The sequence below is a fragment of the Salvelinus alpinus genome, chromosome 22 (assembly GCF_045679555.1).
Source record: "Salvelinus alpinus chromosome 22, SLU_Salpinus.1, whole genome shotgun sequence".
NCBI classification, from domain to species: domain Eukaryota; kingdom Metazoa; phylum Chordata; class Actinopteri; order Salmoniformes; family Salmonidae; genus Salvelinus; species Salvelinus alpinus.
Genome location: NC_092107.1, coordinates 47,765,443 through 47,837,531, shown reverse-complemented (window position 1 = coordinate 47,837,531; position 72,089 = coordinate 47,765,443). Strand labels below are relative to the sequence as shown.

At 44.1% G+C, this 72,089-nt stretch overlaps 2 protein-coding genes and 1 pseudogene across 4 annotated transcripts in view; all 3 read left to right on the top strand.

Moving 5' to 3' along the window:
- Positions 1-296, top strand: part of bud23 (BUD23 rRNA methyltransferase and ribosome maturation factor) — a 6,696-nt gene extending 6,400 nt beyond the window's left edge. The window contains exon 12 of the mRNA XM_071360209.1: positions 1-296. This exon is cut by the window's left edge and continues 382 nt beyond it. The gene's annotated coding sequence lies outside the window, so the exon portion shown is untranslated.
- Positions 297-9,719: 9,423 nt separating this feature from the next.
- Positions 9,720-13,766, top strand: LOC139549571 (diacylglycerol O-acyltransferase 2 pseudogene; annotated as a pseudogene).
- Positions 13,767-33,499: 19,733 nt separating this feature from the next.
- Positions 33,500-48,428, top strand: LOC139549570 (aldehyde dehydrogenase, dimeric NADP-preferring-like). Of its 3 annotated transcripts, none has more exons than XM_071360207.1 (11): positions 33,500-33,848; positions 34,822-35,000; positions 35,295-35,423; positions 35,790-35,892; positions 36,269-36,354; positions 37,256-37,464; positions 38,849-38,966; positions 39,308-39,449; positions 40,369-40,535; positions 40,847-40,946; positions 45,701-48,428. In XM_071360207.1, exons 2-11 carry the CDS (start codon positions 34,845-34,847, stop codon positions 45,991-45,993), a joined length of 1,503 nt encoding a protein of 500 aa, XP_071216308.1. In that variant the 5' UTR covers positions 33,500-33,848; positions 34,822-34,844; the 3' UTR covers positions 45,994-48,428. The 3 variants fall into 3 exon arrangements, with proteins under 3 accessions (XP_071216308.1, XP_071216306.1, XP_071216307.1); XM_071360205.1 differs by having other exon boundaries at positions 33,504-33,848; positions 44,656-45,819; XM_071360206.1 differs by lacking the exon at positions 33,500-33,848 and having other exon boundaries at positions 34,959-35,096; positions 44,656-45,819.
- The last annotated feature ends 23,661 nt before the right edge of the window (positions 48,429-72,089 follow it).

Below are 72,089 nucleotides of genomic sequence, written 5' to 3'. Positions count from 1 at the left end.
TTCTGTCCAGAGGATTGGGATCGTTTCCTAGAGAGGGGACAGTTTCTGTACTTTCCACTCCTTGTGGTGTCATGTGCCACTGGAGCATAAGGAGTGGAAAGTTGTAGCTGAACAGAGACTGGCCACCAGTCTAATGCTTATCTGGTTGTGGTCCCAATCCTCTGGACAGAAAATGGCCCCTATCCTCTGGACAGAAACTGTCCCCTCTAGGATATGGCCCCTATCCTCTGGACAGAAACTGGCCCCTCTCTAGGACATGGACCGGTAGACTGCAAATAAAATATTCCCCCCTCTGATCTTGGACCCATTCTTTTGGACTATATAATTCCCCATCAATCAGCATATTCTACAGTATTTTAAAGCTGCTTTTTGGGGCGACTATCTGAATTCACATAGAAAAGTGAGTTATAGATCTGTCATTCTCATTGAAAGCAAGTCAAAGAAGCTGTAGATGTGTTCTATATGCACTTTTTCTATGCTTCCTGTTAAGTTTTTGGTTTTGTAAAACCAGCTGAAGATGTAATATTTTTGGTTCTTGAAAATATAATTCACAGCGGTTTAGACACAATAATTAAAATCTAATGTTATTTATCACATGCTGAATTCAACAGGTATAGATAGACCTTACAGGGAAGTGCTCAATTACAAGCTCTTAACCAACAATGCAGTTTTAAGTGCTAAAGTATTTACTAAAGTAAATAATAATTAAGAGTAACAATAAAATAACAATAGCGAGACTATATACAGGGGGTACCGTTTAGTAATGAGACTATATACGAGTCAATGTGCAGGGGTACCGATTAGTTGAGGTAGTATATACACTACCGGTCAAAAGTTTTAGAACACCTACTCATTCAAGGGTTTTTCTTTGTTTATAACTATTTTCTACATTGTAGAATAATAGTGAAGACATCCAAACTATGAAATAACACATATGGAATCATGTAGTAACCAAAAGAAAAAGTTAAATAAATCGAAATATATTTGAGATTCTTCAAATAGCCGCCCTTTGCCTTGATGACAGCTGTGTGTATGTTATCCTGTGTGTATGCATGTGTCTGTGTCTCTTCACAGACCTCACTGTTCCATAAGGTGTATTTTTGTATCTGTTTTTTAAATCTAATTTTACTGCTTGCATGAGGCACTTGATGTGGAGCATCATGTAGTCATGGCTCTATGTAGTAGTGTGCACCTCCCATAGTCTGTTTTGGACTTGGGGACTGTGAAGAGACCTCTGGTGGCATGTCTTGTGGGGTATGAATGGGTGTCTGTGCTATATGCCAGTAGTTCAAACGGACAGCTCGGTGCATTCAACATGACAATACATCTCATAAATACAAGTAGTGATGAAGCCAATAACTCCTCCACTTACTCACTTATGAAACACAGACACATGATAACATACACACATGGATTTTGTGTTGTACTGTAGATATGTGGTAGTAGAGTAGGGGCCTGAGGGCACACACTTAATGTGTTGTGGAATATATTGTAATGATTTTAAAATTGTATACCTGTCTTAATTTTGGTGGCCCCTAGCAAGAGTAGCTGCTGCCTTGGCAGGAACTAATGGGGATCCATAATACGCCCCAGGAAGAGTAGCTGCTGCCTTGGCAGGAACTAATAGGGATCCATAATAAACCCCAGGAAGAGTAGCTGCTGCCTTGGCAGGAACTAATAGGGATCCATAATAAACCCCAGGAAGAGTAGCTGCTGCCTTGACAGGAACTAATGGGGATCCATAATAAACCCCAGGAAGAGTAGCTGCTGCCTTGACAGGAACTAATGGGGATCCATAATAAACCCAGGAAGAGTAGCTGCTGCCTTGGCAGGAACTAATGGGGATCCATAATAAACCCCAGGAAGAGTAGCTGCTCCCTTGACAGGAACTAATGGGGATGTCACGATCGTCGTAACGTGAAAGAGAAGAGGACCAAGGCGCAGCGTGAAGTGAATACATAATCTATTTACGTACTGAAGAACACTTAAACAAAACGGAAGCTATACAAAACAAATAAGTGCAGACACTGGCAACTTACACGTAGACATAGACAATTACCTAATGACTATGGCTGCCTAAATATGGCTCCCAATCAGAGACAACGATAGACAGCTGTCTCTAATTGAGAACCAATCTAGGCAACCATAGACATGCAATCCCCTAGATTAGACCCTGCCCCATAAACATACAAGAACCCCTAGACAATACAAAACACATACATCCCCCATGTCACACCCTGACCTAACTAAAATAATAAAGAAAACAAAGATAACTAAGGCCAGGGCGTGACAGGGGATCCATAATAAATACAAATGTCGTCCATTATTTAATCTTTAAGATTTTGGGTGACAGGAATAAACAAACTGCCATGTTTCAAAGTTCTCCACAATATCTATCAACGTACAGGTTACTCCTAGCATGATGCAAAATGCATCGTACCTGCTGTATTTATTTAAGTTCCATATCTTCAAAACTTGATTGCTGATATGCAAAACATTTTGGCACTATGTCGACAATGGACCAATGAAACAAATAACAAAATATTGTTTTTGGGGTGGAATTTTCCTTTAAACAATTAACTATGCAAATAAGCGAAAGCTGTGTACATTAAGGACATGGATGAAAATAAGAGGAGGCAGGGTAGGATAGTGGTTAGAGTGTAGAGGCGGCAGGGTAGCCTAGTGGTTAGAGTGTAGAGGCGGCAGGGTAGCCTAGTGGTTAGAGTGTAGAGGCGGCAGGGTAGCCTAGTGGTTAGAGTGTAGAGGCGGCAGGGTAGCGTCGTGGTTAGAGTGTAGAGGCGGCAGGGTAGCCTAGTGGTTAGAGTGTAGAGGCGGCAGGGTAGGCTAGTGGTTAGAGTGTAGAGGCGGCAGGGTAGCCTAGTGGTTAGAGTGTAGAGGCGGCAGGGTAGCCTAGTGGTTAGAGTGTAGAGGCGGCAGGGTAGCCTAGTGGTTAGAGTGTAGAGGCGGCAGGGTAGCCTAGTGGTTAGAGTGTATAGGCGGCAGGGTAGCCTAGTGGTTAGAGTGTAGAGGCGGCAGGGTAGCCTAGTGGTTAGAGTGTAGAGGCGGCAGGGTAGCCTAGTGGTTAGAGTGTAGAGGCGGCAGGGTAGGCTAGTGGTTAGAGTGTAGAGGCGGCAGGGTAGCCTAGTGGTTAGAGTGTAGAGGCGGCAGGGTAGGCTAGTGGTTAGAGTGTAGAGGCGGCAGGGTAGCCTAGTGGTTAGAGTGTATAGGTGGCAGGGTAGCCTAGTGGTTAGAGTGTAGAGGTGGCAGGGTAGGCTAGTGGTTAGAGTGTAGAGGCGGTAGGGTAGCCTAGTGGTTAGAGTGTATAGGTGGCAGGGTAGGCTAGTGGTTAGAGTGTGGAGGTGGCAGGGTGGCCTAGTGGTTAGAGTGTAGAGGCGACAGGGTAGGCTAGTGGTTAGAGTGTATAGGCGGCAGGGTAGGCTAGTGGTTAGAGTGTGGAGGTGGCAGGGTGGCCTAGTGGTTAGAGTGTAGAGGCGACAGGGTAGCCTAGTGGTTAGAGTGTAGAGGCGGCAGGGTAGCCTAGTGGTTAGAGTGTAGAGGCGGCAGGGTAGCCTAGTGGTTAGAGTGTAGAGGCGGCAGGGTAGCCTAGTGGTTAGAGTGTAGAGGCGGCAGGGTAGCCTAGTGGTTAGAGTGTAGAGGTGGCAGGGTAGGCTAGTGGTTAGAGTGTAGAGGCGGCAGGTAGCCTAGTGGTTAGAGCGTTGGACTAGCATCCCCGAGCTGACAAGGTATAAATCTGTCGTTCTGCCACCTGAACAAGGCAGTTAACCCACCGTTCCTAGGCCGTCATTGAAAATAAGAATGTGTTCTTAACTGACTTTCCTAGTTAAATAAAGGTTAAAGAACCTGTGGTCTTCAGTGATTTAAGCAAATCAACACTCTGGTTATTAATTATAGTATTTCAGCAATTTGAGTTTTGTTTTTCAGTATAGTTGTCTTATGTTGTTAGGTTATAGTATTCTATATTTAATGTTACTCCTGAGTCACTATGTCACTATGTCACTATGTCACTATGTCACTATGTAATCCTTTTTCTTCGGTGTTATTTTAACCGACCTGGGGTTTACTTTGAAGTTAAACGTGTAGGAATAGGCCTGCCGGTGAATAGGCAGGCAGTTCAATAGGCAGGCAGTTCAATAGGCCTGCCGGTGAATAGGCAGGCAGTTCAATAGGCAGGCAGTTCAATAGGCCTGCCGGTGAATAGGCAGGCAGTTCAATAGGCAGGCAGTTCAATAGGCCTGCCGGTGAATAGGCAGGCAGTTCAATAGGCCTGCCGGTGAATAGGCAGGCAGTTCAATAGGCCTGCCGGTGAATAGGCAGGCAGTTCAATAGGCAGGCAGTTCAATAGGCCTGCCGGTGAATAGGCAGGCAGTTCAATAGGCAGGCAGTTCAATAGGCCTGCCGGTGAATAGGCAGGCAGTTCAATAGGCCTGCCGGTGAATAGGCAGGCAGTTCAATAGGCCTGCCGGTGAATAGGCAGGCAGTTCAATAGGCCTGCCGGTGAATAGGCAGGCAGTTCAATAGGCAGGCAGTTCAATAGGCCTGCCGGTGAATAGGCCTGCCGGTGAATAGGCAGGCAGTTCAATAGGCAGGCAGTTCAATAGGCCTGCCGGTGAATAGGCAGGCAGTTCAATAGGCCTGCCGGTGAATAGGCAGGCAGTTCAATAGGCCTGCCGGTGAATAGGCAGGCAGTTCAATAGGCAGGCAGTTCAATAGGCCTGCCGGTGAATAGGCAGGCAGTTCAATAGGCAGGCAGTTCAATAGGCCTGCCGGTGAATAGGCCTGCCGGTGAATAGGCAGGTAGTTCAATAGGCAGGCAGTTCAATAGGCCTGCCGGTGAATAGGCAGGCAGTTCAATAGGCCTGCCGGTGAATAGGCCTGCCGGTGAATAGGCAGGCAGTTCAATAGGCAGGCAGTTCAATAGGCCTGCCGGTGAATAGGCAGGCAGTTCAATAGGCAGGCAGTTCAATAGGCCTGCCGGTGAATAGGCAGGCAGTTCAATAGGCAGGCAGTTCAATAGGCCTGCCGGTGAATAGGCAGGCAGTTTAATAGGCAGGCAGTTCAATAGGCCTGCCGGTGAATAGGCCTGCCGGTGAATAGGCAGGCAGTTCAATAGGCCTGCCGGTGAATAGGCGGGCAGTTCAATAGGCCTGCCGGTGAATAGGCAGGCAGTTCAATAGGCCTGCCGGTGAATAGGCAGGCAGTTCAATAGGCCTGCCGGTGAATAGGCAGGCAGTTCAATAGGCAGGCAGTTCAATAGGCCTGCCGGTGAATAGGCAGGCAGTTCAATAGGCAGGCAGTTCAATAGGCCTGCCGGTGAATAGGCCTGCCGGTGAATAGGCAGGCAGTTCAATAGGCAGGCAGTTCAATAGGCCTGCCGGTGAATAGGCAGGCAGTTCAATAGGCAGGCAGTTCAATAGGCCTGCCGGTGAATAGGCCTGCCGGTGAATGTGCCTGCCGGTGAATAGGCCTGCCGGTGAATAGGCCTGCTGGTGAATAGGCCTGCCGGTGAATAGGCCTGCCAGTGAAGTCAGTCATTAATACAGACATGATATTATTGACATGGCAGGAAGATCAGAATGAACCAAGAGGTTGTGAGTTCAAATACCAAGCAGGAAGATCAGAATGAACCAAGAGGTTGTGAGTTCAAATACCAAGCAGGAAGATCAGAATGACATGAACAGGTTGGAGGTCAGAGACCTGGCAGTGTGGTGCCAGGACAACAACCTCTCCCTCAACGTGAGCAAGACAAAGGAGATGATTGTGGACTAACAGGAAAAGGAGGGCCGAGCACGCCCCCATTAATATCGACGAGGCTGTAGTGGAGCAGGTTGAGAGTTTCAAGTTCCTTGGTGTCCACATCACCATCAAACTATCATGGTCCAAACACACCAAAACATTCGTGAAGAGGGCACGACAAAACCTATTCCCCTCACGATTCTGATAAGATTTGGCATGGATCCCCAGAGCCTCAAAAATGTATACAGCTGCACCATCGAGAGCATCCTGACCGGTTGCATCACCGCCTGGTATGGCAACTGCTCGGCATCTGACCGTAATGCTCGATGGGAACACATTGAACTTTAGATTTTTATTCAGTACATGAAAACTTTAATATTTATTTTTGTGTGCACTACGTCAATGCGCACTGATTTATATTCAAACCAAGTACATTTGCTCTGAACACACCACTGATGGGAAAAGTAGCATATTTTCATTATGCAGATTTTAGAATATTTGCATGAAAATCTGTTGGCCAATTAGAACCCTAGCTAGAGAGATGGAAGATTCCAGAATATCAAGTCACTTCCGTGAAACACTGAATAAACAACACAAAGAGTTATCTATCCAAAATGGAGATGTATGGATAAACCACTTCTCCAACCTTTTCGACCCTATAACAAAGAACCAAGCTATTGTAATCATGTATGTCAAAATGTGTCAAATATTGAAGTTGTAAACACTATGTTAAAAGCAATGTGTGGGTGTCCCTTGCATTGCCAAAAGACAAACAACTGTGATTGGATCAGTGGATCACCAATCAGGACCTTGATGGGCAAGGCAACAGTAACAAGAGGTGACGTGTAATGAAACTAGGGTGCAAAAAAAACATTTATTTTACGACCATCACGTGACGTCCCGGGACAAACCGGGAACTAGACAAAACCTCCAAGAGACCATGACACAACCTCCGAAGAACGTTGTAAAAAAACATACTCGGGGACCAAATGTTTCAGACAACGACAGAGAGAGAAGAGCCGTAGGAGCACAAAGCTCATTGGGAAACACATTGACTGAGGGATAAATCACTTTATGTCCTGTCTGCGGTGCGAATGGAAGCCAGGGTGTATTGCTGCTGCTTGGGTTTGATTGAACTGTCAGTCGAGGAAGAAGTGTCTCTCAGGCCCAATCTCAAATGGACCTCTAAACCCTACGCTCTATTCACTTGTGAAGATCTGAGAGGATATGATTGGTGTAAGTAAACTGGTGAAACGTCCACTTAGCCTATCACAGGGCAAGGTAGAGCTATTACCATATTGCTTACAACAAGTGCATATGGTTTAAGGCTTAGGGGTTGACTTGGGATTGGGCCTATGTGTTAGGGGAGGATTAGGCTATAAACTTATCTCGTCAGTGGTTTGTAAAAGTTATACACTATGATTATTTCTCTCTGCCTGTGTATGTATTTGAGTGTGTGTGTTGTGATACACCTCCTTGTGAGGGCTGAGGGGTGTTCTGTCTGTCTAACGACAGGCTGAGGGGTGTTCTGTCTGTCTAACATCAGGCTGAGGGGTGTTCTGTCTGTCTAACAACAGGCTGAGGGGTGTTCTGTCTGTCTAACAACAGGCTGAGGGGTGTTCTGTCTGTCTAACATCAGGCTGAGGGGTGTTCTGTCTGTCTAACAACAGGCTGAGGGGTGTTCTGTCTGTCTAACAACAGGCTGAGGGGTGTTCTGTCTGTTTATCTAACAACAGGCTGAGGGGTGTTCTGTCTGTCTAACATCAGGCTGAGGGGTGTTCTGTCTGTCTAACAACAGGCTGAGGGGTGTTCTGTCTATCTAACAACAGGCTGAGGGGTGTTCTGTCTGTCTAACAACAGGCTGAGGGGTGTTCTGTCTATCTAACAACAGGCTGAGGGGTGTTCTGTCTGTCTAACAACAGGCTGAGGGGTGTTCTGTCTGTCTGTTTATCTAACAACAGGCTGAGGGGTGTTCTGTCTGTCTAACAACAGGCTGAGGGGTGTTCTGTTTATCTAACAACAGGCTGAGGGGTGTTCTGTCTGTCTAACAACAGGCTGAGAGGTGTTCTGTCTGTCTAACAACAGGCTGAGGGGTGTTCTGTTTATCTAACAACAGGCTGAGGGGTGTTCTGTCTGTCTAACAACAGGCTGAGGGGTGTTCTGTCTGTCTAACAACAGGCTGAGGGGTGTTCTGTCTGTCTGTTTATCTAACAACAGGCTGAGGGGTGTTCTGTCTGTCTAACAACAGGCTGAGGGGTGTTCTGTCTGTCTAACAACAGGCTGAGGGGTGTTCTGTCTGTCTAACAACAGGCTGAGAGGTGTTCTGTCTGTCTAACAACAGGCTGAGGGGTGTTCTGTCTGTCTGTTTATCTAACAACAGGCTGAGGGGTGTTCTGTCTATCTAACAACAGGCTGAGGGGTGTTCTGTCTGTCTAACAACAGGCTGAGGGGTGTTCTGTCTATCTAACAACAGGCTGAGGGGTGTTCTGTCTATCTAACAACAGGCTGAGGGGTGTTCTGTTTATCTAACAACAGGCTGAGGGGTGTTCTATCTGTCTAACAACAGGCTGAGGGGTGTTCTGTTTATCTAACAACAGGCTGAGGGGTGTTCTATCTGTCTAACAACAGGCTGAGGGGTGTTCTGTTTATCTAACAACAGGCTGAGGGGTGTTCTATCTGTCTAACAACAGGCTGAGGGGTGTTCTGTTTATCTAACAACAGGCTGAGGGGTGTTCTATCTGTCTAACAACAGGCTGAGGGGTGTTCTGTCTATCTAACATCAGGCTGAGGGGTGTTCTGTCTATCTAACATCAGGCTGAGGGGTGTTCTGTCTGTCTAACAACAGGCTGAGGGGTGTTCTGTCTGTCTAACATCAGGCTGAGGGGTGTTCTGTTTATCTAACAACAGGCTGAGGGGTGTTCTGTCTGTCTAACAACAGGCTGAGGGGTGTTCTGTCTGTCTAACAACATGCCGAGGGGTGTTCTGTCTGTCTAACAACAGGCTGAGGGGTGTTCTGTCTGTCTAACAACAGGCTGAGGGGTGTTCTGTCTATCTAACAACAGGCTGAGGGGTGTTCTGTCTGTCTAACATCAGGCTGAGGGGTATTCTGTCTGTCTAACAACAGGCTGAGGGGTGTTCTGTCTATATCCCTGTGAGGGCTGAGCGGTGTTCTGTCTGTCTAACAACAGGCTGAGGGGTGTTCTGTCTCTCTAACAACAGGCTGAGGGGTGTTCTGTCTATCTAACAACAGGCTGAGGGGTGTTCTGTCTGTCTAACAACAGGCTGAGGGGTGTTCTGTCTATCTAACAACAGGCTGAGGGGTGTTCTGTCTGTCTAACATCAGGCTGAGGGGTATTCTGTCTGTCTAACAACAGGCTGAGGGGTGTTCTGTCTGTCTAACAACAGGCTGAGGGGTGTTCTGTCTGTCTAACAACAGGCTGAGGGGTGTTCTGTCTATCTAACAACAGGCTGAGGGGTGTTCTGTCTGTCTAACATCAGGCTGAGGGGTATTCTGTCTGTCTAACAACAGGCTGAGGGGTGTTCTGTCTATATCCCTGTGAGGGCTGAGCGGTGTTCTGTCTGTCTAACAACAGGCTGAGGGGTGTTCTGTCTCTCTAACAACAGGCTGAGGGGTGTTCTGTGTTGAGCTCAGTGTGCCCTGTCTATTGCAAACAGCAGACAGCTGGACTGGAGTCAGCCGATCAATAGGACAAGCAAACAGGGAGAACGGTCAATATATTTACACTGCAGGCTGACTCGAGAGAGGGGGAGAGAGGAGAGGGAGGGAGGGTGGGAGCGAGAGAGGGAGGGGGTAGGGAGATATGTTGTATACAGGATGAGAAAACAAGATTATTCCTAAATTAGCTAAACCACAACCCTACCTCTGGATTCATGTCCACATCCTGGTTCAACCCTACCCCTAGCTACATGGAAGCCTCGGTGAGAGACAGAGGGGTTGACCCTATAGAGAGCAGAGTGGAGGAAGCCTCAGTGAGAAAACAGCAATGGACAAGGCATATTGACATTAGGGAGAGGCATGCGTAGCCGAGTGATCATTGGTTCCAGTGAGTAGCTGGGCGGACTGGAGACATGGCGATTCAGACAGCTAGCGGGCCGGGGCAAGCAGGCTAGCAGAAGGGCCTTAGAGGGACGTCGCGACGGAAGAAGTCTGTTGTAGCCCCCTCGTGCGGTTACGTCGGCAGACCAGTCGTAATGAATCAGCAGGGGTCGTGTAGTAAAAGGGTCCAGGCCAATTGGCAAAATAGGTATTGTAGCCCAGGGAAATTGGCTGATGGACCTCTTCAGCTAACAGTCCGGTGTGCTCTAGACAGCTAGCGGGCCGCGGTTAGCAGGCTAGCAGATGGGCATTCAGGGGACGTTGCGACGGAGGAGCCTTTTGAAAAAAAAAACTCGGGCAGATTACGTCGGTAGTCCAGTCATGATGGATCGGCGGGGCTGCGTATCGGCAATAAAAGGGGTCCAGGTAAATTGGCAAAATAGGTATTGTAGCCCAAGGAGTGGCTGATGGACCTCTTCAGCTAGCCGGGAGATGGGCCTAGCATAGACTAGCTCCAGGCTGATTGGTGCTTGCTTCGGGACAGAGACGTTAGCCAGGAGAAGCCAATCGGATAGCAGCTAGCTAGCTGCGATGATCCAGGTGAAGAGATGCAGAGCTTGCGGTAGGAATCCGGAGATATGGAGAAAAAGAAGTCCGATAAGCTCTGTGTTGAATCACGCTGTGCAGACTGGCAGGAGTTGTCCGGGCTAAAGGTTAGCTGATGACCGCTAGCAGTGGCTAGCTGACTACTAGCTAAAACATATTAAGTATACTGAACAAAAATATCAGCGTAACATGTAACAATTTCAATGTTTTTACTGAGTTACAGTTCATATAAGGAAATAAGTCCATTTAAATAAATTGATTAGGCCCTAGTCTATTGATTTCACATGTAGCCATGGGTGGGCCTGGGAGGGCATAGGATCACCAACACAGCAGACAGGCCCACGCACTGGGGAGCCAGGCCCAGCCAATCAGAATGAGCTTTTCCCCATAAAAGAGCTTTATTACAGACAGAAATACTCCTCAGCTTTTTGTGTGTATGGAACATTTTTGGGATTTTTTATTTCAGATCATGAAACATGGGACCAACACTTATATTTTAGTTCAATGTATATTTGTTCTTTGTCACTTATTCTTAGTATTTAATACTTAGTATTTCATATTTTTTTGTGGTCCACTTAAAGGATTGCTGCAGATCGTGAGTTATTTATTTTCCTATTCCTATTGCCAATATTTCTGTTTTTTTCCGCATGCATTTTATATCCTGAGATTTGCGACCAACACTTTACATGTTGCATTGTTATTTTTGTTCTGTGTAGTTGAAAAGTTGTTAATTAGCTGAAATGCTAAAGTTATCCGTGATGAGATTCGAACTCGTGACCAACCCACCCCACATTTGTTTTTTTGACTGTCTTATGTAGCAATACCAAATGTATCATATCATACTTATTTGAGTGTCCTGAATTTACAATTACTATGTTACGTCTTGTCTATGAGACCGGGCTGTCTCTCCAGGTTCTGTGGAGCCGTCTATGAGACCGGGCTGTCTCTCCAGGTTCCGTGGAGCCGTCTATGAGACCGGGCTGTCTCTCCAGGTTCTGTGGAGCCGTCTATGAGACCGGGCTGTCTCTCCAGGTTCTGTGGAGCCGTCTATGAGACCGGGCTGTCTCTCCAGGTTCCGTGGAGCCGTCTATGAGACCGGGCTGTCTCTCCAGGTTCTGTGGAGCTGTCTATGAGACCGGGCTGTCTCTCCAGGTTCTGTGGAGCCGTCTATGAGACCGGGCTGTCTCTCCAGGTTCTGTGGAGCCGTCTATGAGACCGGGCTGTCTCTCCAGGTTCTGTGGAGCCGTCTATGAGACCGGGCTGTCTCTCCAGGTTCTGTGGAGTCGTATATGAGACCGGGCTGTCTCTCCAGGTTCCGTGGAGCCGTCTATGAGACCGGGCTGTCTCTCCAGGTTCCGTGGAGCCGTCTATGAGACCAGGCTGTCTCTCCAGGTTCCGTGGAGCCGTCTATGAGACCGGGCTGTCTCTCCAGGTTCTGTGGAGCCGTCTATGAGACCGGGCTGTCTCTCCAGGTTCTGTGGAGCCGTCTATGAGACCGGGCTGTCTCTCCAGGTTCTGTGGATCTATCAGAGAGAACAGCCTCAATCGGGATCGCACCCATTCATGTTAGATTTGGACTATGTAATGTTTATCTTTGAAAGTGATAGCTCGTCAGTGTGTCAAAGTGTCGGGGGAGTGGAAGTAATCGTTATCTCTGCAGCCTCAGTTGATCTGTGGTCAAAGTACGTCCATACAGGGTACTAGTGCTCTCCAGACAGTTGTTCTTGTTCGTGGAGTCACGCTATAAACACTTTTTTTTGGGGTGGAAAAACTACAGAAAATGTTGCAGGGATGAAGCAGGAAAAGAGTCAACACAAGGAGTTCCTGGAGAATATCAGTGTTCTGAAATGGATATGTAGCTTTGTCCTGTTAGGTCCGGCTTGTATTGGATTGATGATGTACCTTCTGTTGACCTCTCTGTGGCCGCTGCCTGTTCTCTACTTCGTGTGGCAGTTGACGGACTGGCACACACCTGAAAGAGGGGGTAGGAGAAGTGCATTTGTGAGAAACTGGAAAGTGTGGAAGCACGTTAGGGACTACTTTCCAATGAAGTTAGTGAAAACGGCGGAGTTGAACCCGAACAAGAACTACATCTTAGGGTGTCATCCTCATGGGGTGTTCAGTATCGGAGCCTTTGCCTCTTTTAGCACCGAGGCCTGTGGCTTTATGGACCTCTTTCCCGGGGTGCGCTCCTGCCTCTGCATCCTGGGTGGCCTCTTCAAGATCCCCCTCTACAGGGAATATGCCATGGCCACAGGTTGTTGTCCAGTCAGCAAGCCCAGTCTTGCGCACCTTCTGTCTAAAAGTGGACAAGGCAATGCGGTGGTGATTGTGATAGGGGGCGCTGCTGAGTCACTGTTGAGCCTGCCTGGGGTCAACACTGTGGTTATGAAACAGAGGAAAGGCTTCGTCCGCGTGGCCCTGGAGTTTGGGGCTGACCTGGTGCCCGTCTACTCGTATGGGGAGAACAATATGTTCCACCAGGTGATCTTCCCAGAGGGGAGTGTGGGCTGGAGGTTACAGCAACTCTTTAAGAAGATCATGAGCTTTTCCCCGTGTCTGTTTGTAGGTGAACGCTGGTTCTGGATGCCTTACCACTGCCCGGTCACCACTGTAGTGGGTAGTCCTATCCCAGTGCCCAAGAGGCCTTCTCCCACTCAAAAGGAGGTGGACCACTATCATGGCCTATACATGGAATCCCTGGCCAAGCTCTTCAATGAACACAAGACCAGCTGTGGACTCTCAGACAGCCACGAGCTACGGATCGTATAGACCAATCATTTAGACAGCTCCCCACGAGGACATAGTGAATGATATTGTAGTCTATTGATCTCCACAGTGAGACGATTTCAATCCACACATTCCAACTAGAGCATCTGATCCAGAGAGGTCACAATCATTGATCCCTGGATTACCCAAGATGCCTGGCGAATAGCTTCTGACTGTATTTACTGTAAGAATCAACACAAATCTCACGTAATTTGGGCAGGTGCTTGTTTACGTAATCTGTCCTTGTGATATAATTTTTGAATCACTTTTTTTTAAAGACTACAATTGGAACAGCGCACGTGATTTATACTCTCCATTTCATAAAAAAAACAACAACAGTGATTGATTGTGTGACTAAGGATTTATAAAGAAATATACTGGGCGGACATGTTGAGTACAATCAGACTTTGTAGTTACCAGCAGCAATCTGAGTGAAGGTTATCAGGGAGTTTATCAGGGATCTTATTAACAGTCTTTCATGTATAATAACTCAAACCTTTTTGAATAAGTTGTGCACTAGAGTAATATATTGAAAAGTATGACTTTCTATTTCAATAAATTTGACTTGTGGTGAGGGTCAGTTTTGACCAGTTTAATTTATTTATTTTAAGAAAGAGAACACACTCTGCCTCACCAACTACCATGACAATACAACTGAACCACACACACACACACACACACACACACACACACACACACACACACACACACACACACACACACACACACACACACACACACACACACACACACACACACACACACACACACACACACACACACACACACACACACACTATTGACATCCTTGTCACCTGATACATCGTTAATATCGAATATCCCTTTGCATTTTTAAATAATTTTTTGATCTCACCATTGTTCACTTACATTTAGCAGCTCTAATTACCTTTGGGTGGCCTAGATTTCCTCCATCTCAGTGTGTGTGTGTGTGTGTGGGTGTCTGTGTCTTAGATACCTTAGCCAAACAGTTTAAACCAGTTCCATGCATAGTAACATAATTACTCCAACCATTTGCACAACACAGTAACACAACGCTGTAAATTCATCAAACACCCCACCGCCTCAGGAAAGGACAATTTCTTGTTTTTAGATCCATAATTTATTAGTGTCATTGAGATATCTCACAGTAATTCTCTATGTCCTTTACCCTATGACCGGAGCATATACTTTACACTGGTCTTCTCTGAAGGAGTATATTCCTTCACATCGGGAACGCAGTTGATATGGGGGATGTGTGTGTGTGTGTCTGGGTGGGTGGTTGGTGTGCCAAGAAGATAAGTGAGGTGTGTGCGTGTGAGAGCCAGGAGTTGAGTCAAACATAATTAGGACTGGGCTGTGATGACAGAGACAGTCTAACCAGTTGAGCTCTGACCTGCCGGCTGGTTGCACTGAGAGGGAAATGATTCTCGGGCAGAAACAGACTGCTGTCTGGGCTTGGGCGGTATCCAGATTGTCAAACCTTTATACCGACCTTGTGCCATACCGTGATATTCAGTAATACCGGCACTGAGCACAAGGGGCGCTGTTTCCAAACCTCACTGTTAGCAATGCTAACAAGTACATGTAAAATCCCATAGAGAATGCTAACTAAATGCTAACGAGCGCATTGCAAACATTTTGTACAGTTTCTGACCTAAACCACACAAGTAACTAAAAAATGCTAGCTAGATAGCTAACAAGCTACTAAATTAGCAAACCAAATGCAGAACTGCTGAGCATTTAGCACATTTTAGACAGTTAACGTAATAGTTCTAAGATATCTATCTGGTAAATATCTAATAAATAAAAATACTGTAAATCAAATAAATAATAATAATACATAAATAAATAAAATAATACTGCACAGTTTCCTAAGGACTAGAAGCGAAGCTGCATTCACTGTTGTGCAACACGCGCAAGGGATCTAGTTACAGAATACAAGATGACGTAGAGATGGCGACTCACAAGGCGCCGGTCACTCATCGTTGTGTGCTTGTAAACAAACACCATATGACACGTGACTGGGGACTACCATAAACTTCATAATAATGTGACAGGTGAAATGAAGAAAGCAATTTTCTTTTATCTCCTAGCGTATTGCACAAGTTGACTGCAGGCACCTACTTAAAAAGTAGCTACAAATATTAAAATGAATAAAAATACTTAAAATAAATTGTTTCAACGGTATTGACTGTATTAAAAAGATGTTAAATATTTTTCCAAATACCCCGGTATACGGTGTATACGGTATACGGCCAAGCCTACTGCTGTCATCACATACTGTAGAACTTCAACCCTCTGTCATAGAGCCTACCTTATGCTGTCGAAAGCCTGACGTTATAGAGCCTATTTTAAGCTGTCGTAAGCCTGACTTAACAGAACGCTCTGTTATAGAGCCTATTTTAGGCTGTCGTAAGCCTGACTTAACAGAACCCTCTGTTATAGAGCCTATTTTAGGCTGTCGTAAGCCTGACTTAACAGAACCCTCTGTTATAGAGCCTATTTTAGGCTGTCGTAAGCCTGACATATCAGAACCCTCTGTCATAGAGCCTACTTTATGCTGTCGTAAGCCTGACTTAACAGAACCCTCTGTTATAGAGCCTACTTTAAGCTGTCATAAGCCTGACTTAACAGAACCCTCTGTTATAGAGCCTACTTTAGGGTGCCATAAGCCTCTGTGTCAAGAAGCCTACTTTATCTGGTAATAGAGCTTTTTACATCAACAGAACCTCAAAGTATGCATTGCTGTAACAAGTATTATTGAGCAGACCTTATGAAATGCAACAACGAATATCAGTATATCACAAAATGATGAAACACTGTGGTAAGTCATTGTCAGGGGAGTGAGATTCACAGTCGATAAGCACATCTGCTCCTGCTACGCCCTCTGGTGTTCAACCGGTGTCTTCTTCACCTGCAGTTACTCCCCTTGTACACTCTTTCTCTCTCCCTCTCTGTGTGATTGTGTGGTTGGAGACAGGTGTGCTGGAGTCAGAGCAGATCCCTACCAGCTGCAACTCGTTCCATAATCAAGACCTCTACAAATACTCAGTCCTGCCACTTCCACTCTGCCAGATCGTAATCTCTGCTCAGTCAGATCATGATTCTAGCCATTTATGATTATTCAAGATCCTGTTACTCTGCTGTGCCTGTTTCCCTGTCTGACACTGTTTATCCTCTCATTGCAGTTTACCGCTCTGTCTCTGGCTCCTGTCTCCTGTTCCACATCTCACCTCCCAACTACCTTGCTCTGAATTTTACTCACCACCACTACCTTGGATTCCCATCAGGACCTGTTAACCCTGTTCTACCCAGCTCACTCCAACCTCGCTCTACACATCTGGTTTTTCTGCAACTCATCCGAGCTTCCCCGGATCTGCACTCCACATCTCCCTGTGTAACATCTCTGTTTCCTCATCTGAGTCTGCTCTTGGGTTCCCCTGTGTCGCTCCGCTTAACAAGCATGTTAAAACACAGTGTTGCTGTCACCAACACGGCGGGTTATCTAGTGGTTAGAGCGTTGGACCAGTAACCGAAAGGTTGCTGGATCGAATCCCCAAGCTGACAAGGTAAAAATCTGTCGTTCTGCCCCCTGAACAAGGCAGTTAACCCACTGTTCCTAGGCCGTCATTGTAAATAAGAATTTGTTCTTAACTGACTTGCCTCGTTAAATAAAGGTATAAAAAAAATACTGACCTCTCATCACTCTCCGATGCGTCCCAAATGGCACCCTATTCCTTATGTAGTGAAGTCATTTTGTAGTGCACTACATAGGGAGTAGGGTTTAATTTGGGATGCAGCCCCTCCTCTACTGTGCTTTGTCCCTCCATCCCTCCTCTCTGTCCCTCTCTGTCTGGTCTTGTGTCTCTCTGCCAGTGTTCTCTCTAGGGAGTCTTTCTGCAGCTGAGGTTGATGAATAGGGAGTAGTGCTGATTAGAGCCAGAGACATACAGTGCGTTCAGAAAGAATTCAGACCCCTTGACTTTTTCCACATTTTGTTACGTTACAGCCTTATTCTAAAACGCAGTGTTGTAATTGTCTAAAACAAGCAGACAACAAGAACATTGTGTTTGATTTTTTTGTTGTTGCTGTGAGCCGATGGGGTAACCTAGGTAACCACAGGCTGTTTACCCTACAGGTGGGCAGAGTCGCGACGTTCTAGCTAATACCGGACTGGGTCTATCCCTGGAGGCAGTCAATAATATCTGTTGGCTGATTGGTTGAGCCTTCTTGGGTGCGTGACGTCGCACAACCCTTGCCAAAACACAAAACATGGTGGACAACTTCTCTCACCTCAGCTCTGAAACCAGTAGTAAACACCTTCAGTTACAGGGCCTTTAGGAAGTATTCACACCCCTTGACCTTTTTCCACATTTAGTTGTTACATCCTGAATTTAAAATTGATTACATTTAGATTTTTTTGTCACTGGCCTACACACAATACCCCATAATGTCAAAGTGGAATTGTTTTTACATTTTTACAAATGAATAAAAAATGAAAAGCTGAAACGTCTTGAATCGATAAGTATTCGACCCCTTTGTTATGGGAAAACTTCCTAAGAGTGGTCTCTTCTCCATCAATTTACTTTGAATATTCATTGAGGGGTGGTGAATATTCAATGAGGGATGTTCAATATTCGATGAGAGGTGTTGTCGTCAACCGCCTGAATTCTATGGCAAAGGTATTACAAATGAATCAACCTCATGAATATGCATAGACTGTCTCGAATTTCAGCAGGGACAGCTCTGATATAAAGTGTTTGTTTTTTCTCAAAGTTGCCAGGATGTCACTTGCATCACACTTATATCAGTACACTCCTAACAACCTAAAGCATTACCAAACGTCTATTAGATCAAATAAGCATTACGTATCAAAATAGCAATTCATGTTTATCTTGACTAAATTCAACGTACTCTCATTGCCCCCATACAAAAAAACTCCTCACTTGCTTTAATAATTCATGATCTGCTTAACATGGACAAATTTTTTGGGTGGAGAAAATCCTCTCACTTCGCCTCTTCCTCTCTGCTAACAGTTACAGGGGGTTTGACTAGATGGGATACACTTTATGTCAGAATTGACCAGAATTGACCATTCGTAGCAGGTTAGGAGAACTTAAGCAGCATGTTAGGATAATTAATGTAGCAGGTTAGGATAATTAACATAACAGGTTAGGATAATTAACGTAACAGGTTAGGATAATTAACATAACATGTTAGGATAATTAACATAACAGGTTAGGATAATTAACGTAACAGGTTAGGATAATTAACATAACAGGTTAGGATAATTAACATAACAGGTTAGGATAATTAACGTAACCGGTTAGGATAATTAACTTAACAGGTTAGGATAATTAACGTAACAGGTTAGGATAATTAACGTAACAGGTTAGGATAATTAACGTAACAGGTTAGGATAATTAACGTAACAGGTTAGGATAATTAACATAACATGTTAGGATAATTAACATAACAGGTTAGGATAATTAACGTAACCGGTTAGGATAATTAACTTAACAGGTTAGGATAATTAACGTAACAGGTTAGGATAATTAACGTAACAGGTTAGGATAATTAACGTAACAGGTTAGGATAATTAACGTAACATGTTAGGATAATTAACGTAACAGGTTAGGATAATTAACGTAGCAGGTTAGGATAATTAACGTAACATGTTAGGATAATTAATGTAACAGGTTAGGATAATTAACGTAACAGGTTAGGATTGGCAGTCAGGAAGGCCATAAAGATCATCAAGGACAACAACCACCCAAGCCACTGCCTGTTCACCCCGCTATCATCCAGAAGGCGAGGTCAGTACAGGTGCATCAAAGCAGGGACCGAGAGACTGAAAAACAGCTTCTATCTCAAGGCCATCAGACTGTTAAACAGCCACCACTAACATTTAGCGGCCGCTGCCAACATACTGACTCAACTCCAGCCACTTTAAAAATGGGAATTGATGGAAATTATGTAAAAATGTACCACTAGCCACTTTAAACAATGCCACTTAATATAATGTTTACATACCCTACATTACCCATCTCATATGTATATACTGTACTCTATATCATCTACTGCATCTTGCCATCTTTATGTAATACATGTACCACTAGCCACTTTAAACTATGCCACTTTATGTTTACATACCCTACAGTACTCATCTCATATGTATATACCGTACTCTATACCATCTACTGCATCTTGCCATGCCGTTCTGTACCACCACTCATTCATATATCTTTATGTACATATTCTTTATCCCTTTACACTTGTGTGTGTGTATAAGGTAGTAGTTGTGGAATTGTTAGGTTAGATTACTTGTTGGTTATTACTGCATTGTCGGAACTAGAAGCACAAGCATTTCGCTACACTCGCATTAACATCTGCTAACCATGTGTATGTGACTAATAAAATTTGATTTGATTTAATTAACGTAACATGTTAGGATAATTAATGTAACAGGTTAGGATAATTAACGTAGCAGGTTAGGATAATTAACGTAACATGTTAGGATAATTAACGTAACACAAACAGCACAAAACTAATGAAACAAATAGAAACACAAGGCTTTATCGTTGTTTTTTTACAGAAATGTTTGGTGATTGACTAGGAATGCCTCGGAGATCGACCAGTCGATCACGACCGACCGGTTGGTGACCACAGGTTTAGAGAACCATGAGAGTGTCCCAAATGGCACCCTATTCCCTATATAGTGCACTACTTTTAACCAGTTTGACCAGAGCCTTGGTCAAAAGTAGTGTGCACTACATAGGGAATAGGGTGTCATTTGGGACACATTTCATAAATGGATACTATGAACAGTTGAGATCCCCACAGCAGATCCCCCCCCCCCCCCCCCCTCTTAGCTGCCCTGGTCTCTGCGACCCCTCCTACTTAAATAACATAGTGGCCTGTGTGAGGGCAGGGAGGGACTGGAGCGTATCGGTCACGACTGGTTTAATAACGAGAACCTCTCAGCGACCAGTGATCCACGGAAGAAAGGGAGATAAAATCCAATTTAGTGTACTACCTGTGCGCACTATGTCTGTAATAGGGAGCCGTTTAGGACGAAGCCACAGCAGTTAACTGTGTGTCTCTAATTGACCTGTACAATAAGAACTGAATAATAATAGCACAATAATAATAAGGTTAGTAATGAGACTATATACAGAGGGTACTGGTACAGAGTCAATGTGCAGGGGTACAGGTTAGTAATGAGGCTATATACAGGGGTACAGGTTAGTAATGAGACTATATACAGGGGTACAGGTTAGTAATGAGGCTATATACAGGGGTACAGGTTAGTAATGAGGCTATATACAGGGGTACAGGTTGGTAATGAGGCTATATACAGGGGGTACGGGTACAGAGTCAATGTGCAGGGGTACAGGTTAGTAATGAGGCTATATACAGGGGGTACAGGTTAGTAATGATACTATATACAGGGGGTACAGGTTGGTAATGAGGCTATATACAGGGGTACAGGTTAGTAATGAGGCTATATACAGGGGTACAGGTTAGTAATGATACTATATACACGGGGTACTGGTACAGAGTCAATGTGCAGGGGTACAGGTTAGTAATGAGGCTATATACAGGGGGTACAGGTTAGTAATGATACTATATACAGGGGTACAGGTTGGTAATGAGGCTATATACAGGGGTACAGGTTAGTAATGAGGCTATATACAGGGGTACAGGTTAGTAATGAGACTATATACAGGGGTACAGGTTAGTAATGATACTATATACACGGGGTACAGGTTGGTAATGAGGCTATATACAGGGGTACAGGTTAGTAATGAGGCTATATACAGGGGTACAGGTTAGTAATGATACTATATACACGGGGTACTGGTACAGAGTCAATGTGCAGGGGTACAGGTTAGTAATGAGGCTATATACAGGGGGTACAGGTTAGTAATGATACTATATACAGGGGTACAGGTTGGTAATGAGGCTATATACAGGGGTACAGGTTAGTAATGAGGCTATATACAGGGGTACAGGTTAGTAATGAGACTATATACAGGGGTACAGGTTAGTAATGATACTATATACACGGGGTACAGGTTGGTAATGAGGCTATATACAGGGGTACAGGTTAGTAATGATACTATATACACGGGGTACAGGTTGGTAATGAGGCTATATACAGGGGTACAGGTTAGTAATGAGGCTATATACAGGGGTACAGGTTAGTAATGAGGCTATATACAGGGGTACAGGTTAGTAATGAGGCTATATACAGGGGGTACAGGTTAGTAATGAGACTATATACAGGGGTACAGGTTAGTAATGAGGCTATATACAGAGGGTACTGGTACAGAGTCAATGTGCAGGGGTACAGGTTAGTAATGAGGCTATATACAGGGGTACAGGTTAGTAATGAGACTATATACAGGGGTACAGGTTAGTAATGAGGCTATATACAGGGGGTACCGGTTAGTAATGAGCCTATATACAGGGGGTACAGGTTAGTAATGAGACTATATACAGGGGTACAGGTTAGTAATGAGACTATATACGGGGGTACAGGTTAGTAATGAGACTATATACAGGGGTACAGGTTAGTAATGAGACTATATACAGGGGGTACAGGTTAGTAATGAGACTATATACAGGGGTTACAGGTTAGTAATGAGGCTATATATAGGGGTACAGGTTAGTAATGAGACTATATACAGGGGTACAGTTGATTTTATTATAGTTATTCAATGAGCTATTTGTGTGTCTAAAATGGGGAAACGCTTCTATTTTCTCTCGCCGATCCATCATGAAAAGTAACATTTTCCTCAGAGATTTCAAGATGCGTTGTGAGAACATTGTTCCACAGCTCCAAAGGCTGAAGTCTTGTTCCAAATGGTAGCCTTTTCTCTACGTAGTCCACTACTGTTGAACAGGGCCCCATAGAGATCTGGTCTGAAGTAGTGCACTATATAGGGAACTGTGTGGCATTGGGGACACAACCCACAACCCTGCAACACAAGATCGGCTTTGTCACCGTCAGACAATGTATGGTGTTGTTGAGGAAAATCTAACCACACAGAACTAGCTACATGATCTACAGCCCCCTTTAATTACCCAGCATGCACCATTCTCCTCCACTAAATGGGGCCTTTGTTTTCTTGTACCTCTGTTTGTTGACCTCTCGACACTTTGTCCTCACATGAACAGTCCCTTTAAAGTATATCTGACTGCCAATCTCCTCATCTCTGTGACTTGCTGTGTCACTGTTTGTATTAACTTGTTGTCCTGTTTTGTGAATAGAGGTGATGATGGGAGCCATTTTGTGCCTTGTTTTTCTTGCAGAGGTTCCTGCTGTTAGGCTGACGTGGGGAAACGGGTGTTCCTGCTGTGAGGTTGACGTGGGGAAACTGGTGTTTCTGTTGTGAGGCTGACGTGGGGAAACGGGTGTTCCTGCTGTGAGGCTGACGTGGGGAAACGGGTGTTCCTGCTATGAGGCTGACGTGGGGAAACTGGTGTTCCTGCTGTGAGGTAGACGTGGGGAAACGGGTGTTCCTGCGGTGAGGCTGACGTGGGGAAACTGGTGTTCCTGCAGTGAGGTTGACGTGGTGAAACTGGTGTTCCTGCGGTGAGGTTGACGTGGGGAAACTGGTGTTTCTCCTGTGAGGCTGACGTGGGGAAACTGGTGTTCCTGCTGTGAGGCTGATGTGGGGAAACTGGTGTTTCTGTTGTGAGGCTGACGTGGGGAAACGGGTGTTCCTGCTGTGAGGCTGATGTGGGGAAACTGGTGTTTCTGTTGTGAGGCTGACGTGGGGAAACGGGTGTTCCTGCTGTGAGGCTGACGTGGGGAAACTGGTGTTCCTGCTGTGAGGCTGACGTGGGGAAACTGGTGTTCCTGCTGTGAGGTTGACGTGGGGAAACGGGTGTTCCTGCTGTGAGGTTGATGTGGGGAAACTGGTGTTTCTGTTGTGAGGCTGACGTGGGGAAACGGGTGTTCCTGCTGTGAGGCTGACGTGGGGAAACTGGTGTTCCTGCTGTGAGGCTGACGTGGGGAAACGGGTGTTCCTGCTCTGAGGCTGACGTGGGGAAACTGGTGTTCCTGCTGTGAGGCTGACGTGGTGAAACTGGTGTTCCTGCGGTGAGGCTGACGTGGGGAAACTGGTGTTCCTGCGGTGAGGTTGACGTGGGGAAACGGGTGTTCCTGCTGTGAGGCTGACGTGGGGAAACGGGTGTTCCTGCTGTGAGGTTTACGTGGGGAAACTGGTGTTCCTGCGGTGAGGCTGACGTGGGGAAACGGGTGTTCCTGCTGTGAGGCTGACGTGGGGAAACGGGTGTTCCTGCTGTGAGGTTGACGTGGGGAAACTGGTGTTCCTGCGGTGAGGCTGACGTGGGGAAACTGGTGTTTCTGCTGTGAGGTTGACGTGGGGAAACGGGTGTTCCTGCTGTGAGGTTGACGTGGGGAAACGGGTGTTCCTGCTGTGAGGCTGACGTGGGGAAACTGGTGTTCCTGCGGTGAGGCTGACGTGGGGAAACTGGTGTTTCTGCTGTGAGGCTGACGTGGGGGAAACTGGTGTTCCTGCTGTGAGGCTGACGTGGGGAAACGGGTGTTCCTGCTGTGAGGCTGACGTGGGGAAACTGGTGTTCCTGCTGTGAGGCTGACGTGGGGAAACGGGTGTTCCTGCAGTGAGGCTGACGTGGGGAAACGGGTGTTCCTGCAGTGAGGCTGACGTGGGGAAACTGGTGTTCCTGCGGTGAGGCTGACGTGGGGAAACTGGTGTTCCTGCTGTGAGGCTGACGTGGGGAAACTGGTGTTCCTGCGGTGAGGCTGACGTGGGGAAACTGGTGTTCCTGCGGTGAGGCTGACGTGGGGAAACGGGTGTTCCTGCTGTGAGGCTGACGTGGGGAAACGGGTGTTCCTGCTGTGAGGTTGACTTCGGGAAACTGGTGTTTCTGCTGTGAGGCTGACGTGGGGAAACTGGTGTTCCTGCGGTGAGGCTGACGTGGGGAAACTGGTGTTTCTGCTGTGAGGCTGACGTGGGGAAACGGGTGTTCCTGCGGTGAGGCTGACGTGGGGAAACTGGTGTTCCTGCGGTGAGGCTGACGTGGAGAAATGGCTGTACGCCACCGTCTTGGACCCTAATTTAGACTTGTAGCGCTGAAGCAACAGTTATGGCTCAGTGTCAGTCTTACCAAAAATGCAATAGTTCATTTTAAATAAAAAAAGTTTTAAGTAACTTTTATTTAAACAATGGTTATAAACCTTCAATCATTTTAAAGACGTTAATAATGCCATTAAACAGGTTGTTTTTATTTCGTATTGTGCCATATGCATTTAATTTATGTAACATTGTTGAAAATGTATTCTAACCTCAATGACAGACTGAGTATCATGTATTCGGTGTATTCTTCCTGGGTATTTCCTAAAGGACCGTTTTGTAATGTAAAAAATGTGCCTCCTATTGTTTTACACGTGATTATGTCCAATGGTTCTCTAATTAGTACGGAAGGCAAATTCCAAGCATTATAATGGACTGTGTGAATCATAGCCTACAACCGTATGAACGAAACCATAGAATTAGGAATTAGAGTAAGGAAATCATTGAATAGGATCTCTATGGATTAAACTACCTGCAGTAATCCATCTCCCTCTCAATCTGTATTACGGAGAGTCCAGCAAACATCTCCCTCTCAATCTGTATTATGGAGAGTCCAGCAAACATCTCCCTCTCAATCTGTATTATGGAGAGTCCAGCAAACATCTCCCTCTCAATCTGTATTATGGAGAGTCCAGCAAACATCTCCCTCTCAATCTGTATTACGGAGAGTCCAGCAAACATCTCCCTCTCAATCTGTATTATGGAGAGTCCAGCAAACATCTCCCTCTCAATCTGTATTATGGAGTCCAGCAAACATCTCCCTCTCAATCTGTATTATGGAGAGTCCAGCAAACATCTCCCTCTCAATCTGTATTATGGAGAGTCCAGCAAACATCTCCCTCTCAATCTGTATTATGGAGAGTCCAGCAAACATCTCCCTCTCAATCTGTATTATGGAGAGTCCAGCAAACATCTCCCTCTCAATCTGTATTATGGAGAGTCCAGCAAACATCTCCCTCTCAATCTGTATTATGGAGAGTCCAGCAAACATCTCCCTCTCAATCTGTATTATGGAGAGTCCAGCAAACATCTCCCTCTCAATCTGTATTATGGAGAGTCCAGCAAACATCTCCCTCTCAATCTGTATTATGGAGAGTCCAGCAAACATCTCCCTCTCAATCTGTTTTATGGAGAGTCCAGCAAACATCTCCCTCTCAATCTGTATTATGGAGAGTCCAGCAAACATCTCCCTCTCAATCTGTATTATGGAGAGTCCAGCAAACATCTCCCTCTCAATCTGTATTATGGAGAGTCCAGCAAACATCTCCCTCTCAATCTGTATTATGGAGAGTCCAGCAAACATCTCCCTCTCAATCTGTATTATGGAGTCCAGCAAACATCTCCCTCTCAATCTGTATTATGGAGTCCAGCAAACATCTCCCTCTCAATCTGTATTATGGAGAGTCCAGCAAACATCTCCCTCTCAATCTGTATTATGGAGTCCAGCAAACATCTCCCTCTCAATCTGTATTATGGAGAGTCCAGCAAACATCTCCCTCTCAATCTGTATTATGGAGAGTCCAGCAAACATCTCCCTCTCAATCTGTATTATGGAGAGTCCAGCAAACATCTCCCTCTCAATCTGTATTATGGAGAGTCCAGCAAACATCTCCCTCTCAATCTGTATTATGGAGAGTCCAGCAAACATCTCCCTCTCAATCTGTATTATGGAGAGTCCAGCAAACATCTCCCTCTCAATCTGTATTATGGAGTCCAGCAAACATCTCCCTCTCAATCTGTATTATGGAGTCCAGCAAACATCTCCCTCTCAATCTGTATTATGGAGTCCAGCAAACATCTCCCTCTCAATCTGTATTATGGAGAGTCCAGCAAACATCTCCCTCTCAATCTGTATTATGGAGTCCAGCAAACATCTCCCTCTCAATCTGTATTATGGAGTCCAGCAAACATCTCCCTCTCAATCTGTTTTATGGAGTCCAGCAAACATCTCCCTCTCAATCTGTATTATGGAGAGTCCAGCAAACATCTCCCTCTCAATCTGTATTATGGAGAGTCCAGCAAACATCTCCCTCTCAATCTGTATTATGGAGAGTCCAGCAAACATCTCCCTCTCAATCTGTATTATGGAGAGTCCAGCAAACATCTCCCTCTCAATCTGTTTTATGGAGTCCAGCAAACATCTCCCTCTCAATCTGTATTATGGAGAGTCCAGCAAACATCTCCCTCTCAATCTGTATTATGGAGAGTCCAGCAAACATCTCCCTCTCAATCTGTATTATGGAGAGTCCAGCAAACATCTCCCTCTCAATCTGTTTTATGGAGTCCAGCAAACATCTCCCTCTCAATCTGTATTACGGAGAGTCCAGCAAACATCTCCCTCTCAATCTGTATTACGGAGAGTCCAGCAAACATCTCCCTCTCAATCTGTATTATGGAGTCCAGCAAACATCTCCCTCTCAATCTGTATTATGGAGTCCAGCAAACATCTCCCTCTCAATCTGTATTATGGAGTCCAGCAAACATCTCCCTCTCAATCTGTATTATGGAGAGTCCAGCAAACATCTCCCTCTCAATCTGTTTTATGGAGAGTCCAGCAAACATCTCCCTCTCAATCTGTATTATGGAGTCCAGCAAACATCTCCCTCTCAATCTGTATTATGGAGTCCAGCAAACATCTCCCTCTCAATCTGTATTATGGAGTCCAGCAAACATCTCCCTCTCAATCTGTATTATGGAGAGTCCAGCAAACATCTCCCTCTCAATCTGTATTATGGAGAGTCCAGCAAACATCTCCCTCTCAATCTGTATTATGGAGTCCAGCAAACATCTCCCTCTCAATCTGTATTATGGAGAGTCCAGCAAACATCTCCCTCTCAATCTGTATTATGGAGAGTCCAGCAAACATCTCCCTCTCAATCTGTATTATGGAGTCCAGCAAACATCTCCCTCTCAATCTGTATTATGGAGTCCAGCAAACATCTCCCTCTCAATCTGTATTATGGAGTCCAGCAAACATCTCCCTCTCAATCTGTATTACGGAGAGTCCAGCAAACATCTCCCTCTCAATCTGTATTATGGAGAGTCCAGCAAACATCTCCCTCTCAATCTGTATTATGGAGAGTCCAGCAAACATCTCCCTCTCAATCTGTATTATGGAGAGTCCAGCAAACATCTCCCTCTCAATCTGTATTATGGAGTCCAGCAAACATCTCCCTCTCAATCTGTATTATGGAGTCCAGCAAACATCTCCCTCTCAATCTGTATTATGGAGTCCAGCAAACATCTCCCTCTCAATCTGTATTATGGAGAGTCCAGCAAACATCTCCCTCTCAATCTGTATTATGGAGTCCAGCAAACATCTCCCTCTCAATCTGTATTATGGAGTCCAGCAAACATCTCCCTCTCAATCTGTATTATGGAGAGTCCAGCAAACATCTCCCTCTCAATCTGTATTATGGAGAGTCCAGCAAACATCTCCCTCTCAATCTGTATTATGGAGTCCAGCAAACATCTCCCTCTCAATCTGTATTATGGAGTCCAGCAAACATCTCCCTCTCAATCTGTATTATGGAGAGTCCAGCAAACATCTCCCTCTCAATCTGTATTATGGAGAGTCCAGCAAACATCTCCCTCTCAATCTGTATTATGGAGTCCAGCAAACATCTCCCTCTCAATCTGTATTATGGAGAGTCCAGCAAACATCTCCCTCTCAATCTGTATTATGGAGTCCAGCAAACATCTCCCTCTCAATCTGTATTATGGAGTCCAGCAAACATCTCCCTCTCAATCTGTATTACGGAGAGTCCAGCAAACATCTCCCTCTCAATCTGTATTATGGAGAGTCCAGCAAACATCTCCCTCTCAATCTGTATTATGGAGAGTCCAGCAAACATCTCCCTCTCAATCTGTATTATGGAGAGTCCAGCAAACATCTCCCTCTCAATCTGTATTATGGAGTCCAGCAAACATCTCCCTCTCAATCTGTATTATGGAGTCCAGCAAACATCTCCCTCTCAATCTGTATTATGGAGTCCAGCAAACATCTCCCTCTCAATCTGTATTATGGAGAGTCCAGCAAACATCTCCCTCTCAATCTGTATTATGGAGTCCAGCAAACATCTCCCTCTCAATCTGTATTATGGAGTCCAGCAAACATCTCCCTCTCAATCTGTATTATGGAGAGTCCAGCAAACATCTCCCTCTCAATCTGTATTATGGAGAGTCCAGCAAACATCTCCCTCTCAATCTGTATTATGGAGTCCAGCAAACATCTCCCTCTCAATCTGTATTATGGAGAGTCCAGCAAACATCTCCCTCTCAATCTGTATTATGGAGAGTCCAGCAAACATCTCCCTCTCAATCTGTATTATGGAGTCCAGCAAACATCTCTAGTGGTTGTTGTTGAAGCTCACTTAAAATGTTTATCAAGCACATTCATATGGATTGATAATCCCGTCTCGCGGCGCTAAACTGACATATGGAATTGTTTTAAGATGGTTTTACAATACATGAACAAAAGTATGTGGACACCTGCTCGTCGAACATCTCATTCCAAAATCATGGCCATTATTATTATGGAGTCGGTCCCTCCTTTGCTGCTACAACAGCCTCCACTCTTCTGTGAAGGCTTCCCACCAGATGTTGGAACATTGCTACGGGGACATGCTTCCATTCAGCCTCGAGAGGATTAGTGAGGTCTGGCACTGATGTTGGGCGATTAGGCCTGGCTCGCAGTCGGCATTCCAATTCATCCCAAAGGCGTTTGATGGGGTTGAGGTCTGGGCTCTGTGCAGGACAGTCAAGTTCTTCCCACACCAATCTCAAAAAACAATTTCTGTATGGACCTCGCTTTGTGCATGGGGGCATTGTCATGCTCAAACAGAAAAGCTGTTTCCCCAAACTGTTGCCACGAAGTTGGAAGCACAAATAGTCTAGAATGTCATTGTATTCTGTAGCGTTAAGATTGCCCTTCACAGGAACTAAGGGGCCTAGTCCAAACCATGAAAAACAACTCCAGACCATTATTCCTCCTCCACCAAACTATGCATTGGGGCAGGGAGCGTGTTCCTGGCATCCGCCAAACCCAGATATGTCCATTCGTCCGTCGTACTGGCAGATGGTTAAGCGTGAGTCATCATTCCAGAGAATGCGTTTCCACTGCTTTACACCACTCCAGCCGATGCTTGGCATTGTGCATGGTGATCTTATGCTTGTGTGAGGCTGTTCGGCCATGGAAACCCATTTCATGAAGCTTACGACCAACGCTACTGACGTTACTTCCAGAGGTAGTTTGGAACTCGGTAGCGAGTGTTGCAACCGAGGACAGACGATTTTTACATGCTATGCGCTTCAGCACTTGGCGGTCCCATTCTGTGAGCTTGTGTTGCCTACCACTTCCTGGCTGAGACGTTGTTGCTCCTAGAAGTTTCAACTTCACAATAACAGCACTTACAGTTGACTGGGCAGCTCTAGCAGGACAGAAATTCGACGAACTGACTTGTTGGAAAGGTGGCATCCTATGACGGTGCCACGTTGGAAGTCACTGAGCGCTTCAGTAAGGCCCATTCTACTGCCAATGTTTGTCTATGGAGATTGCATGGCTGTGTGCTCGATTTTATACACATGTCAACAATGGGTGTGGCTGAAAAAGCGGAATCCACTCATTTTAAATGTGTCCATATACTTTTGTATATATAGTGTACTATGGATCATTTAACTATTTGATTTTGAATTTTAGGAACCCTTTGGATATAAAAAAATTATTAATAAATGAGTTGATTAAACCTGTTATGGCTGCAGCCCGACACCGGTACACCTATGACAACATCCAGCTCAAATGCAGGGCGCGAAATTCAAAATCTATTTTTTTTTAAATATTTAACTTTCACACATTAACAAGTCCAATACAGCATTTGAAAGATAAACATCTTGTCAATCCAGCCAACATGTCCGATTTTTTAAATGTTTTACAGAGAAAACACCACATATATTTATGTTAGCTCACCACCAAATAAAAAAGAGGACAGACATTTTTCACAGCACAAGTAGGATGCAAGTAGCATGCACAAGCCAACCTAACTAACCTAGAACCAACCTAAATAACCTAGAAAAAACTACCTCAGATGACAGTCCTATAACATGTTACACAATAAATCTATGTTTTGTTCAAAAAAATTGCATATTTTAGCTATAAATCAGTTTTACATTACTGCTACCATCATAGCTACAGTCAGAAATCGCACGGGAGTAGCCAGAGAAAATAGACACCAACGTCAACTACCTAATTACTCATCATAAAACATTTCAGACAAATATATGGTGGATAGCTAATGAAAGACAAATATCTTGTGAATACAGACAATATTTCCGATTGTTGAAGTGTTTTACAGCGAAAACACAATATATCGTTATATTAGCTTACTACAATAGCTAGCACACAGCAACATTGATTCTAGTCAAACGGTAGCGTTAGCACAGTTCGACAGATATATGAAAAAGCATCCCAAATTGGGTCCTTATCTTTGTGGATCTTCCATCAGAATGTTCTCCAAGGGGTCCTTTGTTCAGAAACGTCTTTATTTCGATCCAGAACGAACAATTTCCCTCTTGAATTAGCAAGCACACTGGCAGTGCGACGCTAACCTCTCCATCTTGAAAAAATTATTGCGTCGCATCACGTCTAAAGTCCAGAAAACATTTCAATAATATAATTAAACTATATTGAAATAACATACTTTAGGATGATATTGTGACATGTATCAAATAAAATCTAAGCCAGAGATCATATTCACTTTTACAGAGTGTTTTCCAGGAGCCGAGTCCAGGTGCTACTTCGCGCCCAGAAAGAAAAATAAACTGCGCAATACTCACTCAAAGAGGCTGTGTTCAAATACAGGACGAGATAATCAACTGATTTCAACTCTCACTTCCGCATGACACCCAGAGGAAGGCGTATGACGTGTTTCTACAGTCCTAAGTGACATGCCCTTTTATAGACAAGGGCTCGAAGAGCGACATCGATTTTGGAAATCTCACTTCCGGATAGGAAATGGACTGTAAAAATAGTTCTGTTCCACTTAGAGAAATAATTAAAACGGTTTTAGAAACTAGAGACTGTTTTCTATCCAATAGTAATAACAATATGCATATTGTAAGAGCAAAAATTGATTAAGAGGCCGTTTGAAAATTTGCACATATTTTCCAGTTTTTCAATACGCCCCCTGCAGCCATAACAAGTTTTAAATATTGATTTTGGCCTTTACTACTAAAGCCCAAAGAAACTATTTGAATAACACATTCATAATGGCAAGAAGGACTGAATAGCACATTCATAATGGCAAGAAGGACTGAATAACACATTCATAATGGCAAGAAGGACTGAATAACACATTCATAATGGCAAGAAGGACTGAATAACACATTCATAATGGCAAGAAGGACTGAATAACACATTCATAATGGCAAGAAGGACTGAATAGCACATTCATAATGGCAAGAAGGACTGAATAACACATTCATAATGGCAAGAAGGACTGATTAGCACATTCATAACGGCAAGAAGGACTGAATAACACATTCATAATGGCAAGAAGGACTGAATAACACATTCATAACGGCAAGAAGGACTGAATAACACATTCATAATGGCAAGAAGGACTGAATAACACATTCATAATGGCAAGAAGGACTGAATAACACATTCATACCGGCAAGAAGGACTGAATAACACATTCATAATGGCAAGAAGGACTGAATAGCACATTCATAATGGCAAGAAGGACTGATTAGCACATTCATAACGGCAAGAAGGACTGAATAACACATTCATAATGGCAAGAAGGACTGAATAACACATTCATAACGGCAAGAAAGACTGAATAACACATTCATAACGGCAAGAAGGACTGAATAACACATTCATAATGGAAAGAAGGACTGAATAACACATTCATAATGGCAAGAAGGACTGATTAGCACATTCATAATGGCAAGAAGGACTGAATAACACATTCATAATGGCAAGAAGGACTGAATAACACATTCATAATGGCAAGAAGGACTGAATAGCACATTCATAATGGCAAGAAGGACTGATTAGCACATTCATAACGGCAAGAAGGACTGAATAACACATTCATAATGGCAAGAAGGACTGAATAACACATTCATAATGGCAAGAAGGACTGAATAACACATTCATAATGGCAAGAAGGACTGAATAACACATATATAACGGCAAGAAGGACTGAATAACACATTCATAATGGCAAGAAGGACTGAATAACACATTCATAATGGCAAGAAGGACTGAATAACACATTCATAATGGCAAGAAGGACCGAATAACATATTCATAACTGCAAGAAGGACTGAATAACACATTCATAATGGCAAGATGGACTGAATAGCACATTCATAATGGCAAGAAGGACTGAATAACACATTCATAATGGCAAGAAGGACTGAATAACACATTCATAACGGCAAGAAGGACTGAATAACACATTCATAACGGCAAGAAGGACTGAATAACACATTCATAATGGCAAGAAGGACTGAATAACACATTCATAATGGCAAGAAGTACTGAATAACACATTCATAATGGCAAGAAGGACTGAATAACACATTCATAATGGCAAGAAGGACCGAATAACATATTCATAACTGCAAGAAGGACTGAATAACACATTCATAATGGCAAGAAGGACTGAATAACACATTCATAATGGCAAGAAGGACTGAATAACACATTCATAACGGCAAGAAGGACTGAATAACACATTCATAATGGCAAGAAGGACTGAATTACACATTCATAATGGCAAGAAGGACTGAATAACACATTCATAATGGCAAGAAGGACTGAATAACACATTCATAATGGCAAGAAGGACTGAATAACACATTCATAATGGCAAGAAGGACTGAATAACACATTCATAATGGCAAGAAGGACTGAATAACACATTCATAATGGCAAGAAGGACTGAATAACACATTCATAACGGCAAGAAGGACTGTCAAAAAATACATGATAAGAAACAAGGTTTTGTCTGTCGTAAATCTAGGAGACATTAAAAAAAACATACATGTATATTTTAAACATATTTAATTAACTTCATTAATAAAATTCTAGGTCATTTTTAGCTCGTTTTCCATAAAGACAAATAATTGCAAACATGCAAAAAACGGCTAATTTGAGTAGGCTACGGTCTGCTGCTAAACCGATACCACCCGTCGCCTCGAGCAATAAATTAACGTGAATCTCACGGTTACGTCAGTGAGGCAGAACCTGGGAAGAACAGAAGGTACCGTACTGTGGCATAATGTAGTTCACCTCCTTGGTAATGAGACATCGATAGCAGCGCGTTTTTTTCACGTGGTGACTGCCTTTTTATTTTATGCAAGAAGTTTGCGCAGAATAGTAAAGTATCTGATATCGGTTTTTTAAACACTGTCCCGCAGGATTTAACTTTTCAGAAGTGTATTTTTTGTCATTCATTTTTCCGATTCATGGATGGAATTTATTGACAACAGACAATAATCCTGCGTGCTTCTTTTATTCATGTGTGAGTATTGGAAACGTTGTTTTATTTTTATTTTATGTATTTGATGATGTAGTTAAGCTTATTCAACAGACAAAATACTGTTCAGTACTTATTGTACGGGTGAAAGCATCGTAATTTACCAGTTCATGCTTATTTCAACATATTTGACAACCAACATATTGTAAACTAAGTCAAATTTTATATTCCACATTTTGATTGATGGTAGAGAAAACAAACAACTGAATAGTACTTTCAAAGTACTGTCGACCCTGTAGTTACTCTTCTATTGTAGACCGTGCTTTGTACTTTCGTACTCGTCCTCTGTTGAATCCCGCTGCACATCAGCTCAAAGTTGATTAGATAATATACTCTTCAAGAAAAATACAGTAGACCTACCTCATGTTTGTTCATTTTAAGCAGACCACAAAAGCAATGGACATTTATTTGATGGTTTGGGATAATTCTCTGCACTTTCTTCACGTGAGTATTCATAGGCATATCTATGATAAACCAATGTACTGTAACTATTCAAAACAATTATCTTTCATAAGAAATGTAGTTAAATACAGTATATAGCCATGTATGATATAAGTATAAGGATGGGCATGCATATTTGAGTTATTCCGTGCCTATTGTACCTGTGTCTGTCTGCTGTACTTTACAGGTGGCCTTTCTAGGGAGTTTTTCTTAGCCACCGTGCTTCTACACCTGCATTGCTTGCTGTTTGGGGTTTTAGGCTGGGTTTCTGTACAGCACTTTGAGATATTAGCTGATGTACGAAGGGCTATATAAAATAAACTTGATTTGATTTGATTTGATATTCTAGTGACATGTACCTGTGTCTGTCTGCTGTACTTTACAGGTGTATTCTAGTGACAAGTACCTGTGTCTGTCTGCTGTACTTTACAGGTGTATTCTAGTGACATGTACCTGTGTCTATCTGAACCTGGTGTACTTTGTGTGTACTTAAAGTGGCTGTGTGTTTACTGTTCAGGTGTGTGCTGGTGACCGGTTACCATGGAGAAGCAGGCGGTGCAGAGGGCCAGAGAGGCTTTCCTCGCTGGGCGGTCGCGACCCCTGGAGTTCAGAGTTCACCAGCTCAAGTCCCTCCAGAGGATGATCACAGACAGACAGGGAGAGATCGCCACCGCCCTCAAACAGGACATCAACAGGGTAAAAGCTTCAAACATACAGTAGTTCGTTACATGGAGCTGTGATAGTCTGAGGCCAACTGTGACACCTTCGATAAGAGCCAATTAAATGAGCCTTGTAAGTATATCACAAACTATCACGCCTCTGAACTATGAATTATGTCTTCCTCAGCAGCTTTTGAAAGTTTAAAGTGTTGGGAATAACTGTACAAATACACAGACTTATACATTTAGATAATTTTGCAAAGACTTTCAGTAAGTTTACTGTGGAAATAGCCGTGTCTCACATCAGTAAACCTCACCTTGCGTTCCACAGAGCCAGTACGACACCCCGCTGTTTGAGCTGATCGGCCTGGAGAATGAGATCAGCCTGGCTGTGTCGAAGCTGGCCCAGTGGGCTGCTCCTCGGCCTGTAGAGAGGAACCTCCTCACCATCTCAGACCAGGTACGGTATGGAAGACTTATCATTGCACTACATCAGTCCATTTACACTGAGCTACACTGTTAGAAACAAAGTTATATCTAGAACCTAAAATGGTTCTGCCGCTGTCCCCTTTGAATAACCCTTTCAACAGAGGGTTCTACTTGGAACTCAAAAGGGTTCTACTTGGAACTCAAAAGGGTTCTACTTGGAACTCAAAAGGTTTCCACTTGGAACTCAAAAGGCTTCCACTTGGAACTCAAAAGGGTTCTACTTGGAACTCAAAAGGGTTCTACTTGGAACTCAAAAGGGTTCCACTTGGAACTCAAAAGGGATGAATAAAGTTTAATGTAATGTACTGTACTGTAATGTAATGTAATGTACTTGAAGGCGTACATCCAGCCGGAGCCCCTGGGAGTGGTCCTCATTATCGGGGCCTGGAACTACCCCTGGGCCCTAACCCTGCAGCCCCTGGTCGGGGCTATCGCTGCAGGTACGCCCCAACGACCCCCCCCCACCCACCCCTCCATTCCTATTCCTCCTTAGCTGTGTAATCTTCAGCTTCCCCCTCCACTCCTACTTTTCACTGTAGTTGTCTCTCCATCCCTCACTGACACGGACACACAGCATTATCCATCTCCCTAGATGTCTGGCATTCTGCTACCACTGAGTGATGTCATCCCATTCACACACACACACTGTTAGTGATGTTATCCCATTCACACACACACACTGTTAGTGATGTCATCCCATTCACACACTGTTCATTCTCCCTCCCTCCCTCCCTCCCTCCCTCCCTCCCTCCCTCCCTCCCTCCCTCCCTCCCTCCCTCCCTCCCTCCCTCCCTCCCTCCCTCCCTCCCTCCCCAGGCAATGCAGCTGTGGTGAAGCCGTCTGAGCTGAGTGAATACTCTGCTAGTCTCCTCAAAGCTCTGCTCCCACGATACCTGGACCAGGTCCCTATTCTATTCCCCCTTGTCTGCTGTATGAGAATACTGTATGGCACCCTATTCCCTATATAGTGCACTACTTTAGACAAGAACCCTATGGGCCCTGGTCAAAAGTAGTGTACTATATAGGTAATAGGGTGCCATTTGGGACACTACCCTATATATACTGAGTGTATAAAACATTAGGAACACCTGTTCTTTCCATGACATAGACTGACCAGGTGAAAGCAACTCAATATTAGGAAGGTGTTCTTAATGTTTTGTACACTCAGTTTTTGAGAGCAATCTGAGCTGAACTGTTTTAGTCCTGTGACTGTGAGCCAATAGTCAGCGATTTAGCTCCAATATTACAGCAGCACCTTTAGTATAGTGATGTAGTATAGACAAGTCCTCTATTGCTGTGATGTCATACATACATACTGGCTACATCCTGCTGTCTTGAGTTAGTGTCCTATACACGTTGTAACGGGATAGTACACAGGATGTTTAAAGGGATAGTTCACAGCACGCTTAAAGGAATAGGTCACAGTACGCTTAAAGGGATAGTTCAAAGATTGTTTAAAGGGATAGTTCACGGCGTGTTTAAAGGGATAGTTCACAGCGTGTTTAAAGGGATAGTAGACAGCATGCTTAAAGGGATAGTTCACAGCGTGTTTAAAGGGATAGTTCACAGCACGCTTAAAAGGATAATTCACAGCATGTTTTAAGGGATAGTTCACAGCGTGTTTAAAGAGATAATTCACAGCGTGTTTAAAGGGAGGTTCACAGCGTGTTTAAAGGGATAGTTTACAGCATGCTTAAAGGGATAGTACACAGCACGCTTAATTTGCAAGCATCTTAGCATGCATCTAAGCAGCTTTGGTTCTGGGATGAACTGTCCTGTTAATAAATGTTGGGGTCTTTCAAGGAGCTGTACCCTGTAGTGTGTGGGGGCGTGTCAGAGACCCAGGAGTTGCTGCGTCAGCGTTTCGACCACGTCTTCTACACAGGGAACTGCACTGTGGGTAAACTGGTGATGGAGGCCGCAGCCCGACACCTCACCCCCGTGACCCTGGAGCTGGGGGGGAAGAGCCCCTGTTACATCGATAAGGACGTCGACCTCAGAGTTGCATGCCGGTCAGTAACCCCCAATGCAGTTCATAGTAATTACCTTTGGTCTGTAATACCTGTGGTCTGTAATACATGTGTTCTGTAATACATGTCGTCAGTAATATAGCAGCCATATTGTTGGTCAAGGTAACAGCCCCACCACCTGTTGCTATCAGCGAGAGATGACATAGTGAGCTAGCTTTAGCAGTTAGCATCTTTGATAGGGAATTTTGTGCTAGTTAGCATTTTTGATAGGGAGTTTTGTACTAGTTAGCATCTTTGATAGGGAGTTTTGTACTAGTTAGCATCTTTGATAGGGAGTTTTGTACTAGTTAGCATATTTGATAGGGAGTTTTGTACTAGTTAGCATCTTTGATAGGGAGTTTTGTACTAGTTAGCATCTTTGATAGGGAGTTTTGTACTAGTTAGCATCTTTGATAGGGAGTTTTGTACTAGTTAGCATCTTTGATAGGGAGTTTTGTACAAGTTAGCATCTTTGATAGGGAGTTTTGTACTAGTTAGCATCTTTGATAGGGAGTTTTGTACTAGTTAGCATCTTTGATAGGGAGTTTTGTACTAGTTAGCATCTTTGATAGGGAGTTTTGTACTAGTTAGCATCTTTGATAGGGAGTTTTGTACTAGTTAGCATCTTTGATAGGGAGTTTTGTACTAGTTAGCATCTTTGATAGGGAGTTTTGTACTAGTTAGCATCTTTGATAGGGAGTTTTGTACTTGTTAGCATCTTTGATAGGGAGTTTTGTACTAGTTAGCATCTTTGATAGGGAGTTTTGTACTTGTTAGCATCTTTGATAGGGAGTTTTGTACTAGTTAGCATCTTTGATAGGGAGTTTTGTACTAGTTAGCATCTTTGATAGGGAGTTTTGTACTAGTTAGCATCTTTGATAGGGAGTTTTGTACTAGTTAGCATCTTTGATAGGGAGTTTTGTACTAGTTAGCATCTTTGATAGGGAGTTTTGTACTATTTAGCATCTTTCCATAGCAAAGCAGTTTCAGCTAACGTGTATTAGCTTAGCATTGTGGCTAATGTTTTGGCAGTTGGTGATGTAGAAAGTTGAGAAAGATGTGAGGAGCAGGATTTAAGGGTTGCAAAATTGTAAAAACGTTCCCAAAATTCCCCAGAAATCCCTTTCGAGAGATTCCCGGAGTTATAAGGGACTAAGCAGGAAATACATCATTTTTTAATCCTAAAGGTTCGTTATATGGGTCGTTATATGTAATGAGATAACAGCATGCTTAGCTCCTTTTACAAATCATCAGAATGCTTGAATCTGAAAAATGGTGTATGTGAAAGATGAAATATGTATGTGAAAGATGCATATTGATTTGATGTCTGTGGTTTATTTATTGTTTTATTTTTGCTCTTCATGTTGGTTTTGTTCATCCACCACAGGCGTATCACTTGGGGGAAGTTTGTGAACTGCGGTCAGACATGCATCGCCCCAGACTACATCCTGTGTGAACCCAGCATCCAGAACAGAGTGGTGGAGGGCATCCGACAGACACTACTGGTCTCTTACGTCCTGTCTATCTCTACTGTAGCTAGTTAGCAAGGATGCTACGATAGCTCTGCCAATGGATTACTACTCTATTACATTGTGTATTAATGTACACAGTATGGTATCAATTCAGATTTTCAATTCAGTCAATTCAGGAAGTGAAATGAAATGATTAGATTCCTAAAATAAAACACTCAGGGGCGAAAGTCCATAGTTTTCTATGAGAATTTTCCCAATTTATGAATTTAATTTCAATTCACTTCCAGAATTGACCCCAACTCTGATTGACTGTAGGTAGCAACCCCTTACTCTCAGCCAGCATCTAATCTATACGTTGTTTTCCTTAATCCTAGGAGTTTTATGGGCCGGACCCCAAATCGTCCCCTGACTACGGCCGCATCATCAACCAGCGCCACTTCAACCGCGTGATGACTCTACTGGAGGGCTACACGGCAACAGTAGGGGGGCAGAGTGACGCGTCACAACGCTATATTGGTAGGCAGTCTCATTGGGCTCACAGATATTTGGTGACACATTAGTTAGTAGTTGGCAGACTTGGGTTTTAATAATATTACTGTATTTCCCCTTGGGTTTTAATAATATTACTGTTTTTCCCCTTGGGTTTGAATAATATTACTGTATTTCCCCTTGGATTTGAATAATATTACTGTATTTCCCCTTGGGTTTGAATAATATTACTGTATTTCCCCTTGGGGTTTAATAATATTACTGTATTTCCCCTTGGGTTTTAATAATATTACTGTATTTCCCCTTGGGTTTTAATAATATTATTGTATTTCCCCTTGAGTTTTAATAATATTACTGTATTTCCCCTTGGGTTTTAATAATATTACTGTATTTCCCCTTGGGTTGCAACATTCCCAGAACCTTTCCCAAAGTTCCAAGGTTTTTCAGAAATCACAATTAGAGAATTACATTTAAAAACATTTTTTTAAACATTTGAGTCATTTAGCAGATGCTCTTGTCCAGAGTAGTGAGTGCATCCAATTTAATTTGTACTGGTCCCCCGTGAGAATCAAACCCACAACCCTGCCGTTGCATGGGACCAAGTGTGGCTCTGTTGGAGGATTCCCTCCCTGCTTCGGCTCTCTTGATTCCAGGAATCTCTCAACTGGGATTGCTCTAACTGGGATTGCTCTAACTGGGATTGCTCTAACTGGGATTGCTCTAACTGGGATTGCTCTAACTGGGAATCCTCTAACTGGGAATCCTCAAACTGGGATTGCTCTAACTGGGATTGCTCTAACTGGGAATCCTCAAACTGGGATTGCTCTAACTGGGATTGCTCTAACTGGGAATGCTCTAACTAAGAATTTACTAATTGAGAATCCTCCAGCTGGGATTCTTTCTGAAACACTTGGTCTGTCAAAAATGTTGACCCCTGACCCCTCAGCCCCCACGGTGGTGAAGGACGTGCCCCCACAGGCTAGGCTGATGCAGGAGGAGATCTTCGGCCCCCTGTTGCCCATAGTGACCGTCAGCGACATAGATGACGCCATCCACTTCATCAACGAGAGAGAGAAGCCCCTGGCGCTCTACGTCTTCTCCTCCAACAAGAAGGTAAGGTCTGGAGGGAGCTAGTGAGCAACCTATGGAGTAGGGCTGAAATCCAAAATGGAGGACAAGGTGGAGATTACACCTGCCAAATCCACTCAAATCTCCACAATTTGGGCATATGATTTAGGTGTTCATTTTGAAATTGGGCATGGGTCACTTTTAGTTGAGCTCCTGTTGAAATGTAGTTTATATACTGTAAGGAGGTCTACTGTTACTGTGGCAACAACAATTGTCCTTATTTTGGGTACGTACAGTATGTATTTACATATGATGGGCTGACAAAAGACCTCCCTCTTTCTGTCTCTGTCAATAAGGTGATAAAGCGAATGCTGGCTGAGACGACCAGTGGAGGGGTGACCGTCAATGACGTCATTATGCACTACACCCTCAGCTCTCTGCCCTTTGGGGGTGTAGGTAAGGAAACTGTCTTATAAAACTGTTAGGCTTTAGGATACGGCCTAGCCTAGCCTTTAGGATACGGCCTAGCCTAGCCTTTAGGATACGGCCTAGCCTTTAGGATACGGCCTAGCCTAGCCTTTAGGATACGGCCTAGCCTTTAGGATACGGCCTAGCCTAGCCTTTAGGATACGGCCTAGCCTAGCCTTTAGGATACGGCCTAGCCTTTAGGATACGGCCTAGCCTAGCCTTTAGGATACGGCCTAGCCTAGCCTTTAGGATACGGCCTAGCCTAGCCTTTAAGATACGGCCTAGCCTAGCCTTTAGGAAACGGCCTAGCCTAGCCTTTAGGATACGGCCTAGCCTAGCCTTTAGGATACGGCCTAGCCGAACCTTTAGGATACGGCCTAGCCTAGCCTTTAGGATACGGCCTAGCCTAGCCTTTAGGATACGGCCTAGCCTAGCCTTTAGGATACGGCCTAGCCTAGCCTTTAGGATACGGCCTAGCCTAGCCTTTAGGATACGGCCTAGCCTAGCCTTTAGGATACGGCCTAGCCGGACCTCTGGTGAATATAGTGTTGGTTGGCACGCTAGCCGGTATTGGGACGATTCTGGTTAACTGACTGCAGCTGATATGATGGCATGCCACTGCCGGCCCAACCACACCTTGCCACTAAAGTAGTCATGCCTACGACAGTCCAATGGTGGCTTGCCTGCAGCAGACAGATAGACTGTGTCTAAATCCACCCTCTGACAGTAGTGAGCAGTAATATGTGTATATACAGTATATTAGATATACGTCACATAAAACTCGTAATAAAGACTAAGTAATTAACCTATTTTAAAATGTTTATATGACTCTATAAAGACAATTAAAATATACAAGCAACTCGTTAGACAATGAGCTGACGTTGACTAAGCAAGAATTGGGTCTGAGAATTGTCTATATCAAAGGCAGATGTTTAATTAACATTGGAACAATGAATGGATAAACATACCAGGCATGAAGCTTAAGTTACAAACATTAACAAGCATTATTCCAACCATATGGATCCTCAAGTTAACTTATAGGACAAAGCATGAAGCTTAAGTTACAAACATTAACAAGCATTATTCCAACCATATGGATCCTCAAGTTAACTTATAGGACAAAGCAGGAACTGGATACAGGTTAAGAGAGAGAACCAAAGCTTGAGTTACAAACATTAACAAGCATTATTCCAACCATATGGAGATTAACTTATAGGGCAAAGCATGAACAAAGCGATGCTTACTAGACCAGAAGCCTAGAAGTCTAGGAAAGGAGAATTGATCATACAAGCTTCCTCCATGAACTGGATACAGGTTAAGAGAGAGAACCAAAAGCATTTCATTACACATCGGGACGGCAGGGTAGCCTAGTGGTTAGAGCGTTGGACTAGTAACCGAAAGGTTACCATGAACTGGATACAGGTTAAGAGAGAGAACCAAAAGCATTTCATTACACATCGGGACGGCAGGGTAGCCTAGTGGTTAGAGCGTTGGACTAGTAACCGAAAGGTTACCATGAACTGGATACAGGTTAAGAGAGAGAACCAAAAGCATTTCATTACACATCGGGACGGCAGGGTAGCCTAGTGGTTAGAGCGTTGGACTAGTAACCGAAAGGTTACCATGAACTGGATACAGGTTAAGAGAGAGAACCAAAAGCATTTCATTACACATCGGGACGGCAGGGTAGCCTAGTGGTTAGAGCGTTGGACTAGTAACCGAAAGGTTACCATGAACTGGATACAGGTTAAGAGAGAGAACCAATGCATTTCATTACATGTGTAACATCTGAAGGTGGAATCTTCTCAACTCCAAACCAACCACCATTGACCAATCAAACCATACCAAGTTTACAGTAACCTAAACACTCCCAGGCCCGATCTCCACAGAGATCATGCATATAGATAGCTTCAGAGTCCTCTTTAGGGGACAAGTTACCACAAAGATCATATATAGAGTCCTTTTTAGGGGACAAGTTACCACAGAGATAATACATATAGAGTCATCTTTAGGGGACAAGTTACCATAGAGATAATCCATATAGAGTCCTCTTTAGGGGACAAGTTACCATGGAGATCATACATATAGAGTCCTCTTTAGGGGACAAGTTACCACAGAGATCATACATATAGAGTCCTCTTTAGGGGACAAGTTACCACAGAGATCATACATATAGAGTCCTCTTTAGGGGACAAGTTACCACAGAGATCATATATATATAGTCCTCTTTAGGGGACAAGTTACCACAGAGATAATACATATAGAGTCCTCTTTAGGGGACAAGTTACCATAGAGATAATACATATAGAGTCCTCTTTAGGGGACAAGTTACCACAGAGATAATACATATAGAGTCCTCTTTAGGGGACAAGTTACCACAGAGATAATACATATAGAGTCCTCTTTAGGGGACAAGTTACCACAGAGATAATACATATAGAGATCCTCTTTAGGGGACAAGTTACCACAGAGATCATATATATATAGTCCTCTTTAGGGGACAAGTTACCACAGAGATCATACATATAGAGTCCTCTTTAGTGGACAAGTTACCATAGAGATAATACATATAGAGTCCTCTTTACGGGACAAGTTACCATAGAGATAATACATATAGAGTCCTCTTTACGGGACAAGTTACCATAGAGATAATACATATAGAGTCCTCTTTAGGGGACAAGTTACCACAGAGATAATACATATAGAGTCCTCTTTAGGGGACAAGTTACCATAGAGATAATACATATAGAGTCCTCTTTACGGGACAAGTTACCATAGAGATAATACATATAGAGTCCTCTTTAGGGGACAAGTTACCATAGAGATAATACATATAGAGTCCTCTTTAGGGGACAAGTTACCACAGAGATCATACATATAGAGTCCTCTTTAGGGGACAAGTTACCACAGAGATAATCCATATAGATAAAATCAGTTATCCTTAGTGAACAAGTTTCTGATAGATACCAGGGGCTGAGTTGAAGGGTAGCGTGTCCTTGGGACAGTGTTGGAAGGTAGCGTGTCTTTGGGATAGTGTTGGAAGGTAGCGTGTCCTTGGGACAGTGTTGGAAGGTAGTGTGTCCTTGGGACAGTGTTGGAAGGTAGCGTGTCCTTGGGACAGTGTTGGAAGGTAGTGTGTCCTTGGGACAGTGTTGGAAGGTAGCGTGACCTTGGGACAGTGTTGGAAGGTAGCGCGTCCTTGGGACTGAGCTGGAGGATAACACGTCCTTGGGACTGAGCTGGAGGGTAGCATGTCTTTGGGGCTGAGATGGAGGGTAGCGTGTCTTTGGGACTGAGTTGGAGGGTAGCATGTCTTTGGGACTGAGATGGAGGGTAGCGTGTCTTTGGGACTGAGTTGGAGGGTAGTGTGTCTTTGGGACTGAGTTGGAGGGTAGCCTGTCTTTGGGGCTGAGATGGAGGGTAGTGTGTCTTTGGGACTGAGTTGGAGGGTAGCATGTCTTTGGGGTTGAGTTGGAGGGTAGTGTGTCTTTGGGACTGAGTTGGAGGGTAGCGTGTCTTTGGGACTGAGTTGGAGGGTAGTGTGTCTTTGGGACTGAGATGAAGGGTAGCCTGTCTTTGGGACTGACATGGAGAAATGCTGCTAGACCGTCATGCAGCTAACACCTAATCCTTAACAAGTCACATGACCCTTTGACCCCTCATCTGACCCTAGCCCTGTGACCTCTGAACCCCACAGGTCAGAGTGGAACAGGAAGGTATCATGGGAAGCACACCTTTGACCAGTTCAGCCATCATCGGGCGTGTCTGGTCAAGTCCCTGGGCATGGAGGAGATCAACGTGGTGCGGTATCCACCCCAGAACCACCAGAAGGCTCGCAGGGTCAGGCTGGCCATGAGGACCCCACTGGTCGACTTCTCTAGGAAAACCTACATCTGGGCCGTGGCAGCCACAGTGTTTGCTTTCGGTCTCTTGGTCACCTTGACTGCCATTCTGCTAATTGCTGGTGGCTTGAACTGCACCTGTTGGAGACTGTGGCAAATCTGGCGCTAGCCGGTCTTAAGCTGTATTGGCCGACGTACATTCAACGAAAGACATGTCCCAGTGCCTGTGTCTGGTTACCCTGGCTTTAGAATAATGTCTAATGTCTTTGTGTGTCTGACACTGTAACTAAACTCACAACCCTGGTAGTGCGAACCCCTGACTGCTGTTAGTGGTGTCAGCTTGCCATCACCGATCCTCTGTAATGACGACGAGCCACTGATTTTGCCGATGGCGGGCTGCTGTTTGCTTTGCTAGATGTGTTTTTCTGATCTTCCGTTTTAATCTATAATTTCATTTTAAACTAACAGCCAATGTATGGTTTATCTTTGTTTGTTTAAAGATTGCCAAAGAACTGAAAAGTTAGATCTATCTTTTTTAGAAAGGGGGATACCTAGTCAGTTGTACAACTGAATGCATTCAACCGAAATGTGTCTTCCGCATTTAACCCAACCCCTCTGAATCAGAGAACCACCTGACTGCTTTCACATATATCCTAAATAATAGAATAGGTTTACTGGAGTGGAAAGCAGTATACAGTAGCCAACATAGGGAATCCTTGAATTTGGACTATGGTTGAAAAATTCCAGCAACTTTCCCAAATGTCCCAGGTTTGCCCGAAATCCTGGTTGGAGGATTCTGGATTTCCTATTTAGTCTTTCCTGATTCCAGGAATCTTCCAACAGGGATTTCTGGGAAACTTGAACATCATAACATCTAACATCTCTAACCCCACTCCACAGGTCAGAGTGGAACAGGAAGGTATCATGGGAAGCACACCTTTGACCAGTTCAGCCATCATCGGGCGTGTCTGGTCAAGTCCCTGGGCATGGAGGAGATCAACATGGTGCGGTACCCACCCCAGAACCACCAGAAGGTTCGCAGGGTCAGGCTGGCCATGAGGACCCCACTGGTCGACTTCTCCAAGGGCACCTACATCTGGGCCGTAGCGGCGTCCATTGTGGCTCTGGGACTCCTGGTCGCCCTGACTGTGGTTCTAATACTAGCGGCTGGTGTCAGCTGCACCTGTTTGTGATTGGTGGATAGACACAGGGAAGTTAGGGTTGCACATTTTGGTATCTTCCCCAAAATCCCCCGGTGTTCCAGATATCCCTATTGGAGGATTTCGGATTTCCTGCTTCTTCCCTTATGATTCCTGGAATCTTCCTACCTTTCTCAGGAAAACCTGGTAATTTTGGGAAAGAGTAGAGACACCATAGACTGTGGTATTAATACATTAATGTCAAGTCATGATGTGATTATTGTTGCATCCTACCTCTCCTCTCTCCTCTCTCTCCTTCTCTCTGTTCTCTCCTATATCTCTATCCTCTCTCCTCTCTCCCCTCTCTGTTCTCTCCTATATCTCTCTCCTCTCTCCCCTCTCTCCTTCTCTCTGTTCGCTCCTATATCTCTCTCCTCTCTCTCCTTCTCTCTGTTCTCTCCTATATATCTCCTCTCTTCCCTCTCTCCTCCTCTCTGTTCGCTCCTATATCTCTCCCCTCTGTCCTCTCTCTCCTTCTATCTGTTCTCTCCTATATCTCCCCTCTCTCCCCTCTCTCCCCTCTCTCCTTCTCTCTGTTCTCTCCTGTATCTCTCCTCTCTTCCCTCTCTCCTTCTCTCTGTTCTCTCCTATATCTCTCTCCTCTCTCCCCTCTCTCCTTTTCTCTGTTCTCTCCTATTTCTCTCCTCTCTCCTTCTCTCTGTTCGCTCCTAAATCTCTCCCCTCTCTCCCCTCTCTTCTCTCTTTCCTCTCTTTCCTCTCTCTTTCCTCTCTTTCCTCTCTCTACCCTCTCTCCCCTCTCTTTCCTCTCTTTCCTCTCTCCATCACCCTCCTGAAATTGTTGTGTGTGTCTGTCTGTACAGCAGACATACAGTGCATTCAGAATGTTTCAGACTCCTTCACTTTTTCCACATTATGTTACGTTACAGCCTTATTCTAAAATGTATTACATTTTCTCTCATCAATCTACACATAATACCCCATAATGACAAAGCAAAAACTGGTTTTTAGAATTGTTTACAAATGTATAAAAAATCATCTGAAATATCATATTTACACAAGTATTCAGATCCTTTACTCAGTACTTTGTTGAAGCAGCTTTGGCAGCGATTACAGCCCTGAGTCTTCTTGGGTATGATGCTACAAGCTTGGCACACCTGTATTTGGGGAGTTTCTCCAATTCTTCTCTGCAGATCCTCTCAAGCTCTATCAGGTTGGATGGGAAGCGTTGCAGCACAGCTATTTTCAGGTCTCTCCAGAGATGTTCGATTGGGTTCAAGTCCGGATGTTGGCTGGGCCACTCAAGGACATTCAGAGACTTGTACTGAAGCCACTCCTGCGTTGTCTTGGCTGTATGCTTAGAGTCGTTGTCCTGTTGGAAGGTGAACCTTCACTCTGGAGCAGGTTTTCATCAAGGATCTCTCTGTACTTTGCTCTCCATTCATATTTTTCTCGATCCTGACTAGTTTCCCAGTCCCTGCTGCTGAAAAACATCCCCACAGCATGATGCCGCCACCACCATGCTTCACTGTAAGTATTGTGCCAGGTTTCCTCCTGTGACGCTTGGAATTCAGGCTAAATTCAGGCTAAAGAGTTCAATGTTGGTTTCCTCAGACAATCTAGTTTCTCATGGTCTGAAAGTCCTTTAGGTGCCTTTTAGCAAACTCCAAGCGGGCTGTCATGTTCCTTTTAATGAGGAGTGGCTTCCATGTGGCCACTCTACCGTAAAGGCCTGATTGGTGGAGTGCTGTCAGAGTGAACTGTGACCATCGTGTTCTTGGTCACCTCCCTGACCAAGTCCCTTCTCCCCGATTGCTCAGTTTGGCCGCGCGGCCAGCTCTAGGAAGAGTCTTGGTAGTTCCAAACTTCTTCCATTTAAGAACAATGGAGGCCACTGTGTTCTTGGGGACCTTCAATGCTGCAGAAATGTTTTGGTACCTTCCCCAGATCTTGTCATGTTTTGTCTTTGATCATGTCTTGTCCCTGTGCTTCCCTCTGCTGGTCTTATTAGGTTCTTTCCCTCTTTCTCTCTCTCTCTCTCCTCCTGCCTCTCTCCCTCTCCCGCTCTCTCTCTCTATCGTTCCGTTCCTGCTCCCAGCTGTTTCTCATTCTCCTAACGACCTCATTTACTCTTTCACACCTGTCCCCTATTTTGCCCTCTGATTAGAGTCCCTATTTCTCCCTCTGTTTTCCGCTTCTGCCTGGTCGGATTCTTGTTTGATGTTTGCTGTTCCTGTGTCCTTGTTCCGCCCTGTCGTGTTCTTTGCCTTCTTCAGATGCTGCGTGTGAGCAGGTGTCTATGTCAGCTACGGCCAGTGCCTTCCTGAAGCGACCTGCAGTCTGTGGTCGCGTCTCCAGTCGTTCCTCTCTATTGACGAGAGGATTTCAGTTTCCTGTTTTGGATTGACCATTGATAATTCCAGGAGAATCATTATTTGTTTAATACTGGAATAAAGACTCTGTTACTATTACGTCGCTTTTGGGTCCTCATTCACCAGCATAACAGAAGAATCCGACCAAGAATGGACCCAGCGACTACGGATTCTCGCAACACTGCCGTCGAGATCCAGGGAGCAATGCTCGGCAGACACGAGCAGGAATTGTCTGCTGCTCGTCATGCCGTTGAGACCCTGGCCGCTCATGTCTCCGATCTCTCAGGACAGTTTCAGAGTCTTCGTCTCGTGCCACCAGCTACTTCCTGGTCTTCCGAGTCTCCGGAGCCTAGGGTTAATAACCCACCATGTTACTCTGGGCAGCCCACTGAGTGTCGCTCCTTTCTCACCCAGTGTGATATTGTGTTCTCTCTCCAGCCCAACACATACTCAGGAGAGAGAGCTCGGATCGCTTACGTCATATCACTCCTTACTGGTCGGGCTCGGGAGTGGGGCACAGCTATCTGGGAGGCAAGGGCTGAGAGTTCTAACGTTTATCAGAACTTTAAGGAGGAGATGATACGGGTTTTTGATCGTTCAGTTTTTGGGAAGGAGGCTTCCAGGGCCCTGGCTTCCCTATGTCAAGGTGATCGATCCATAACGGATTACTCTATAGAGTTTCGCACTCTTGCTGCATCCAGTGACTGGAACGAGCCGGCGTTGCTCGCTCGTTTTCTGGAGGGACTCCACGCTGAGGTTAAGGATGAGATTCTCTCCCGGGAGGTTCCTTCCAGCGTGGACTCTTTGATTGCACTCGCCATCCGCATAGAACGACGGGTAGATCTTCGTCACCGAGCTCGTGGAGGAGAGCTCGCGTTAACGGTGTTTCCCCTCTCCGCATCTCAACCATCTCCTCCCATCGGCTCAGAGACTGAGCCCATGCAGCTGGGAGGTATTCGCATCTCGACTAAGGAGAGGGAACGGAGAATCACCAACCGCCTTTGCCTCTATTGCGGTTCTGCTGGACATTTTGTCATGTCATGTCCAGTAAAGGGCCAGAGCTCATCAGTAAGCGGAGGGCTACTGGTGAGCGCTACTACTCAGGTCTCTCCATCAAGATCCTGTACTACCTTGTCGGTCCATCTACGCTGGACCGGTTCGGCTGCTTCCTGCAGTGCCTTGATAGACTCTGGGGCTGAGGGTTGTTTTATGGACGAAGCATGGGCTCGGAAACATGACATTCCTCTCAGACAGTTAGGGAAGCCCACGCCCATGTTCGCCTTAGATGGTAGTCCTCTCCCCAGTATCAGATGTGAGACACTACCTTTAACCCTCACAGTATCTGGTAACCACAGTGAGACCATTTCCTTTTTGATTTTTCGTTCACCTTTTACACCTGTTGTTTTGGGTCATCCCTGGCTAGTATGTCATAATCCTTCTATTAATTGGTCTAGTAATTCTATCCTATCCTGGAACGTTTCTTGTCATGTGAAGTGTTTAATGTCTGCTATCCCTCCTGTTTCTTCTGTCCCCTCTACTCAGGAGGAACCTGGTGATTTGACAGGAGTGCCGGAGGAATATCATGATCTACGCACGGTCTTCAGTCGGTCCAGAGCCAACTCTCTTCCTCCTCACCGGTCGTATGATTGTTGTATTGATCTCCTTCCGGGGACCACTCCCCCTCGGGGTAGACTATACTCTCTGTCGGCTCCCGAACGTAAGGCTCTCGAGGATTATCTGTCTGTTTCTCTCGACGCCGGTACCGTGGTGCCTTCTTCCTCTCCCGCCGGAGCGGGGTTTTTCTTTGTTAAGAAGAAGGACGGTACTCTGCGCCCCTGCGTGGATTATCGAGGGCTGAATGACATAACGGTTAAGAATCGTTATCCGCTTCCCCTTATGTCGTCAGCCTTCGAGATTCTGCAGGGAGCCAGGTTCTTTACTAAGTTGGACCTTCGTAACGCTTACCATCTCGTACGCATCAGAGAGGGGGACGAGTGGAAAACGGCGTTTAACACTCCGTTAGGGCATTTTGAATACCGGGTTCTGCCGTTCGGTCTCGCTAATGCTCCAGCTGTCTTTCAGGCATTAGTTAATGATGTACTGAGAGACATGCTGAACATCTTTGTTTTCGTTTACCTTGACGATATCCTGATTTTTTCACCGTCACTCGAGATTCATGTTCAGCACGTTCGACGTGTACTCCAGCGCCTTTTGGAGAATTGTCTCTACGTGAAGGCTGAGAAGTGCGCCTTTCATGTCTCCTCTGTCACATTTCTCGGTTCTGTTATTTCCGCTGAAGGCATTCAGATGGATCCCGCTAAGGTCCAGGCTGTCAGCGATTGGCCCGTTCCTAAGTCACGTGTCGAGTTACAGCGCTTTCTCGGTTTCGCTAATTTCTATCGGCGTTTCATTCGTAATTTCGGTCAAGTGGCTGCTCCTCTCACAGCTCTGACTTCTGTCAAGACTTGCTTTAAGTGGTCCGGTTCCGCCCAGGGAGCTTTTGATCTCCTCAAGAAGCGTTTTACATCCGCCCCTATCCTTGTTACTCCTGACGTCACTAAACAATTCATTGTCGAGGTTGACGCTTCAGAGGTGGGCGTGGGAGCCATTCTGTCCCAGCGCTTCCAGTCTGACGATAAGGTCCATCCTTGCGCTTACTTTTCTCATCGCCTGTCGCCATCGGAACGCAACTATGATGTGGGTAACCGCGAACTGCTCGCCATCCGCTTAGCCATAGGCGAATGGCGACAGTGGTTGGAGGGGGCGACCGTCCCTTTTGTCGTTTGGACTGACCATAAGAACCTTGAGTACATCCGTTCTGCCAAACGACTTAATGCACGTCAAGCTCGTTGGGCGTTGTTTTTCGCTCGTTTCGAGTTCGTGATTTCCTATCGCCCGGGAAATAAGAACACCAAGCCTGATGCCTTATCCCGTCTCTTTAGTTCTCCTGTGGCTTCTACCGACCCCGAGGGGATTCTCCCTGAAGGGCGTGTTGTCGGGTTGACTGTCTGGGGAATTGAGAGACAGGTAAAGCAAGCACTCACTCACACTGCGTCGCCGCGCGCTTGTCCTAGTAACCTTCTGTTCGTTCCTGTCTCTACTCGTCTGGCTGTTCTTCAGTGGGCTCATTCTGCCAAGTTAGCTGGCCACCCCGGCGTTCGGGGTACGCTTGCTTCTATTCGCCAGCGGTTTTGGTGGCCTACTCAGGAGCGGGACACGCGCCGTTTCGTGGCTGCTTGTTCGGACTGCGCGCAGACTAAGTCAGGTAACTCTCCTCCTGCCGGTCGTCTCAGACCGCTTCCCATTCCTTCTCGACCATGGTCTCACATCGCCTTAGACTTTATTACCGGTCTGCCTTCGTCTGCGGGGAAGACTGTGATTCTTACGGTTATCGATAGGTTCTCTAAGGCGGCACATTTCATTCCCCTCGCTAAGCTTCCTTCCGCTAAGGAGACGGCACAAATCATCATTGAGAATGTGTTCAGAATTCATGGCCTCCCGTTAGACGCCGTTTCAGACAGAGGTCCGCAATTCACGTCACAGTTTTGGAGGGAGTTCTGTCGTTTGATTGGTGCTTCCGTCAGTCTCTCTTCCGGGTTTCATCCCCAGTCTAACGGTCAAGCAGAAAGGGCCAATCAGTCGATTGGTCGCATATTACGCAGCCTTTCGTTTCGAAACCCTGCGTCTTGGGCAGAACAGCTCCCCTGGGCTGAGTACGCTCACAACTCGCTTCCTTCGTCTGCTACCGGGCTATCTCCGTTTCAGAGTAGTCTTGGTTACCAGCCTCCTCTGTTCTCGTCCCAGCTCGCCGAGTCCAGCGTTCCCTCCGCTCAGGCTTTTGTCCAACGTTGTGAGCGCACCTGGAGGAGGGTCAGGTCTGCACTTTGCCGTTACAGGGCGCAGACTGTGAGAGCCGCCAATAAACGTAGGATTAAGAGTCCTAGGTATTGTCGCGGTCAGAGAGTGTGGCTTTCCACTCGTAACCTTCCCCTTACGACAGCTTCTCGCAAGTTGACTCCGCGGTTCATTGGTCCGTTCCGTGTCTCTCAGGTCGTCAATCCTGTCGCTGTGCGACTGCTTCTTCCGCGACATCTTCGTCGCGTCCACCCTGTCTTCCATGTCTCTTGTGTCAAGCCTTTTCTTCGCGCCCCCGTTCGTCTTCCCTCCCCCCCCCCCGTCCTTGTCGAGGGCGCTCCTATTTACAAGGTACGAAGGATCATGGACATGCGTTCTCGGGGACGTGGTCACCAGTACTTAGTGGATTGGGAGGGTTACGGTCCTGAGGAGAGGAGTTGGGTTCCATCTCGGGACGTGCTGGACCGTTCGTTGATTGATGATTTCCTTCGTTGCCGCCAGGGTTCCTCCTCGAGTGCGCCAGGAGGCGCTCGGTGAGTGGGGGGGTACTGTCATGTTTTGTCTTTGATCATGTCTTGTCCCTGTGCTTCCCTCTGCTGGTCTTATTAGGTTCTTTCCCTCTTTCTCTCTCTCTCTCTCCTCCTGCCTCTCTCCCTCTCCCGCTCTCTCTCTCTATCGTTCCGTTCCTGCTCCCAGCTGTTTCTCATTCTCCTAACGACCTCATTTACTCTTTCACACCTGTCCCCTATTTTGCCCTCTGATTAGAGTCCCTATTTCTCCCTCTGTTTTCCGCTTCTGCCTGGTCGGATTCTTGTTTGATGTTTGCTGTTCCTGTGTCCTTGTTCCGCCCTGTCGTGTTCTTTGCCTTCTTCAGATGCTGCGTGTGAGCAGGTGTCTATGTCAGCTACGGCCAGTGCCTTCCTGAAGCGACCTGCAGTCTGTGGTCGCGTCTCCAGTCGTTCCTCTCTATTGACGAGAGGATTTCAGTTTCCTGTTTTGGATTGACCATTGATAATTCCAGGAGAATCATTATTTGTTTAATACTGGAATAAAGACTCTGTTACTATTACGTCGCTTTTGGGTCCTCATTCACCAGCATAACAGATCTGTGCGTCGACACCTGTCTCGGCGATCTACGGACAATTCCTTCGACCTCATGGCTTGGTTTTTGCTCTGACATGTACTGTCAACTGTGGGACCTTATGTAAACAGGTGTGTGCCTTTCCAAATCATGTCCAATCCATTGAATTTACCATAGGTGGACTCTAATCAAGTTGTAGAAACATCAAGGATGATCAATGGAAATAGGATGCACCTGAGCTCAATTTCGAGTCTCATAGCAAAGGCTCTGAATACTTAAGGTATTTCTGTATTTTATTTTTAATACATTTGCAAAAATGGGTAAACACCTGCTTTCGTGTTGTCATTATGGGCTATTGTGATGTCATTATGGGCTATTGTGATGTCATTATGGGCTATTGTGATGTCATTATGGGCTATTGTGTAGATTGATGAGGGGGGGGGGAAATTATTTAATTCCATTTTAGAACAAGGCTGTAACGTAACAAAATGTGGAAAAAGTGAAGGGGTCTGAATACTTTCCGAGTTAGGGTTAGGGTTGCACATTTTGGTAACTTTCCCAAAAATTCCCCGGTCTTCCTGAAAGCCCTATTGGAGGATTTCGGATTTCTTGCTTCTTCCATTATGATTCCGGGAATCTTCCTACCGGAAATATTCCTACCTTTCTCAGGAAAAACTGGTAATTTTGGGAAAGCGTAGAGACACCATGGACTGTGGTATTAATACATTATTGTCAAGGTATTATGTGAGTGTCATTAGTCTGTACCTTCCATGTCTTCATTTTTAAAAATTATTTGTGTTGTATGAATTTGTATCAAATTAATGTTTTACTTTTTTTTTAATTACATTATATAATACTATTCATGAAGTTCTCTCACTTAACTACAGTTAAAAAGATTGAAGTAGGCGAATCAATGAACTACTGTATTGAAAACCATGTTTTTAGCACAAAGTAGGCCTTAATGTTCTGCACACTGTTCCTAGGCCGTCATTGAAAATAAGAATTTGTTCTTAACTGACTTGCCTAGTTAAATAAAGGTAAAATAAATAAAAATAAAACTTTGACGAATATGCCCCAGTGTTACAGAAATGTTTTTACCTCTTTCCTTTAAAGTGGGTGGTGAAACTCAATGCTAGTAAAATGCAGCTGTCAGCGTTGTTTTTATTCGCCTGCTGCACCTGAAAACCCTGCCTGGTTTGTACAATAATGTCAATTCAATGTAATTCAATGTGCCTTTGTGTCTCTCCGGATACACTCATATGACACACTATTCCTGATTTAGTGCACTACTTTTGAACAGCGCCCATAGAGCTCTAGTCAAAAGTAGTGCACTACATATACTGAAAATAGGATACCATTTGGGACAGACCTGCTCTTTCCATGACACAAACTGATCAGGTGAATCCAGGTGAAAGCTATGACCCCTTATTGATGTCACCTTAAATCCACTTCAAATCAGTTTAGATGAAGGGGAGGAGATGTCTTTAAAGAAGGATTTTTAAGACTTGAGACAATTCAGACATGGATTGTGTACGTGTGCCATTCAGAGGGCGGAATGTGCAAGACAAAAGATTTAAGTGCCTTTGAACGGGGTATGGTAGTAGGTGCCAGGCGCACCGGTTTGTGTCAAGAACTGCAACGTTGCTAGGTTTTTCTTTGGGACTGAGATGGAGGGTAGTGTGTCCTTGGGACTGAGTTGGAGGGTAGCATGTCTTTGGGACTGAGATGGAGGGTAGCGTGTCTTTGGGACTGAGTTGGAGGGTAGTGTGTCTTTGGGACTGAGATGGAGGGTAGTGTGTCTTTGGGACTGAGATGGAGGTTAGTGTGTCTTTGGGACTGAGTTGGAGGTTAGTGTGTCTTTGGGACTGAGTTGGAGGTTAGTGTGTCTTTGGGACTGAGTTGGAGGTTAGTGTGTCTTTGGGACTGAGTTGGAGGTTAGTGTGTCTTTGGGACTGAGATGGAGGGTAGCGTGTCTTTGGGACTGAGTTGGAGGGTAGCGTGTCTTTGGGACTGAGATGGAGGGTAGCGTGTCTTTGGGACTGAGATGGAGGGTAGCGTGTCTTTGGGACTGAGATGGAGAAATGCTGCTAGACCTTCATGCAGCTAACATCTAATCCTTAACAAGTCACATGACCTTTCACCCCTCATCTGACCCTAGCCCTGTGACCTCTGAACACCACAGGTCAGAGTGGAACAGGCAGGTGTCGTGTCTTTGGCTATGCCGGATTAAGTGTTATGACATGCTATTCTATAAATTACTTTCCCCCTAATTAATATTACCTGATTGATCTAATCATGTAAATGTAATTAACTAGAGAGGAGGGGCACCACGAAATAATATTTATAGAGCTGTTATCTTCCGAATAAACTCTTAAAGACCTAGTAATATTTTACATCAATAGCAGTCAATATTAATCGTCACCTTATTTCAGTCTCATCTGAAAGTTGTAAATTCTTGGTTATCTTCACGAACCCAGGCTAACAAGTTGAATCAGCAAAACAAAATTGGGTTTAATTATTTATTTACTAAATACCTAACTAATCACACAGAATTACATATACACAGAATAAATCATACATTGATTACAAATTACGTCATAAAGGAAAACGTCCCTAGCGGGCGGAACAGATATGACAGCTTGTTACACAAAGAAAAAGGGTCTGCGTTTGAGTGAAAGAGCGGGAAGACTGAGGAACAAAGGGCGAAGCTGTGCTATTGTAAATACAATATCTTATGCATTCTAAATTACCGCCCATTTGGAAAAGGAAAATGCAATAAATATTTATTCTGAGCTGCGCTTCGGTAGGTTGGTGATAGATGGAAGGCCGTGCTGCCCAACAGAGTCCTTTGTCCTTTGAAGAATGTCTCTGCTGGTAAATTAAATACGTTGTAGTAACGTCGTTGGGTAGTAGACGGGATACTCTGTCTGTCCTAATTTACGTTTGCAGCTGCTGTTGCTAACTCAACGTCTAGGAGGTATCACTTCTATAGTGAATAAGAGTTCAAAGTTCATACCATTCGCAACCAAAGCTCACGCTGATGTTGGCTTTGTTCTGTAGTTATTATCTGAACCATTCTGACATCGGACCGTCGTCCTCACATCCTCAGGAACAGGAAGTTAAATTTTCATCAATGGCTTATATAGTGGAGGGAGAAGGGTGTGTCTGAAAAGTTTATAACCCATGTCTCTTCACAGGGGCGGGTTCCCCCCAACTTCTGATGTTCCCAGAATCCCTATGTTAACCAAGGGGTTTTCTAATGTCACATCAGTAGAGTAGGGAGAGGAAAAAGGGGGGAAGAGGTATTTATGACTGTCATAAACCTACCCCCAGGCCAACGTCATGACACAGGTATCATGGGAAACACACCTTTGACCAGTTCAGCCATCATCAGGCTGTCACAAACTGTTGTCATACATTAAACACCAGGTGGCAGCAGAGAGCTAGTCTGATTTTACCAACGTTATCATAAATAACCACGCAGGGTCGTTAGAAGCTCTTGGAGGACTTTTTGTTCTCATTCGTTTAGTAGCGTGGGGGGTTAATGTCGGGGAATACAGCCAGGTATTACGGAGTAAGTGTTCACTCACTGTTGTCAATAAAAATAAAAATACTGTTGTCAATAAAATAACAGTGTTGTCAATAAAAACAATGGTGTAAGGCCTCTAGAAGTTTAGCCTGGTCTGGTTTAGCTGGTGCCATAAAGCTACTCATAACCATTACTGTGGAACAGAGGGGTTATAAACAGTGTTACTGTGGAACAGAGGGGGTAGAGGTTATAAACAGTGTTACTGTGGAACAGAGGAGGGTAGAGGTTATAAACAGTGTTACTGTGGGACAGAGGGGGGTAGAGGTTATAAACAGTGTTACTGTGGAACAGAGGAGGGTAGAGGTTATAAACAGTGTTACTGTGGGACAGAGGGGGGTAGAGGTTATAAACAGTGTTACTGTGGAACAGAGGGGGTAGAGGTTATAAACAGTGTTACTGTGGAACAGAGGAGGTAGAGGTTATAAACAGTGTTACTGTGGAACAGAGGAGGGTAGAGGTTATAAACAGTGTTACTGTGGGACAGAGGGGGGTAGAGGTTATAAACAGTGTTACTGTGGAACAGAGGGGGGTAGAGGTTATAAACAGTGTTACTGTGGGACAGAGGGGGGTAGAGGTTATAAACAGTGTTACTGTGGAACAGAGGGGGTAGAGGTTATAAACAGTGTTACTGTGGAACAGAGGGGGGTAGAGGTTATAAACAGTGTTACTGTGGAACAGAGGAGGGTAGAGGTTATAAACAGTGTTACTGTGGGACAGAGGGGGGTAGAGGTTATAAACAGTGTTACTGTGGAACAGAGGGGGTAGAGGTTATAAACAGTGTTACTGTGGAACAGAGGAGGTAGAGGTTATAAACAGTGTTACTGTGGAGCAGAGGAGGGTAGAGGTTATAAACAGTGTTACTGTGGGACAGAGGGGGGTAGAGGTTATAAACAGTGTTACTGTGGAACAGAGGGGGTAGAGGTTATAAACAGTGTTACTGTGGAACAGAGGGGGGTAGAGGTTATAAACAGTGTTACTGTGGGACAGAGGGGGGTAGAGGTTATAAACAGTGTTACTGTGGAACAGAGGGGGTAGAGGTTATAAACAGTGTTACTGTGGAACAGAGGAGGTAGTGGTTATAAACAGTGTTACTGTGGAACAGAGGGGGTAGAGGTTATAAACAGTGTTACTGTGGAACAGAGGGGGGTAGAGGTTATAAACAGTGTTACTGTGGAACAGAGGGGGTAGAGGTTATAAACAGTGTTACTGTGGAACAGAGGGGGGTAGAGGTTATAAACAGTGTTACTGTGGAACAGAGGGAGGTAGAGGTTATAAACAGTGTTACTGTGGAACAGAGGGGGGTAGAGGTTATAAACAGTGTTACTGTGGAACAGAGGGGGGTAGAGGTTATAAACAGTGTTACTGTGGAACAGAGGGGGGTAGAGGTTATAAACAGTGTTACTGTGGAACAGAGGGGGGTAGAGGTTATAAACAGTGTTACTGTGGAACAGAGGGGGTAGAGGTTATAAACAGTGTTACTGTGGAACAGGGGAGGTAGAGGTTATAAACAGTGTTACTGTGGGACAGAGGGGGGTAGAGGTTATAAACAGTGTTACTGTGGAACAGAGGGGGTAGAGGTTATAAACAGTGTTACTGTGGAACAGAGGGGGGTAGAGGTTATAAACAGTGTTACTGTGGAACAGGGGAGGTAGAGGTTATAAACAGTGTTACTGTGGGACAGAGGGGGGTAGAGGTTATAAACAGTGTTACTGTGGAACAGAGGGGGTAGAGGTTATAAACAGTGTTACTGTGGAACAGAGGGGGTAGAGGTTATAAACAGTGTTACTGTGGAACAGGGGAGGTAGAGGTTATAAACAGTGTTACTGTGGGACAGAGGGGGGTAGAGGTTATAAACAGTGTTACTGTGGAACAGAGGGGGTAGAGGTTATAAACAGTGTTACTGTGGAACAGAGGGGGGTAGAGGTTATAAACAGTGTTACTGTGGAACAGAGGGGGGTAGAGGTTATAAACAGTGTTACTGTGGAACAGAGGGGGGGGGGGGGGTAGAGGTTATAAACAGTGTTACTGTGGAACAGAGGGGGTAGAGGTTATAAACAGTGTTACTGTGGAACAGAGGGGGGTAGAGGTTATAAACAGTGTTACTGTGGAACAGAGGAGGGTAGAGGTTATAAACAGTGTTACTGTGGAACAGAGGGGGGTAGAGGTTATAAACAGTGTTACTGTGGAACAGAGGGGGGTAGAGGTTATAAACAGTGTTACTGTGGGACAGAGGGGGGTAGAGGTTATAAACAGTGTTACTGTGGAACAGAGGGGGTAGAGGTTATAAACAGTGTTACTGTGGAACAGGGGAGGTAGAGGTTATAAACAGTGTTACTGTGGAACAGAGGGGGGTAGAGGTTATAAACAGTGTTACTGTGGAACAGAGGGGGTAGAGGTTATAAACAGTGTTACTGTGGAACAGAGGGGGGTAGAGGTTATAAACAGTGTTACTGTGGAACAGAGGAGGTAGAGGTTATAAACAGTGTTACTGTGGAACAGAGGGGGTAGAGGTTATAAACAGTGTTACTGTGGAACAGAGGGGGGTAGAGGTTATAAACAGTGTTACTGTGGAACAGAGGGAGGTAGAGGTTATAAACAGTGTTACTGTGGAACAGAGGGGGTAGAGGTTATAAACAGTGTTACTGTGGAACAGAGGGGGTAGAGGTTATAAACAGTGTTACTGTGGAACAGAGGGGGGTAGAGGTTATAAACAGTGTTACTGTGGAACAGAGGGGGTAGATGTTATAAACAGTGTTACTGTGGAACAGAGGGGGTAGAGGTTATAAACAGTGTTACTGTGGAACAGAGGGGGGTAGAGGTTATAAACAGTGTTACTGTGGAACAGAGGGGGGTAGAGGTTATAAACAGTGTTACTGTGGAACAGAGGGGGTAGAGGTTATAAACAGTGTTACTGTGGAACAGAGGGGGTAGAGGTTATAAACAGTGTTACTGTGGAACAGAGGGGGTAGAGGTTATAAACAGTGTTACTGTGGAACAGAGGGGGGTAGAGGTTATAAACAGTGTTACTGTGGAACAGAGGAGGTAGAGGTTATAAACAGTGTTACTGTGGAACAGAGGGGGTAGAGGTTATAAACAGTGTTACTGTGGAACAGAGGGGGTAGAGGTTATAAACAGTGTTACTGTGGAACAGAGGGGGGTAGAGGTTATAAACAGTGTTACTGTGGAACAGAGGGGTTATAAACAGTGTTACTGTGGAACAGAGGGGGGGTAAAGGTTATAAACAGTGTTACTGTGGAACAGAGGGGGGTAGAGGTTATAAACAGTGTTACTGTGGAACAGAGGGGGTAGAGGTTATAAACAGTGTTACTGTGGAACAGAGGGGGTAGAGGTTATAAACAGTGTTACTGTGGAACACAGGGGGTAGAGGTTATAAACAGTGTTACTGTGGAACAGAGGAGGGTAGAGGTTATAAACAGTGTTACTGTGGAACAGAGGGGGGTAGAGGTTATAAACAGTGTTACTGTGGAACAGAGGGAGGTAGAGGTTATAAACAGTGTCACTGTGGAACAGAGAGGGGTAGAGGTTATAAACAGTGTTACTGTGGAACAGAGGGGGGTAGAGGTTATAAACAGTGTTACTGTGGAACAGAGGGAGGTAGAGGTTATAAACAGTGTTACTGTGGAACAGAGAGGGGTAGAGGTTATAAACAGTGTTACTGTGGAACAGAGGGGGTAGAGGTTATAAACAGTGTTACTGTGGAACAGAGGGAGTTAGAGGTTATAAACAGTGTTACTGTGGAACAGAGGGGGGTAGAGGTTATAAACAGTGTTACTGTGGAACAGAGGGGGGTAGAGGTTATAAACAGTGTATAAACAGTGTCGGAGGTGTAACTGTGTTGGAGCCGTCAAACCGGTGAGCAGCTGCTCTTGCGATCATTGTCACGAAGCCACATCTCTAGAGCCCTTGTCAGTACATTTCTATCTGCGACTTCCTGAACGTTTCAATACTTTTCGTTTTTATATGCTCAGACTGCGGGGAATCTTTGCTTTAGTCTTTACACTTATCCAGTCATTTCAGATCTACAGGAGTGTATAAGGGGTAGTGTATAAGGGGTAGTATATAGGGGGTAGTGTCTAGGGATTAATGTCTAGGGGCTAGTTTCTAATATTATAGATCATATTATAGTTATAGATTATATTGTAGTTATAGATCATATTATAGGTATAGGTAATATTATAGTTATAGATCATATTATAGGTCATATTATAGTTATATTATATTATATTATAGTAATAGATCATATTATAGTTATAGATCATATTATAGATCATATTATAGTTATAGATCATATTATAGTTATAGATCATATTATAGTTATAGATCATATTATAGTTATAGATCATATTAAAGATCATATTATAGTTATAGATCATATTATAGTTATAGATCATATTATAGTTATAGATCATATTATAGATCATATTATAGTTATAGATCATATTATAGTTATAGATCATATTATAGTTATAGATCATATTATAGATCATATTATATTTATAGATCATATTATAGTTATAGATCATATTATAGATCATATTATAGTTATAGACCATATTATAGTTATATATCATATTATAGTTATAGATTATATTATAGTTCTAGATCATATTGTAGTTATAGATCATATTATATATCATATTGTAGTTATAGATTATTTTATAGTTATAGATCATATTATAGTTATAGATCATATTATAGTTATAGATCATATTATAGATCATATTATAGTTATAGATTATATTATAGTTATAGATCATATTATACTTATAGATCATATTATAGTTATTGATCATATTATAGATCATATTATAGATAATATTATAGTTATAGATAATATTATAGTTATATATCATATTATAGTTATAGGGAATATTATAGTTATAGATCATATTATAGATCATATTATAGTTATAGATTATATTGTAGTTATAGATCATATTATAGGTATAGGTAATATTATAGTTATAGATCATATTATAGATCATATTATAGTTATATTATATTATATTATAGTAATAGATCATATTATAGTTATAGATCATATTATAGATCATATTATAGTTATAGATCATATTATAGTTATAGATCATATTATAGTTATAGATCATATTATAGTTATAGATCATATTATAGATCATATTATAGTTATAGATCATATTATAGTTATAGATCATATTATAGTTATAGATCATATTATAGATCATATTATAGTTATAGATCATGTTATAGTTATAGATCATATTATAGTTATAGATCATATTATAGATCATATTATAGTTATAGATCATATTATAGTTATAGATCATATCACTCCAACCTAAGTGTATGTAAACTTCCGACTTCAACTGTCCCGACTATACCAAAAGTTAGGAACACATAATTCCTTATGTTAAGCAAACCAGACGTCACGATTGTCTAATTTTTTTTTATTTACGGATAGCCAGGTGCACAGTCCAACACGCGGAAATAATTGACAAACTAAGCATTTGTGTTTAGTGAGTCCAACAAATTAGAGGCAGTAGAGATGACCAGGGATTTTGTCACGCCCTGGCCATAAAGAGGTTTTTATTCTCTATTTTGGTTAGGCCAGGGTGTGACTAGGGTGGGCATTCTAGTTTCTTTATTTCTATGTTTACAATTTCTTTGTGTTTTGCCGGGTGTGGTTCTCAATCGGAGGCAGCTGTCTATCGAACCATACTTAGGTAGCCCTTTTTTCCACCTGTCTTTGTGGGAAGTTGTCTTTGTTTGTAGGGCACATAGCCTTTAGCTTCACGGTTTGTTTTTGTAGTGTTTATTGTTTTGTTCGGCGTCTTTTCCGCTAATAAAAGAAAATGTACGCTGACCACGCTGCACCTTGGTCCTCTCCTTTCAACAGCCGTGACAGATGTTCTCTTGACAAGTGTATGAATTTGAAAAAAATGTCCTTCCTGCTAAGCATTCAAAATGTAACGAGTACTTTTGTCTGTCAGAGTAAAAAGTACATTATTTTTCTTTAGGAATGTGGTGGAGTAAAAGGTGAAGTTGTAAAAATAATTGTAAAGAAAAGAACACAATTACCCCTGAAACATTTACTTCAAAGTATTTTGACTTAGTTTACACCACTGGTTTCCATCTAGGCCACAGGCTGATTCTGAGGACCTTTTGTGAGAGTTTGATCCTGTTTGTCCTCGAAGTTAAATCCATCCCCAGGAGCTGTTCTGTTCTGCCTCCAGCTTTATAGCATAGTGCTGGCAGTCACACACACACACACACACACACACACACACACACACACACACACACACACACACACACACACACACACACACACACACACACACACACACACACACACACACACACACACACACACACACACACACACACACACACACACACACACACACACACACACACACACACACACACACACAGAGGGGGGGAAAGGCAGTGTGTGGTTATAGGGGGGAAAGGTAGTGTGTGGTTACAGGGGGAAAGGTAGTGTTTGGTTATAGGGGGGGAAAGGTAGTGTTTGGTTATAGGGGGGGAAAGGTAGTGTGTGGTTATAGGGGGGGAAAGGTAGTGTGTGGTTATAGGGGGGGAAAGGTAGTGTGTGGTTATAGGGGGGGAAAGGTAGTGTGTGGTTATAGGGGGGGAAGGTAGTGTTTGGTTATAGGGGGGAAGGTAGTGTTTGGTTATAGGGGGGGAAAGGTAGTGTGTGGTTATAGGGGGGGAAAGGTAGTGTGTGGTTATAGGGGGGGAAAGGTAGTGTGTGGTTATAGGGGGGGAAAGGTAGTGTGTGGTTATAGGGGGGGAAAGGTAGTGTTTGGTTACAGGGGGAAAGGTAGTGTTTGGTTATAGGGGGGGAAAGGTAGTGTGTGGTTATAGGGGAAAGGTAGTGTGTGGTTATAGGGGGGAAGGTAGTGTGTGGTTATAGGGGAAAGGTAGTGTGTGGTTATAGGGGGGGAAAGGTAGTGTGTGGTTATAGGGGGAAAGGTAGTGTGTGGTTATAGGGGGGAAAGGTAGTGTGTGGTTATAGGGGAAAGGTAGTGTTTGGTTACAGGGGGAAAGGTAGTGTGTGGTTATAGGGGGGAAAGGTAGTGTGTGGTTATAGGGGGGGAAGGTAGTGTGTGGTTATAGGGGGAAAGGTAGTGTGTAGTTATAGGGGGAAAGGTAGTGTGTGGTTATAGGGGGGGAAAGGTAGTGTGTGGTTATAGGGGGGAAAGGTAGTGTGTGGTTATAGGGGAAAGGTAGTGTGTGGTTATAGGGGAAAGGTAGTGTGTGGTTATAGGGGGGAAAAGTAGTGTGTAGTTATAGGGGGAAAGGTAGTGTGTGGTTATAGGGGGGGAAAGGTAGTGTGTGGTTATAGGGGGGAAAGGTAGTGTGTGGTTATAGGGAGGGAAAGGTAGTGTGTGGTTATAGGGGGAAAGGTAGTGTGTGGTTATAGGGGGGGAAAGGTAGTGTGTTGTTATAGGGGGAAAGGTAGTGTGTTGTTATAGGGGGAAAGGTAGTGTGTGGTTATAGGGAGGGAAAGGTAGTGTTTGGTTATAGGGGGGGAAAGGTAGTGTGTGGTTATAGGGGGGGAAAGGTAGTGTTTGGTTATAGGGGGGGAAAGGTAGTGTGTTGTTATAGGGGGAAAGGTAGTGTGTGTTTATAGGGGGGAAAGGTAGTGTGTGGTTACAGGGGGGAAAGGTAGTGTGTGGTTATTGGGGGGAAAGGTAGTGTTTGGTTATAGGGGGGGAAAGGTAGTGTGTGGTTATAGGGGGGAAAGGTAGTGTGTGGTTATAGGGGGGGAAAGGTAGTGTGTGGTTATAGGGGGGAAAGGTAGTGTGTGGTTATAGGGGGGAAAGGTAGTGTGTGGTTATAGGGGGAAAGGTAGTGTGTGGTTACAGGGGGGAAAGGTAGTGTGTGGTTATTGGGGGGAAAGGTAGTGTGTGGTTATAGGGGAAAGGTAGTGTGTGGTTATAGGGGAAAGGTAGTGTGTGGTTATAGGGGGGATAGGTAGTGTTTGGTTATAGGGGGGAAGGTAGTGTGTGGTTATAGGGGGGGAAAGGTAGTGTGTTGTTACAGGGGGGGAAAGGTAGTGTGTGGTTATTGGGGGAAAGGTACCTTTTGGGACACATACTAAGTCAAGTTGTCCCAGCTAGCAGAAACAACTTCACAATGACCCACAATGTTTCTAAATATTATGGAGGTTGTGGTGTGGCGATTTTAAATATCACCATGGTTACTGTATTCTGCACTAAACCCATCTGATGAAAACGTTTTTGTCCATTTTTATATATATATATTTTTTTTTACATGAATTGAAAGCAGTAACTCCCCTCAATACCAAGAAAACATTTATTCAAAATAGCTTCATAAATTTAACTTTAATGATAAATTATGGACGTTTCGGAGATGAGGTTTTAATCCAACAGGACGCTACAGTGTGTTGAATATTTCAATATATATCATTTTTCCCCCTAAAATCCAATCCTCTTATCAACCAGTCCTTTGACTGTGATTGACAACGATGTCATTTTTCCTTGTGTCTCCATCTCGTTCCGACTGGGCACACCATGTCATTTCAACATGGACATCTGGGTAATATTTGGTTGAGACGTCGATCAATGACAGTTCAACCTTGTATTCACACACTCAAAAAGACAGCCAGAAGTTTGTTGAATTCCCAATGTTTTATCACTGTTACGAACGATGAGGAAAATGGGTAAAGAGTCAGGCGCAGAGAGCAAAGGATACGGGGAAAAAACCACACATTAATGTCCAACCAGAAAATACAACTGGTAACGTCAAAACATATGACGTAAAATCCACTTCACTACAGTACACACTGGCAATAATCCGGACAGTGGAAAAACCCCATCAGAACACGAAACACCTCATACAAAACAGATGACAAGCCGCACAAACAGAAACGGGCTAAACGAACTTAAATAGCACCACCCTAACAACCAAACAATGAACAGGTGAAAACAATTAGACTCAACCAAACGAAAAGGGAAAAAGGGATCGGTGGCAGCTAGTAGACCGGCGACGACGACCGCCGAGCGCCACCCGAACAGGAAGGGGAGCCACCTTCGGTAATGCTCGTTACAATCACTATGCGTTCAGCCATCTAAAAGCACAACCAAATACCAATGGAAAAAACATGTCTGATTTTTTTTGGTTTACTTCTCATCTAAATGTGTTTTCACTGCACTTTCAACTATTTAAAAGCACAACAAAGTTCAAATGGAAATAAAATGTCAGATATGGTGTATTTATACAACAATTAAATGTGTTATTACTGTACTTAATCTAATAGCAGAACCAAATGACCTGGATTGCAGCTAGCTGAGATTACATTAAAAGTACATGGTGCAAGTGATCAATGCTGTTGGAGATTCCGCGCAGATTGTGAACGTCTCCGCTGACCTACGACCTTTGCGTGTTACCTTGAACATTCACGTTTTCTATGATTACAATAAGAAGACATTTATAGTTACAGCAGGCGAACCTCAAAATGTGGACATGGATGAGTTAGTCATTTTTTAAGGTTGAATAAAAACTGTTACATTAGTTTGTCAGATATCCTTAACTTTATACGGCTATTTACTGTTTTTACAAAAGTAATATTGAATTGTGTTTGTTTGTTTTTGTGCCACTGACTCAGTGTAGCTTTAACTCCAGTTTGTTTACAAATGACTAATTGATATGTTGGATTCACGTCTCCATCTCAGCCAACAGGCAAAGTTAAAGAATATAATTTTTTTGTTGCTATGGCAACTCATTTACCCCTACTGACCTTGGCATGTAAGGTGAAGATGATCATACGATATGTCTCAAGCACACACACACACACAGACACACACACACAGACACAGACATACTACATACTCCCTGCAGTCAACAGTCACCAACAGACATACTACATAATCCCTGCAGTCAACAGTCAACAACAGACATACTACATAATCCCTGCAGTCAACAGTCACCAACAGACATACTACATAATCCCTGCAGTCAACAGTCACCAACAGACATACTACATAATCCCTGCAGTCAACAGTCAACAACAGACATACTACATAATCCCTGCAGTCAACAGTCACCAACAGACATACTACATAATCCCTGCAGTCAACAGTCACCAACAGACATACTACATAATCCCTGCAGTCAACAGTCACCAACAGACATACTACATAATCCCTGCAGTCAACAGTCAACAACAGACATACTACATAATCCCTGCAGTCAACAGTCACCAACAGACATACTACATATCCCTGCAGTCAACAGACACACTACATAATCCCTGCAGTCAACAGTCACCAACAGACATACTACATAATCCCTGCAGTCAACAGTCAACAACAGATATACTACATAATCCCTGAGGTCAACAGTCAACAACAGATATACTATATAATCCCTGAGGTCAACAGTCAACAACAGATATACTACATAATCCCTGAGGTCAACCGTCAACAACAGATATACTACATAATCCCTGCAGTCAACAGTCAACAACATATATACTACATAATCCCTGCAGTCAACAGTCAACAACAGACATACTACATATCCCTGCAGTCAACAACAGACATACTACATAATCCCTGCAGTCAACAGTCAACAACAGACATACTACATAATCCCTGCAGTCAACAGTCAACAACAGACATACTACATAATCCCTGCAGTCAACAGTCAACAACAGACATACTACATAATCCCTGCAGTCAACAGACATACTACATAATCCCTGCAGTCAACAGTCAACAACAGATATACTACATAATCCCTGCAGTCAACAGTCAACAACAGACATACTACATAATCCCTGCAGGCAACAGTCAACAACAGACATACTACATAATCCCTGCAGTCAACAGTCAACAACAGACATACTACATAATCCCTGCAGTCAACAGTCAACAACAGACATACTACATAATCCCTGCAGTCAACAGTCAACAACAGACATACTACATAATCCCTGCAGTCAACAGTCAACAACAGACATACTACATATCCCTGCAGTCAACAACAGACATACTACATAATCCCTGCAGTCAACAGTCACCAACAGACATACTACATATCCCTGCAGTCAACAACAGACATACTACATAATCCCTGCAGTCAACAGTCAACAACAGACATACTACATAATCCCTGCAGTCAACAGTCAACAACAGACATACTACATATCCCTGCAGTCAACAACAGACATACTACATAATCCCTGCAGTCAACAGTCACCAACAGACATACTACATAATCCCTACAGTCAACAGTCAACAACAGACATACTACATATCCCTGCAGTCAACAACAGATATACTACATAATCCCTGCAGTCAACAGTCACCAACAGACATACTACATATCCCTGCAGTCAACAACAGATATACTACATAATCCCTGCAGTCAACAGTCACCAACAGACATACTACATATCCCTGCAGTCAACAACAGATATACTACATATCCCTGCAGTCAACAACAGACATACTACATAATCCCTGCAGTCAACAGTCAACAACAGACATACTACATATCCCTGCAGTCAACAACAGACATACTACATAATCCCTGCAGTCAACAGTCACCAACAGACATACTACATAATCCCTACAGTCAACAGTCAACAACAGACATACTACATATCCCTGCAGTCAACAACAGATATACTACATAATCCCTGCAGTCAACAGTCACCAACAGACATACTACATATCCCTGCAGTCAACAACAGATATACTACATAATCCCTGCAGTCAACAGTCACCAACAGACATACTACATATCCCTGCAGTCAACAACAGATATACTACATAATCCCTGCAGTCAACAGTCAACAACAGATATACTACATAATCCCTGCAGTCAACAGTCAACAACAGATATACTACATAATCCCTGCAGTCAACAGTCAACAACAGATATACTACATAATCCCTGCAGTCAACAACAGATATACTACATATCCCTGCAGTCAACAGTCAACAACAGATGTACTACATAATCCCTGCAGTCAACAACAGACATACTACATATCCCTGCAGTCAACAGTCAACACTTTACATTGGTAATGGTGGCTCTCTCCTCTCTCTCCTCCCATTCTCTGCATTTCTCTTGTGTCTCTCTTTCTCTCCTCTCTCTCTCTCTTCCTTCTCTAATTTTCCCTCTTTCTCTCTCTCTTTCCTCTGTCCTTCTCCCTCTCCTTCTCTGTCTCCTGACCGAGAGTCGTTAATGATTGATGCTACCGTATAAAGCCAGAATTAGCCTGATTAAGCATGAATAATGTATGATTTCCTTTCAGTCTTCGATGTTCTCTGAATGTGTTTGACATTTGCACTGACTCAAACACACCAGACATTTAGCCATGAGGATGATGTAGTTTTTACCCCCGCTGACACTAGTTTCACAATGTTGCATAAAATTGTAGAGGGGCATAATCTCTCCTGTTGTTTGATATACAGTCAGCACAATATGAAATAATATTACAGGGAGACCTGGAACAATGGATCAATGTTTACAAGATCTTCTAGCAAAAGTGTACTTACACAAAATCACATCCTTAGTCTAAAGAAGTTTCCTCTCCTCACATTATCCTATATCTTCATAGTCTATAGAAGCTTCCTCCCCTCACATAGTCTCCTATATCTTCATAGTCTATAGAAGCTTCCTCTCCTCACACAGTCTCCTATATCTTCATAGTCTATAGAAGCTTCCTCCCCTCACATAGTCTCCTATATCTTCATAGTCTATAGAAGCTTCCTCCCCTCACAGTCTCCTATATCTTCATAGTCTATAGAAGCTTCCTCTCCTCACATTATCCTATATTGTCACAGTCTATAGAAGCTTCCTCCCCTCACAGTCTCCTATATCGTCACAGTCCATAGAAGCTTCCTCTCCTCACATTATCCTATATCTTCATAGTCTATAGAAGCTTCCTCCCCTCATAGTCTCCTATATCTTCATAGTCTATAGAAGCTTCCTCCCCTCACATAGTCTCCTATATCTTCATAGTCTATAGAAGCTTCCTCCCCTCACAGTTTCCTATATCTTCATAGTCTATAGAAGCTTCCTCTCCTCACATTATCCTATATCGTCACAGTCTATAGAAGCTTCCTCCCCTTCACAGTCTCTTATATCGTCACAGTCCATAGAAGCTTCCTCTCCTCACATTATCCTATATCTTCATAGTCTATAGAAGCTTCCTCCCCTCATAGTCTCCTATATCTTCATAGTCTATAGAAGCTTCCTCCCCTCACACAGTCTCCTATATCTTCATAGTCTATAGAAGCTTCCTCCCCTCATAGTCTCCTATATCTTCATAGTCTATAGAAGCTTCCTCTCCTCACATTATCCTATATCTTCATAGTATAAAGAAGCTTCCTCTACTCACACAGTCTCCTATATCTTCATAGTCTATAGAAGCTTCCTCCCCTCACACAGTCTCCTATATCTTCTTAGTCTATAGAAGCTTCCTCCCCTCACACAGTCTCCTATATCTTCTTAGTCTATAGAAGCTTCCTCCCCTCACACAGTCTCCTATATCTTCATAGTCTATAGAAGCTTCCTCCCCTCACACAGTCTCCTATATCTTCATAGTCTATAGAAGCTTCCTCCCCTCACACAGTCTCCTATATCTTCATAGTCTATAGAAGCTTCCTCCCCTCACACAGTCTCCTATATCTTCATAGTCTATAGAAGCTTCCTCCCCTCACACAGTCTCCTATATCTTCATAGTCTATAGAAGCTTCCTCCCCTATAGTCTCCTATATCTTCATAGTCTATAGAAGCTTCCTCCCCTCACACAGTCTCCTATATCATAGAACTTCCGGCGCCGACAGAGATGGCTGCATCGCTTCGCGTTCCTAGGAAACTATGCAGTATTTAGTTTTTTTATGTGTTATTTCTTACATTGTTTCCCCAGGGAATCTTAGGTTATATTACATACAGTCGGGAGGAACTATTGGATATAAGAGCAACGTCAACTCACAACATTACGACCTGGAATACAACTTTCCCGAAGAGGATCCTCTACCCAGGACAATGGATCGGATCCCAGCCGGCGACCTAAAACAACAGCGCCGCAGAAGGGGCAGATGGAGCGGTCTTCTGGTCAGGCTCCATAGACGGGCACATCGCGCACCGCTCCCGAGCATATTACTAGCCAATGTCCAGTCTCTTGACAACAAGGTCGACGAAATCCGAGCAAGGGTTGCCTTCCAGAGAGACATCAGAGATTGTAACGTTCCTTGTTTCACGGAAACATGGCTCACTCGGGATACGTCATCAGAGTTGGTACAGCCAACTGGCTTCTTCACGCATCACGCCGACAGAAACAAACATCTCTCTGGTAAGAAGAAGGGCGGGGGTCTATGCCTTATGATTAACGAGACGTGGTGTGATCATAACAACATACAGGAACTCAAGTCCTTTTGTTCACCTGATCTAGAATTCCTTACAATCAAATGCCGACCGCATTATCTACCAAGAGAATTCTCTTCGATCATAATCACAGTCGTGTATATTCCCCCCAAGCAGACACATCAACGGCCCTGAAAGAACTTCATTTGACTCTATGTTAACTGAAAACCACATATCCTGAGGCTGCATTTATTGTAGCTGGGGATTTTAACAAGGCTAATCTGAAAACAAGGCTCCCTACATTTTATCAGCATATCGATTGCGCGACCCGGGCTGGCAAAACCCTGGATCATTGTTATTCTAACTTCCGCAACGCATATAAGGCCCTCCTGTCACGTTCCTGACCTGTTTTCTGTTAGTTTTGTATGTGTTAGTTGGTCAGGACGTGAGTTTGGGTGGGCAGTCTATGTTTTCTGTTTCTATGTTGGTTTAAAGGGTGACCTGATATGGCTCTCAATTAGAGGCAGGTGGTTGTCATTTCCTCTGATTGAGAGTCATATTAAGGTAGGTGTTTTCACACTGTTTGTTGTGGGTGGTTGTCTCCTGTGTCAGTGTCTGTCTATGTTGCACCATACGGGACTGTTTCGGTTTGTTTGTTCATTTTGTTTGTTCGGTTTTTATGTAGTCATTTCCCTGTTCGTGCGTTCTTCGTGTTACATGTAAGTTCTTACGTCCAGGTCTGTCTACATCGTTTGTTGTTTTGTTAGTTATATCAAGTATAGTTCGTTTTCGTCTTCGTCTGTTTTGTTTAATAAATTATCATGTCTTATCACAACGCTGCGCCTTGGTCGAATCACTACTCCTC

Bases quoted from the DNA above. Each gene is read 5' to 3' on its own strand.
- LOC139549570 (XM_071360205.1), top strand. From the start codon at position 34,845: ATGGAGAAGCAGGCGGTGCAGAGGGCCAGAGAGGCTTTCCTCGCTGGG. The intron at 38,967-39,307 runs GTCTCTTACGTC...CCTTAATCCTAG, and splicing joins GCATCCGACAGACACTACTG to GAGTTTTATGGGCCGGACCC. The intron at 39,450-40,368 runs GTAGGCAGTCTC...CTGACCCCTCAG, and splicing joins CGCGTCACAACGCTATATTG to CCCCCACGGTGGTGAAGGAC.